General features: G+C 46.2%; 1 protein-coding gene and 1 long non-coding RNA gene across 2 annotated transcripts; both read left to right on the top strand.

Moving 5' to 3' along the window:
- The first annotated feature begins 10762 nt into the window (after positions 1 to 10762).
- Positions 10763 to 12573, top strand: LOC146181894 (uncharacterized). Its single transcript, XM_084575863.1, has 2 exons — positions 10763 to 10823; positions 11884 to 12573. The coding sequence occupies exons 1-2, from the start codon at positions 10763 to 10765 to the stop codon at positions 12489 to 12491; spliced, it is 669 nt and encodes a 222-aa protein (XP_084431989.1). The 3' UTR covers positions 12492 to 12573.
- A 14046-nt stretch (positions 12574 to 26619) lies between these two features.
- Positions 26620 to 61125, top strand: LOC146181893 (uncharacterized). Its single transcript, XR_014700026.1, has 3 exons — positions 26620 to 26900; positions 58665 to 58772; positions 61005 to 61125. It is a non-coding gene; the product is annotated as an uncharacterized LOC146181893 (long non-coding RNA).
- The last annotated feature ends 10964 nt before the right edge of the window (positions 61126 to 72089 follow it).

Here is a 72089-nt window from a genome sequence, read left to right as displayed (position 1 = left end):
CTAATTCCCCGCCCAATAAAAAAACAAACAACACCAACGCTGCAACCAATTGGAAAGTTCCAATGGAACCATTTCAATTTCCAGCTGAAAAAATGGGGTTTTTGTGCACTTAACTCATTGCAGCCAGTGGGTGAGACCGATAGCGCGCATTTGGTCTAATGGGATGTACCATTGGGACCTATCTGGGTCCAATTGGTTTCAACTTTTTTTTTTATTGGGCGGGGCATTTGGGGCTATGAATTTCCACAACCAGTATTGTTAAGGCATACAGCTACTTCTTAATCAGATCTCATTCGATGTAGACGATGGAGATGAAGGCCTTGTTGAAAGTGTTGGCGTTGTAAACTAAAAATCACGTGAGGGTGTCCGCTTGGGATGACAGCTGCATAACATGTCAGATGTCTCTGCGGAATTTTTATTATTTTAACTCAAAATTATCTGCTCTAGATACGGCACGCGTGAATTGTGTAGTGTAGCATTTGGTTTCTCCTTGCAGCAAGGAATTCAGAGTGGCCCCGCGAAGTTAATGCCGACGACCCCGTTGGGGTTTATCGAAGCAGGATATCGACGCGATCGCTATTAGTACTAAGTAGATAAAGGAGGTCGAAATAAATCGGGACGTCATCGACATCATTGGCTATGTCTCTTCTGTCGTATGACCCCATGACACTTCATATACTGCCATTATCATAACTATGTTGTTTTGGGGCACACAATTGCATCGGTCAGTCATCAGTGTTCCCTTCTGGATTGATAATGATTCATCTGTATGCCCGTGCAAAACATGCAATAGGATGAAGCAGGAATCTTACGCGATATGGTTGCAACGGCGATCACCAGGATGCGCATATTCCACCTGGCCGAGGACGTGATAAAAGCCACGGAAGTCACCATGACAGCAGCGTCACGTCGCGCTCTACGCATGCGCGCGAAACGAAATCACGACTCGCGTTCTCCTTGCTTGAAGGCTCTGTGCGCTTTCTGCTTCCCCTTCTAGGCACTAGACTGTGGATACCGAAGGTCCACGCGAAAGCAGTTCAGGCAGGTTTTCTTGCCGACCAGCTGGCCACGGCGCATATGGTGTCCGACGACTTTCGCCGTCCGTGGTTGTGTTTTCATTGACTGCCTTTCAACCCTCGTCATATTGAGTTCGCCGCAAATTGAATAGGCCAGAACAGATTTCAGTTTGGGTGCGCGCAGCTGCTTGGCGTCCGGCGCCTTCAGAACGTTTTCGACACTATGTTGGCGGCGCCGGAAGTTGAAAGGGAGAGCCTCGTGCGAGGCTGTCTCGAACGTAATTGGCAATAAACATGTTTGCAAAGGTGTGCGGCGTTTAAGATGCGGTATGCGTTTAATGCTAAGTTCTTAAGAGATGATGCTCTGGAGATGCGGAAATTATGCGAAGAGGGGCTATCTTTCGGGCGGCGGCGCAAAACTCTACGAGAAGTTGAGGCCACTCGAAGAGTCAAGAGTGAGTGCCAGACTAGTTACCCCCTTTTGTCCTCGTCGCTAAACGCGCTGTGTAATTATGAGCTACCTTAAATTGAAAAAAAGAAACCTGTCGGACTTGTCATTATCCTGACGATACAACTAACGTTAAATGTTATGCTGTGCTCTCAGTCAATTAGAGCAACCGTTCCAAGGCCCACATTTGACAGACCGTTGTATCCGATAGGCGTATACCGGCTGTTTAAGGGAAGCTCGCCACTAATTAAAAAAGAAATGTGGTTTTTGAGATACAAGGACATCTTCTTCGGCATAGCAGCACTGATGTTGATGGACATCAGGAAACAGATCAGTTATAATTCTGGGGCTCTGGTAAGTAATTTTGGTAGCTAGCTTTCAGCCATCACGGATATGTTGTTGCGCTTAAATATATCTAGATGGCTGTTAGTAAACATGGTTTGGTTTGGTTTGTGGGGTTTAACGTCCCAAAGCGAAGTAGGCTATGAGAGACGCCGTAGTGGAGGGCTCCGGATATTTCGACCACCTGGGGTTCTTTAACGTGCACTGACATCGCACAACACACTGGCGCCTTGCTTTTCGCCTCCATCGAAAAGCGGCCGCCGAGGCCGGGATTCGATCCTGCATCCTTGGAAACAGTAATCGAGCGCCATAACCACTGCTCCACCCCGGCGGGGTGTTAGTAAAAATAGCAGTAGTTTCAAGAATTTGGAAAGCGTGATGCACATTCTAGTCATCCCGCCAAAATAGTACGCTTTCGGAAAGCCTTTTTCTTTGAAGAGCATAAAACAACACCTCTTTAGTACACGTTATGTGTACGTGCCATGGGGCCCCTCTCCCGCCCGCGCAGTTCTGTGCTGTTCATGGAGCAGAAGAAAGCATTTTTTTTATAAAACTGATCATGCACATGGGACCGAGAAGAGCGAAGAGATACATATGGCGGCGAATTTACAACAAACACACACTGCTTTATAAAGCCAGGTCTCAAGCTTGCTCGAATGCGCGTTGTCAGAAATGCATTTGTCAAGTAATTAGAAACGTTCCATATATGCACGTGTGATCACTGACGTTTACCCCCACCCATTTCCTTAGAAGATAAGGCTACTGACTGCTGGCCGACACATCGGTTTTCCTTTCTCAACATATGATATGCCTCGGTTACTTCTCTTGTGCTATGGTCATTATCAATGAACAAGACTTCGGCGTCACTGACACTCGACCAATGCTTAGCCAAGTTTGTTGAACGCTTCCCTAGTGAATCTGGGCCTGGTGCTGTCTGTTTACTGGAAGAAAGAACTGCGTTTAGTTTTTTTAGTGTAAGGGAACTGTTTTATGGCTCGTGAACATTGTCAGTTGTAGGTAATTTTGTTTTTCCGTTTGGCTTTTGTACTTTAAAAATGATTCTGAATAATGTGATGAGCTAGGTACCATGAAAAAATGTTCGCCTAAAATGTCTGCTTACTGTTCAATGTTTATCTGAACATTCGGGTCTTTAAGAAAATGAACTGTAAATGGGGAGTATTTGCCATTTAATTTATTTACTTGTGCCCACGCATTTTTGGATGTTATCTGACCGTTTATAGATGAGACGTAACGCTGCCATGACACTTTTTCAGCCTTGCGATGCACATACCGTTTGAGCTCTAGCGTTTTTGAATATGATAAAAAAGCGTTGGGTACCTCCGAAATATACCCCATGCCTTGTTTTGCTTTTTCTTTGCCTCCCTGCAATCTTGCGTCCATCACAGTATACGCTTCTGCCGCACTGCTCTTGGTGACTGAGGGATATATCTTGCCGCGTGGCAGCTAAAATACAAGTGGTAAACCTCTCATTCAGTTCGTCAACAATAAGATCTTAAAAAAAAAAAAAAATCAAAGTTAGCTTTTTCTCGGGAAAGTTTCCAGCCCGCTAAATGGAGCTTCCAACGTCGCTGTTTAGTTTAAATGATAGATGGTGATGTTGTTGTAGGCAGGTGATCGCTCCCATGTAAGTTATCCAAGACATCCCATTTAGAATCGGTAAAAACAGACAGAGAACAGAGACATAAATTAATAGAGCTCATTCTTCCCGAGCTGGGTGAGCATGTATGTGGGTTTTCCTTTGTTAAGCAAGCAAATGTTATTGCACAGAATAAAATCTTTTAAAAGCGGGCTTTTTGTGTTAGTTTTTTTTTGCTCCTCCAGAAAGACGAATGGGTGTTAAAATCTCCATCTACTAAACATGAATCTAGCTATTGGTTTAAAAAGGTCTTTAATATCATTCAGTGCTGTTTTGAGATGCGGTTCCATGAAAACACGACAAATCGTGATCGTTTTCAGAGTAATAGGTGTGGCAGCTACTGCTTCTAACCGAGTTTTGAGCCTGTGTTCACGAGCTGCGATATAGTTTTGAACTATAATAGCAACACCTCCCGAGAGCCTGAATGCATATACTCTCGGCCACGGCGGAAAACTGCATTTTTTGAGGATGCTCGTGTGTTTGGGACTCGACTTCGTTTCCTGCAAATACAAGGCTAGAGGTGAATATGCTGTTAATATATTCTTTATGTGATGTTAAGAAGATAGTGAGAGACCGGAAAGCGTGGCGTGACATGGTCCATAGGGTCACGAAGAGTCGGACACGACTGAACGCCTGAACTGAACTGATATTCTTTATGTCTCCTAAGTTATTAAGCAGTCCCCTGCAATTCCAGTTTATTAAAAAAAACTATCTTATTTTATGTGGTGAAGCAGGAGATTAGGTTGGTTTCGGCCCTGTGATTCGCTGCTTGTCCCCCCTTTTTTTTTTTTTTTTTTCGCGCCTTCAAAGGTGTCCCGCCGTGCCTTTCAGATGACGGCGGTACACAACTACTTTGGGTTGTCGTGTCCATCGCAACCTCCGATGTGCTGGACGACTGCTGACAACGCACAGGCGCGTTTGAAGTAGGCCTCGCCGTCTGAGGAGAGGCCTTTGGCTCCGCTGACCTGGAGGGTCGCGAAGCCTGCTTTGGAGGTGGTGGAACAGCGCTAGCTGCACCCACCGGGAACGCGGATGGCTCTCCACCAAAATTACTAGACGTGACCTAGGCAGAAGTCGAAGTTAGCTATGACGCTGTGCGGCCCTGTTGCGTCAAAACTGAGTAAGTTGGATTTTGGACCGACGAAAGCCGCTTTCTCGCCTCTCCGAATGTGATGTTCTCAGTTCCTTTTAAGGTTATTATCTCTTTCTTTTTTCCACGTTGGGAAAGATCGTCAGTAGGCTGGGTGATTGCCCTCACACTTTACGCAGAGGTGGGGCTTGGTTTGACAGTCGTCAGTGGCATATGTTCGTTGGAAGCGCTCTTGGCACAGGTGAGCCAGCCTCGGCAGCTCTGGAAGCTGTGGCCACATCTTCGAAAGTTGTAGCAGCGGTGTGGATTTGGGATGTAATGTCAGAGTTGGGGTTTTGTGTAGTCTACTTCGACTGAGTCGGGAAACGCACTCAACGCAAAAGTCAAGACGATGTGTTTGGTTTGGATCTCCTTGTCTCTCCTGGTTTTGATACGATAGGTATTGGAAAACATTTGAAGTAGTTCCTCTTGAATCAGATGCTTAAGGTCATTATCTGAAATGAGCCAACGAACTGTGTTCAGTGACTGCTGTGGGCTGATTGTGATAGGGATGTCTCCAAATGCGGTAATGGCTGCAAACTTTTCACATTGATGCTTATAGACAACTTCTTAGAGGAGGCTATAATTTTGTAGTTTTTTTATTTTGCAATCCTGGCCTATGGCGTGCGAGACAGACTTCGTCACTAAAAATGGAGAGACTTGTCGGGCAGTTTTTCTGGGTCTTCAGAGTTGATTACGTGGAAACGTGGGAAGCTGTTTACATTTTTGGAAAAGAACTTGCTTGCCACATCGGTGCACCCTCTCTTGGAGGGAAGAAAAAGCCATTAAAGTTTTATATTTTGCTCGGTTGCAGTGCTGCCAACCACCCACCATGGAGTCCAACAAGGGGATGGGACGGGGTTTACAAGAAAACCCTGCCCACGCCAACTTTACACCTTAACATGGGGCAACTCAAGGTAGTTATTCCACACAAAGTTAACCCTCGCCGCTTGGATGTAGGAAGGAGCGAGGAAGGTAGGAGAAGACAGAAGAGTTGTAAGAAAGAAAATAGGAAAGCGAAATATGGGAGGATAGGAAAAGGCGACTGCCGATTTCCCCGGGTGGGTCAGCCCGGAGGTGCCGTCTATGGGAAGCGTGGGCCAAAATGGTGTGTTTCCTCCGCCGAAGGCTTAAACACCTGACATCGACTCAACCACGAGGATCCCCTTTTCCCCAGACACGGCGACACCACGCACGCCTAGGCGTGGGTGCTTGGGGTCCGTGCTGTCGCACAGTACACGCAAACATCTGTTTTAACAGATTCCCCTGCGGGGGACGCGTACAAGCGTTTACTGTTAGCAGATGTTACTATCTGGATGCTACTGATTCGCTTAAGGTGCGGACAGACGTTGATGAACACGAAGCGCCTTATACAGAGAAAGACTCGGTACCGTTCAAGCATCCGCGTGCGTATGCACTTACACTACATAAGCGCGTGTTGCTTACACGGCTATCCTTCGTGGACACTAGCACGCTCATAAATCGTGGAACAGAGAAGACCACGCAGCACAGCGGCCACGCACCAGTCACTACATTTCACACCGCGAAACGGGAAACGAATCGGGTTAAGAAACACATTGTACATTCAAGCAAATGGAGTCTTTATTTCAGAAATCTGGACCGGTCCAATTCATAGCAGGAAAGTCAGAGCGCACCAGACGGAGAGTCGGATTTGTTGAATCTAACCGAACTGGGAGCTGTTAGTGCACAAACAAAATGTAAAATACTAAACTTCCAGATTTTCGCAATTGCTTGGGGCGAAGTAAAAGGCTTCCTGCCTCACCATACTTACCCTACAAGTGCACCCAGTCCTATGCTGGCGTCCCTAAAACAGAGCTTTGTCTAGACGTCTATAACATATATACTGGAGGCATGTATATAATTGTAGTTGAAATTTACCTCAACTTCAAAGATGTTACTATCGACCACATTCCTGTAGGTAGACCTTTACCGTCCATACCAGATTATGCTATGTATTAGTGACATTCGAAACTGACATTTTCTGGATTTTTGTGCATTTTGCGGCGCTCTGAGTTTCAAAATAACTGTAAGTAACACATACATTCAGAGCATAATTTGTGCAGGGACAAGAAGATTAAAGAATAAGTATAACAGACATGATTCCAGGTTCATATCTCATGACGATAACCTTTGCTCGTGCCCATACACTGCTTAAAACTGTATAATCCGTAATTTGGTGAATTTATTTATTTATTTATTTATTGGGATCATTTGTGTTATCCTAGCTAATGTTGTCGATATAACAGTTTATTAGTGTGCTACGCAGCTAAACAGTTCCAACCGCAGCGTTTTGTTAGTCGAAGGCCGCTGTCGCACCTTTTGTCGAACATGAGACAAATTCCGTGGTAATTTTCATACTAGCTTAACAACAAACGTTCACGTGCGGTAAATTTATGAAATAAGCGAGAAGCGCACTAATAAAACAACATAATTTACACGCAGTTGAGGGTATCATGGCGTAGCTGTGCTGCATTCTTGTCGGCTAAGAGGCGAATGCAAAATCTTTCGCCGATGACTTCCTACGACTCTGTCGGGGACGTTGCTGACTGCGACAAAGACCCCTCTCACAGGTACCGCTCTGCAGAGCTCTTCATCGTGGCATGAATCTTGTCATGAGTGAGTGAGCCGACATCGAAAACTGTAGCCAGCAATGCAGACAAGAAAACGAAAACGCTATTGAATATCGCACTACCATCGTGTTTGTGGTTAGCTTCTGTATCACAGAGATTATCTTGCCAGCTTTCATTACCAATAATCGTTTCGAAATCTAAACCTAAAACAAAAGAAAATTGACGTTGCGTGTGGAAAGTGCTTTTTATAATTTTAAGTGTTCCACCATGCATATGCGATACTTAAATCGGTATAGAAACGCAACAATAACAGAAAAAAAACACCCTAAAATATGTTTAGACTTCCCACGGTGCGAAGAAGCGCTCTCGATACCTCTGCCAGTGCCCCTTTCCTCCGCCATCATTATGATCTACTTGCTTGAATACTGAAAGGTAATGGCTATGCGTCTAAGTTCTTATGGGCAGGTAGGTGATGATGATGATGAAAAAGAAAGCGTCCCTCTTTTGGTGAAAGAAAATAGCGGCAAACTGTTTCAGACCCTCGTGAAGAGTTACACATTAAACCTAGTTCCCACAATTTCGCAATTTTTCTTTTTCTTTTAAAGGGATGAATCAACATCGCAAACTCATATTTCATTTTATAGTTATCAGATCGGTATCCTTGTTAGTTGATCACTCTTTTCTAGGGCGAAACGCTGAGAAATTTTTTGACATGCGTAACACTTGTTGATCGCGCACGTACCGTACTTTGCGGTCAGTACAGGTCTTGTGTTTCTGACTCCACCGTACCGGTTTCAGGACTATCGTCACGGTGGCCAGAGTCTTCCGTCATTCGTCAATACACGGTGCCTGCGTGAGTGTCCTGGAACGACCGCCTCTCCCGGCGCGTTGTTATTTACGATCGCAGCTGGGGGGAAAACAGCCCCGCTCATGCGGCAGAAGATCTGAGCCTCCTTCGCTACTCTATTCCACGCCATCCTCCTCTCAGCCGCTGCCCTTGCATCCACTGCGGCTAAGGCTGGAGGTCGTATATTGCCGAATCGAGTCTGTGCGTCGCTCTAGAAGCAAATGGTCGTCAACCGTTCATGTTAGGCATAACGTGTAGCTCGTATAACTGAAGAGGGGGCGTCATAGAGCGAGCTGCCGGCTGCGTAAGACAAGATAGTGGACATGAATTAAGACAAAAAGCAAACAAAAAAGTCTAGATTTTCCCCAAACCAACAAAAACAAGCAGGGATATCCCTCCCTTGGGCAAGGTCTGGGATCACCTGTGGTCGTAAATGTCGGCGCTAATGACGATGTCGTGATTGGAAGCAGAGCTGAGGCCGTGTGTCGATTCTGGCCGTTTGAGGGCATCGAGACGCGTTGCAGGAGCTGCCTTATAAGTAGCGAGAGAAAGGTCTACACAACCTTGTTCACGAGCCGGACCTTATCATACAGCCCCACCGGTCGGTTCGAGCTAGCGAACCACAGCAAACCATCATGGCCAAGCTATCTGTCTCCATCTTCCTCGGTCTGGTCGGTGGGTACTCCTGTCTTCGCCTCCTCATGTCAGTAGGGCTTGAAGACCTCTGTGACGACAGAAATGAGAGCAGTTGTTTCCTGTATGCAGTGTTATTCGTATAATCTATAGCTGTCTTAAGGTAAGTCGACGTAGAATCAGAAAGACTCCTGAAACGTCGCCGAGCATATGAAGACGTGATAAGAACTAAGCTACACACGTAATTGGATTTGAAATTTGTTATCGGTGCTACTATAAAATATATGTTTTTTTATGACTTTTGTCATCTGTATTTTCTCTTCTCTCTTTTGATAACTGGCTATGACTGAGCAGAAAATGATTGAATCAAGGCGACAGTCGTTAAAATGGCTTCTCTCATTCATTCAGGGGCCGTTTGTTTATTGAAACAATTGCTCAGAATGATCACATTTAGGGCACCACATAGTCACAGGAACAAGCATTACGGAGGAAATTTTCGTAGTCTCGTGCTGAAATAATATTTCCAGGAGAGGCGGTATCATGTATCACTTTAAATAAAAAAAATGTAATAAAAGCAAAAAAGTAATTTCTACTTTTGTCAGGCTTTATAGTTGTGCTTTTATAAATCGGTATAGCAGCATTTCATGTAATTTCTTTACGCTTATGTATTTGTGGATGTATCCCAGATCAAAAACCTGGACTGGGCCCTATAATTATGCATTTCAATAAAAATCGTATATTTCTGTTGCAGTAATGGTGGGACTTATTGGTAAGTCTGCTTTCCCTTCTACTTTTTCCTTTATGGCTTCTCAGTTACCCTGGTAACGGACGTAGTGTGTGGGTTTTAATGGTAGCAGCACATGATTTATGCCAGTAACGTTAAGCTTTGCTCCACTAAGACTACATAGTGATGAGCAGATGCCCAATTCGTTTCTTTCTGCTTATGCTTGCCATTTAAGTCAAGTGAGTGCAGCTAGCACATAACGGGGTTAATTGGAGAAATATGGGAGAAGCCTTCGCCCTGCAGTGGGTATAGTCAGGCTGATGATGCTGATGATGATTATGATGATTGCCATTTAAGTGCGCATGTGCGGATGGACTCTAGGTCTACCGAGCCACACCATTAGGGCGCTATTTCTGTTCTTGCTGTCACGCACTAGAAATAAGGCAATGTTAGCCTCAACCCTAATCCTTTTGTAGTTTCCTATGGCCTTGCGTAGGAATCTCATTTCTCCACCCTGCAATTAGAGCACTTAGGGACCGCATCAGCTATGGATAAAACAAGCCTCCAGACTGATAGTCGACATATTCAGCAGCAATGCTTGCGACAAATTTGGTTATGCTTTTCCAGCAGAAAAAAAGAAAGACCATTATGCATCTCACTGTCACTGCTGATACTTGGTCGAGAAGGATTTCTTATGATGACCATTGTGTCTTTAGGGTGCATATTGAAGTCCCTTGGATGAAGTACTGCGGTTTTTATGGTAATCGTCTCCCGGCTGCTATAATTATTGGACAGGGACTAGTAAACCAGGCGAGTCTCTGCGGGCAGGGCTTGATTGAGGGACGTACTTCGTTGTAGTCAAGCGGGGTTCTTCAAAAACGAAGACTGGCTTGGATATTCACATAAGTTGCACTCTATTAACAGATAAATAATAAATACACAAACTCTCCTAATCATATCGAAGGAATGCTTATGACATAAATGAAAACGCTCATGCTTCTCGGTTTAACTCTGATTCGTTGATCGCTAACGGTAGCGTTAATGTCAAGAACTCTGAAAGGTAAAAGGTAAACTTTTCACTCTCCATATAGCTGAAGCTTCAGGAGTGCATTAAATACCCTATTACAAGCCTTAAAAAAGTCGCGTGGCCTGATAATTGTTGGTCATGGCTGTACACTCAAACAACGGAATGCCAATGACCATCTCTCCGCAGGGAGTGAGTTGGTGTAAGCACTAATAGTGGACTGAAATAAGAAGAAATTGATTTTTGGCCTTTTGGCAATCTCCAAGGTTGAAACTTGAATCTTATTCGCTGGCTCATGTGCTTTTTTGCCGGGCAGAACCAAACAAACAGTCTCCAAAAACAATCTACGCTATGAACACCGTTCACCAGCAACTACCTCAGCCAGGGGTCATCAAGAGACCTCCATCATGCCGTAGGGTAACATGTACCAAAATGGCTTCATGCAAATATACATATCTCAGTTAACACCTCGGACGTACCTGACATAACGGCAGCATGGCATGAAGTAGCTTCCTCTGATATTCCAAGGATTTGTGGCATCACTGGGGTGCTATAGCGTGATATATGGTTGCTTGAGGAAAACCATGTAGAAAATACTAAGAGCAATTCATGAGAGATATTAAAGAAGGGAAGTAAACTGAGATGCAAAGAGACTTAAACTAATACGGGTAGTGACTTCATTACGAGTTGTTGGTGGACGAATAGCAATGTGGAGAGGAGGGTGTCAGGTGGACTTGCCAAGTGTCTGGAGGGAGAAGGCCACTGAGAAACGTCAGATCTGGTGTCTCTTCTCTTCTCTTGTGGATAGATGTTTCAGTGCATCTTGTTACCGAAAACTTGCAGCAGACATGCACAAGGCAAGCGAATTGGGCTTCTTAATTGGTTACCGTTCATACCGTATTAAAAGCTGAGTGCTTGTAGCGTCTGCTTCTTTGTTCATGTCCAGTCTATTGCATTGTTTTTAGAGTGAACAGCAAAAATAAGCTTTTCTTAACCTGAAATATTTCGGGTTACTTTTTATAGCATTTTGCTCATTAATCAAACAGAAATTATACATTTGCAGAGAACAAAAAATCTGGGCAGCTAGAATAATAAAAACTGCTCTGTAGGCTTTTAAATAGGACAGTTTTGGTCAGTAAATAAAAAAAAAACAGTTAAAAAGAAGTTTGAAAAGATGTGAGCATTTGCTATAAAATTATGCTCCCAACTGAGCTAAAGAAGGCTACGTGAATAATAAAACATACACGAATAACCTAAGTCGTTTTCGCTGCTGTGAAAAAGGTCATTAAATATGATTTTACGTTATCGCCAGAAGGCTCACGTTTTTATCAGAGCTAACGTCAAGACATTTATTAAACTGTAAGTAGCCAGTCTTCTACTGTTTTCATTTATAAGGTCGTATTCCGTTATACAGAGAGATTAAGTTATGGCCAACAATATTTATATGTAATGCTTGTTTTCTTATGTTATAGCAACGGAGGCTGAAGCTTGGTCACTCTTCGCCCGAAATGAGCACGTCAGTGCCGAGTCCGCCAGTGCTGAATCCGCCAACGCTGACAGGTCCGATCAGGCCAGCGCCGAATCCGCCAACGCTGACAGGTCCGAGTCTGCTAATGCTGAATCTGCCAGCGCCGAGTCCGCCAACGCTGACAGGTCCGAGTCTGCTAGTGCTGAATCTGCCAGCGCCGAGTCCGCCAACGCTGACAGGTCCGAGTCTGCTAATGCTGAATCTGCCAGCGCCGAGTCCGCCAATGCTGACAGGTCTGAGTCTGCTAGTGCTGAGTCTGCTAGCGCCGAGTCCGCTAACGCTGACAGGTCCGAGTCTGCTAATGCGGAGTCTGCCAGCGCCGAGTCTGCCAACGCTGACAGGTCCGAGCATGCCAGCGCCGAATCCGCCAACGCCGACAGGTCCGAACATGCCAGCGCCGAATCCGCCAATGCCGACAGGTCCGACTCCGCCAGTGCTGAATCCGCCAGCGCTGACAGGTCCGACTCCGCCAGTGCTGAATCCGCCAGCGCTGACAGGTCTGAATCTGCCAATGCCGAATCCGCCAGTGCTGAACACGCCAGCGCTGATTAAGCAACATGCCACAAGTCTAGTCGCGAAAAAAGTACACCGGCACGTATTTAACTATAAATTAGCTCATCTTAAAGAACAGAAGTGTGTGGGACAGAAAATAAAGTTATTATTACTTTGAACTTGTAGTCTGTGTACCTTTCGGCGCTGCAGCGATGCGGCTAAAATATTACGAATTGCTGCGGAATAAGTTGATTTTCACGAGTCGTTCTCGGTCTAAGAAATCTAATCCCGATAGTAAAAGAAGCCAAGAAGTACTATGGGGGTATTTAACCTGTGCCTTCAAAGGCACTAACTAATATTAATAAACTAATAATAATAAAGACTAACTAATATTAAAGACTCCTCAAGCATTGAAACTGCCGCACTAGCTCAATGGGTAGGCTGCTCTACTGCTGATCTTGAGGACCCGGGCTCGCTCCAGGCCTCGGCGGCCGCCTTTCAATGAATGCGAAACGCAAGGTATCCGTGTATAACAAAATATCAGTTCACTTTAAATAACCTCAAATGCTTATAATTTCCGACGCCCTCCCTAGAGCGTCCCTCATGGCTGATATCACTTAGGGACTGCAAACCGCACGAACAAGATCAGAGGGCTGAAACAAATTAATGGGCTCAATAAGCTTTCGGTCCCCCAACCTTTTCTGCACCCTTAGGGGCAGGGACGTCGAGCTAAAAAGCAGTTGTCGGCTTCTAAACCAGTAAAGGTTAATTCATGACCAGCAACGGAAATTCACTGTGTTTTCTTTCACCTCAGTTTCTGCTGTCGTGGTATCAAGAAGACGTTGCACCATGTCCTGTCATGTGAAAGCGCATTTTGGCGATAGACATATTGTTTTGAAGTCTCTGCTGTCACGGCGAACATGTTGCGTCGCACTTTCATTAGCCAACCTAAAAAGTCACCTGCGCTTTAACTCCGTTTAACCGATTAAGACATGTGAAAGTACTGTTTGGAATGATTATTCTTGGTGGTTTAGCATTGACACTGGCACAGTTTGGCGAATTTAGTGTTATAAGCCTTTGCTGCACTGCGTACAATGGATGCACGTAGGTCCGAATCTATTGAAACTAGCCTCTAACCTAACTAGTAGATGGATGAGAAAGGAAAAGTGTAACGGCATCGCACCTCCTGAAGGCTGCGCTACAATGTGAAACCTTCGATACCTATTCCTTCTCACGCCACATTTGAGACAAAAAGCTTTTTCTTTAAAGAAGAGGCAAGTAAGTGATAGCAGTAATAGAGCGAAGGGCTGAAAGCGAAGTAAAATAGCATCAGTACACTAAAAAAAATAAAACAAAAAAGTGATGACTTCGATAAGGGGTGAACTGGAACACGTGCGCTCTAAGAATAAAGATAAGGCCTTCCAAATTTGCCGAGTCGGCAAGCGAGAATTTGCGAGACTTGGCCGCCGCCTGCCCGCCTGTACTGAAACGGCGGCAGCATGGCTTGATCCTTTCAGCGATACTCAGATGTTATTTTCTTAATTATTCGCGGCGCTGATTAAAATTGAGCTTGGTTGACGGGACTAATGAAGCCCTTCCTGCCTCCGTTGGCCAACTGTAACGTCAGCTTAAGCCATAGAACTTCTAAATCCTTGGAAGTGTACTGTCAAGTTATCGCCCCCCAAAATGCAAAGGCCATAGTTGCTGCCGGCGCTTGAATACGTGTTCGTGCAAGGTTCGCCCGACCGTCGCCAACCACGAAGGAAAGCGTCACTTACGGTTTGCTTTAAAAGTGTGGTGTCGTCGGCGTCATCTCTTCCCAAAGCTTTATTCGGAGTAGCAAGAAAGGTAAGTACGACCTCAGTCTGTCAGATCTGAAAGTGCCACTACTCAAACCTCGGGTGTCGGAACCGGCGAGATGTTTCTTTTTATTAGCGTGGGAAATGCATTGAACACCGAGACGAAGATACCCTAGCGAGCTATATTTGCCACGATATGTATCTCATGCCAATCGCGCAAGGGTAGGTTACAAGCATTCATCTGGCACTGAGGAGTGATCGCGCGCCTGTGACTGAGCTGTGAACCTGCAAGAGGGAAGGGATGGGGGGATGTAAGTGTTGAGGAAAAGCGGTAAAGTGCAATTTTTTTGTGGGCGAAAAGCCACTCCCTTGCAAAGCATCGGATAATTCAATTTTCGGGACCGTCTCAACCGCACGATCCGCAGGCATGGGCATGCTTTCTGTATTCTGCACGCATGTAAAGAACAGGAAAACCTAGCTATGCCTAGATTTCAATTTATGGAAGTTTATTAAAAACTTGACCCTTGCACAAACTGTAGTAACAGGAGGATACTCTGTTTGCTGCCGGCCTTTATGTATCACCCTCCTTTCCCATTGCTGAGCAAGAGCCCATTCAAAAGCCGCAATTAGTGCTGGCGGGCAGAGAACCTTCGCAGTGTTGTCACAACCATTTGGCGTTAAGTTCTCAACAGTTTTGTATCCACATATGTGACCGCATATTGCATGCCGTACAGGTTTGCAATAGGCAACCTGCAATGAAGTTTGCTGTGTCGATCGCCGCGCCGTTACACATATCCTAGCGAGAAGAGCAAGTACTTCTGAGGTTGCATTTTAGGGCGTTTGCACGCCACCTGTATGAGCTTACAAAAATCAGATTGCACGCTCTGTCGAAGCTTTGCTTGGCATTTGCCAATTAACTGGCCTACGTTAAGAGCGCCTGGGTAAAGACGTTATCTATCACAGGCGTATCTATAATGGTGCTGAATATGCTCGGTCGTTTATCGCGAACCAAGCGGCTAACAGCAGCTTTTTCGAGTCACGCTGCGGGACAATTGCAGCGCTACCTGAGCAGTGCAGGTTCCCTACGGCGCGTCGTGGTTGAAAACCCAATTCGACTTCGGCCGCACCAAGAAGTAAAACTATGTTCATGCAAGGTGTCGTATTTAGACGTGATGCGCTGCCAACTGCCAACGCTATCGGCAATCTCTAGGTTATCGGACATTTTGTTGAGCTGATCGTTGCTTATCGGCGTTCTTGTTGATCACCGCTGACGCGCGGCATTTGCTTCGTGTTTTCGACACGTTTTGGGTACGCCCGCCAGAAGGAACTGTGCTTCGTTTTACGGTACTGGAAAAAAGGAAAAGCGAACAGGGGCCGGTCAGGATTACGCGCATAATATGATTGTGCTCTCACACTCCTGTGCCGCGTCAACGACAAGAGTATGGAAATGCAGTCGTAGTGTCCAGGCCATCCTAAATGACGAGTGCACCGTTATTTTTCGTAATGATGTGAACACATTGTGAAACAAGGCTAGGAAGGTTATCGCAATTTTGTGTCCTTGATTTCTATATCCTCGCGACTTTGTGAAAATGCTCAACCTTATTTAAAAAAAAAAAAGCGCACTTCACCTTGATTGCCTCTAAACCATGCGGTGTGGCTAGCCTTCACTTTCCAAATATCTGTACGTTGCGAGGTACTGTAAGGCAGATAGTTCTGATCTATATGCACAGCATTTTGCTGAGCCTTTGTTTGTTGCAACAGGAACCTGAGACAGTCCAATTTGTAAAAGCATCTGTATACGCAGCACGGTGGATGACAGTAATAGTAGAAGTATAGATGTGGCAGGGACCGCGCGGCGATGCCAAAGAGCGTCTGGCGATGCTCGAACCTTGCAGTGTTGTATCGCCTATGCTAAATACACTTGTTTTCGGTTCACTTCTACAATCCAAACTTTAGCTCTGGTCTGACGAGGATAGCTGATAGTGATCAAGATTTATAGAGTATGCTGCCAGGCTCTTTGTTGTTTAGTGTTGTCACGAATTTCACACAAACACAAGTGAGGGACGAAGGAAACACACACACACAGAATATATTCAATACGCTGATGAATGTCTTATTGTAATTAGTGCGCATTCTTTGTCCTTCGCGTGCATTCGTGCTAATTTCATAACTGCTTGATGAATTATTGATCGAAAACCTTTACTGAACAAAATAAAGGCCTTGGGTTGGCCCTCTTATTTAAGAAAGTCGATGGCTGCTGCTGTCACCTTGAATTGGTTGAAGAGCCCGCGCCGATCTTCTGGATCACTACTGGACGTTTGCTGCCTCCCACTGCTCAAGCAATGCTTGCTGAGGTTTGCCACTACAGCTCCATGATATGTGGAAAAGTGTTGGTTACCCCACCGAGGCCATGTATTAGGACAGTGGTTAAGAAAAAAAAAATTGGTGGTAGCTTGATTAAGCCTGGATATCTGAAGCAAAAAGGTTCGGCGATTCCATGGCTTAGCTTGTGGTTCCTTGGCGTAGTTGGCCCACTGCGCACACTTTCAAATGGATTGTCTGGGAAGCGAGGCTGAAACTCACGAGTCAAGCTCACTCACCCGAACGTCAAGGTCCATTTTTCGTAAGCTGTTAACCTCATCGTCACATCCATGTGTTCTCAGCAGTAAAACGCGCCCGTGTTGCTGTGTCACTCATACGTCTCTTTTCCAACCGCTCGGCACGCTGTTCTTCACTTTCCTCGGCCCGCCGCCTCCTCTTGTTTTCATTCCGCCGTGCAGCACTGGCTTCAGCCTGAGCAGCAGAACCCGACGCCTCGTCTCTTGTCATTATTCTTCTCTTTCCCGGCATACGGTGTCACGGTGCCACGCCGACGGCTTGATGATGATGATGATGATGACCTGAGGCAAAATGGCACATACCCACGGCGGCGGATTGGCCAGGGTGCATTGTTCAAGGATTGGAGTATTCAGATAAATATGGATCTTTAACTAGAAAACCTAGCGCAGTGCATCATTCTTCTTCTCCTGTGACGTCACGTGGTTTGCACATGCGCAGCGGTGGCTTTTCTAACGACGGAGCACACGCGAGACTCGGAGTTGACTAGCCTAGTGAAGCTTTTCGCTTCAAAGCCCAAGCTGTATGCTTACAGGTCCGGATATGGATTTGTCGAGATCTGTCACCACACTCTAAAAAAACAACTTCGAGGGCACTGCAGGATCTGCAGTGGAGAAATGCAAAAGCCTGAGCATTGCTGCTGCACGCGGTACATCGTGCGTCCATTGTCAAAAACAACCAACGTTCCGCTGAACGCATCAAAATTCACCGGCGTGCTATAATTGGTTTACAGGAAAGGAAAGGCGCATATCTGTCACTCGCGGAATCTCGCTGACACATCTCGCGGACACCACAACAACCTTCAGGCTTACGCATTTCTCCAGTGCTTTCCGAATTTGTTTTTGATTAGTCGACACTCATTACACACTTCTGACCACTATCACGCATTTATTTCACTCATTAAGTTAGAAACACATCACTTCTGGTTGGCGTGACGTCACATCCCTTGGACGTCGACATTAGTCATATGGCGATTGCTACGTCTGATTGATTTTACTTTTGCATTTCTCGCTCTACATAATTAACTAATCATCCTGTCACAATTTTTATTTAGCGTCCTCACGCAATCCTCTTTCGATTACACCCAATCGTTTGTTCCTAATTTACGAGAATGATTTAAGACTGTACACACGTTCCGCATACGTGTTTTGCACACACGACCTAGCCCAGTAATGCTTTCGCATTAATAAGCTAATGAGGGAGTAGAACTCGGGGGTAGATTTCTATTGCTGGGGATACAGACTAACATGGTCGCCTACGGAGGCTGATTTTCACTTTAAAACACATTAACATATTTCAAAGTATCGTTTTAATATCTTGTAATTAGTAACCTCAAAATGCCTGGTGCTTCGTTAAATGTCTCCTGGAACTGAATAAATATGATTTAGGGAGGGAATATGCCCCGGCTGCCAATAGCATAGCCTTCCGTGCATTTAGAGTTGAAAATATACCCCAAAGTTTGGAGAGAAGATTATGCCCCTACAATATAGTCAACTAGAAGACACGCTACTCCATTTAAATACGCAATGCAGCTAGTGCATGGCATAGCTTCTTCCGTGGTGCAGTTTTTATGGGATAGGGAATATATGTTCTCCTGTTTAGTCTGCAGTTCTCTAGGCGTAGGCTTTCGTGATTGGGGGAAGAGGTATGGGGGCGAGGACTGTGCATGGTCCGGTCGTTTGGCTTGTGCTTGTGCTGTATTATACGGCATGCATTTTCTTGCCAAGAGCTTCGTCCACATCAAGGTAAATGCGCTTATACGGACCAACTTGTGAGCAAAGTCTTGCTCTGTGGTGGTAGAGAAGGAAAATTGCGCATGTTGTCAGTCTCTTCTTCCAGAATTCCTTCTTCGTCACGTAGCTGACCTCTGCCAGCTCCGAGGTGTGCCGCATCAGTCTTTGAGATACCCGAATCCAATGTCAGACTGCGCTTTCGATCAGTTCGTACTGTTTCTCGTGGAGTGTACGTACTGGTCAAATATTTAGTGGAATCCCCCAAGGTGGAGTAGATTTGTAATAAGGGAGTAACTACTCACTGACATCCACTCATGCGCAGCCATATGCGACAAAGGAAAGCATTCCTTCGTAGACGTATGACTGGGTTTGGGTGGATGTGAGTGAGTGATTACTCCCTTAGTATCAAGTATGGCTGGCGCGCTGTGCGGCCGCGTACAGCGGCAAGGTTCATGACCTCCACGAAGTGCTTGCAAAAGTACGGAAGGAGGTGAGGTTCCACCTGCAGCAGGTATGCCCTGCCTCCTTAGTTAGCAGAGGTTCGCGGAGCTTTGATGTCGCCCATTTGTGATTATTTCGGTGAAGGGAGGACATTTTGTTTTTCGCAATGATTTCATTGCAGGCAATGGTTGCACTATTTGAGTCGCTTAGTGTACCATAACCCCTGGTGTGTGTGTGTGTGTGTGTGTGTGTGTGTGTGTGTGTGTGTGTGTGTGTGTGTGTGTGTGTGTGTGTGTGTGTGTGTGTGTGTGTGTGTGTGTGTGTGTGTGTGTGTGTGTGTGTGTGTGTGTGTGTGTGTGTGTGTGTGTGTGTGTGTGTGTGTGTGTGTGTGTGTGTGTGTGTGTGTGTGTGTGTGTGTGTGTGTGTGTGTGTGTGTGTGTGTGTGTGTGTGTGTGTGTGTGTGTGTGTGTGTGTGTGTGTGTGTGTGTGTGTGTGTGTGTGTGTGTGTGTGTGTGTGTGTGTGTGTGTGTGTGTGTGTGTAGGGGGGGGTATAAAGAGGTATATGGATTAGTTATGTGTGGCTGGGGCAAAGCACTTTCAGGTGCCAAGTTCTTTTCCGATCTGACAACGGTAAATACGCCACGTCGTTTCCCTATAGGCGGTATAGGCTACTGTATCAAGGAGGTCTACATGACTAGATGTTAAGTTACAAGACAGTGTTTGTAAGACGCCGGGCTTTGGTTCCATGCAGTGTCCCTTTGTGATAAATTGCGTACTGTATATTTATTTCATTATTCATTTTAAGGCGAAAAAAATGTTTATTGATTTAGTTACCCGCAGGACCCGAGGGCATTGTAGAGGGGAGTTGGGTACATTCCAATGAAGTCGAAAACCAAACAGCAGGAAAATGAACGTATTAACTAAATATAAGTGCATTTCACGGGGAAAAAGCGAAGTTATACCAGTGGAATAAAGCAGTTAACAATATGACATAGATTACAAGGAAAGAAAAAAAATAACAGAAAAGGATACAAGGCATAAGCGTAGCTTTTTCAAATAAAGAAACAAGATGACAAAAAAAAAAGACACTCAGCGCCGTAATATGCCGAGAAGCCGTTTTTAAAAATGGTTACGACCAAAAAAAAAAGGGCTAAAATAAAATGACACTGCTGCAATTTTATCTTTTATGGTAATAGCAGGTCAGCTAAAGTATCTTTGAATTTCGAATCATCAGATATTTCGGCAACAGATCGAGAAATATGATTCCAACCTGCTGACGTGCTGAGGATGAATGAATTTTAATAATGATTGGTGTGGCATAAAGGAAAACCAACCTTATGATGATGGTTGATGCGAGTTGAAACGTAGCAAGATGCGGTCATTAATTTATTCTTAAGGATGAGGTTGTCATGATATATCTTGTGAAACAGGCAAGAAGAAAAAAAGTATTTTTCGGTGTTGTGAAAGCATTGGTAATGGCAAGCTTGTTGGAGTTGCGATGATAATTTGTAAGGATGAAACGAGCTGCTTGGTTCTGCTCAGATTCAAGTTGATGGATGAGCATATCTTGACTGGGGTCCCTGATAGATGCAGAATATTCCAATTTAGTACGAACTAAAGAATTATAAAGAATTAATTTAACAGGACTAGAAGAAAGATGGAAGTTGCAGTGTACGTAGCCAAGCATGCGAATAACGTTGTTGGTTAGATGGTCTACGTGCATCTTTCAGGAAAGATTTGAAGAAATAAATACGCTTAGATATTTGTCACAAAGCTCAGATTCGAGGTTACTAGTGTTAAGGTGATAGGAAGGCAATGTAGTATTATGACTATAGAAACATGCATGTACTTGCATTTATTAGTGTTTAATTACATGATCCATGTGTTATTGCAGTCAAAAACATTTTTTTTATATCGGACTGATTAAGACATGCGTCAAAGTCGCTGGTAATTTTACGGCATATGACGCAGTTATCTGCAAAAAGGTTAACTGATGAACATACGCGGTTGGGTAAGTCGCTGATATAGATGAGAAAAAACAAAGGTCCTTGTGGCATGGCCGAGTGAATTGGAGATTTGAAGGAAGATGTATTATTAGTTGTGGCAAATTGAAAACGATTGTTGAGAAAGGAATGAAGCCATGCAAGATGATTAGCATCAAGGTTAAGTTTACGTAGTTAAAAAAAAAACAGTTGATAAAAGCTCTGTCAAATGCTTTTGAAAGATCTAGGAATATACAGTAAGCATTGGAACCCCTTTCAAGAATGTAGTTTAGATCAGTGGAAGCAATACAAGTTGAGTTCCACAGAAGAATGACTAGCGAAATCCATGCTGATGATCTAAAAAAAAAAAAAAGCATTAGACTGCAGGAAAGATGCAAGGTGAGACTAAACGACATATTACATGATCCTACATGAAATTCTTGTAAGTGAGACGGGCTTGTAATTATGAGGCAAATGTTTACCTCCAGACTTGTGCATTGGAATTACCTTCCCGACCTTCCAGTTGTCTGGAATGCATGCTGTCACAAGGGGTTGACGGCATAAATTAGAAAGTATTATAGCACATTATACTTCCGTCCTGAGCAAGAACGTGCAATAATTTTATCAAGGCCACATAAAGAAAAAAACTTTTAGTTTATATTACCTTTTTTACGCTTGCATTGTCAAAGATAATCGGGTCCATTGGTAAAGTGGCAGTACCGTGATAGGGAGGGGTTACGGGGTACATATTTTTAGAAAAATCATTAACAAATACGTTGTTCAGAAAATTTGTGCACTCATCAGGTCTTGTTAGTCTGTCGCTTGAATGTTCAAGGGTAATATAGGAATCGTCTCTTTTGTTGACTACGCTCCAAAATTGCTTAGGGTTAGTAATTAAAAGGAATAGTAAGGTAGTGTTGCAAAATGAATCCTTGGCAAGCTTAAATGCTCTTTGTATTCGTTAGCAACGACCTAATTGGCATCCTAACGCTTTTCTGTTTTGTGCCAGATTGTTTTGCAGCTCAAAAATTGTGTTTTTTCTTGTTACACAACCTTTTAACGATTGACTGAACCATGGTGATTGCCTGTTGGACACTATTACTATGCTTGGGAGGTATTTTTCAGTGAGCGATGAAACGTTTTCTTTAAATAGATTCCACTTAGTATTCACACATTTGGCAAGCACTCGCAGATTATGACTAGTAGCTTACCGGTATCGCTCAAGAGGAAAGTATACAACAGTTGCATCTTACCTGTACTCACGTATGGGGCTGAAACGTGGAGGCTAACCCAGAGAGTTCTACTTAAGTTGAGGACAACCCAGAGGGCTATGGAACGAAAAATGGTAGGGGTAACATTAAGAGATAGGAAGCGTGCAGAGTGGGTCAGATAAATAACACAAGCTACTGATATTTTAGTGGAAATTACGAAATGGGCATGGGCAGGACACGTAGTGCAAAGAGAGGATAACCGATGGTCGCTTAGGGTAACAAACTGGATTCCAAGGGAAGGAAAGCGTAGCAGGGGGCGGCAGAAAGTTAGGTGGGCGGATGAGGTTAAGAAGTTCGCAGGGGTCAAGTGGCTGCAGCTAGCACAGAACCGGGTTAATTGGAGAAATATGGGAGAGGCCTTCGCCCTGCAGTGGGTATAGTCATGCTGGTGATGATGATGAGTATTCACACAGTGGTCACCAAGGTTTCGTAAGTAACATTTAAAAAGGGAGAGATCTCGTGATTAATAGCATGAAAATCAGCGTGTTTATAATTGTGGATATATTTTTATGGTTACCGTGGGGCTGGGGGTTGGGCGTGGTGCAGGACAGGGAAAAATGAAGCACTAAGTGCTTCAGCCCTGGTAGGTGCGATATGGTTTAGAAATGATCAGGTACAGTGGTGAGTACCAAATCAAGGATGTCAGAAGTAGTAGACGTAATCCGAGCGGCCATGCATTGCGAGCTGAGACAAGTTTAAATCATAGCACAATTTAAAAGAAAAAGCTATCTTCTTCACTGGAAAAGAGATGACAAGAAGAATGCCCATGAGAACATGCTACATTTGGGAAATTTAACGTCGCCCAGTAAAAGGAAAGGTCTATTCGCGGACACCGTACTATGATGATACGAATGACATAGTGAAGGTCGTTAGCAAATGTTGGTGAACAGGACGGCGGACGATAGCAAAGGCCCCAGTATTAATTTCTTAGAGAATGTTCGAATCTCAATGAAAGCAAGTTCTAAAGCTGTAGTAAGATGGACAAGAAAAGACAAAAAAACACCAGAGACAGCTCAGAGTGACGGGTGATCTGACGTTGTTACCAATGAGAACACGTTAACGTTGTGGCAAAGGAAGATTCAAGCTTTCTTATGGAACATTTTAGTTTGGAAATATTCACATTTGATTCTAGCGCGGCGGCATTGGTAAATAATAGTTATTGAAGGTAAATATAGGGTTGCAAATTTTTGGTTAGATTCAAGAACTCAAAAGCTTATTCTGATAAGAGTCCTAAATTGACCGTGTAGTCTAGATTGGGTAAGATCTTAGCCTCCTCTGTATATATATGAGACTATGTGAATGGACGTGTAAGCAAGGGGGCAAATTTCAGATTCCGTCGAAGAAAACCAAATCTGCGGTTAGCGCCGCTATTTATTTGCGCCAAGTGAATGAACCACGACAGTTATCTTTAAGATGTTTTAAGATGTCACAAAGATCATTACTGAGTTCCCCGAAATATAGCTGTATGTAGCGCAAGAACGGCGTTGATATCAGTCGTTTGTTTTTAATTAAAGAACATTATAACCACTTATTACACCATTCTTCTACGAGTTGTAAATCATGTAGGCTGAGTATGTTTGTGGCATTTTAATCGCTTTGCAAATAACCCAACAAAGAGAAAATAGATGTATCCAAGAAAGTGTATCCTTAGATAGATATTTATGTCGAATAGGAAGAAAAAGGTGCCCAGAAAAGAACCCTAAGGTGCACCATAATCAATGGTCACATAGTTTGGAAGCTAGAGACCAGCATTTTATCAATTAAGCGGTACTTTTCAAATGCAAGTCGAGACATGTTAGCTTATTTGGCGATGCATACAGGCTTTCATTTTTTTTTTATTCTTTAGGCGATCCAGTTATTAGACCGTAGGAAAGACGGCCGACCAGTTATGGCAGCATTAGAGTATTGGCTTTAATTAGCGGCACATCTGGGCTTAAAATATTCCTGAAGGTCCAGACACCCATAATTAGTTGGTTTGATACACTGAAGGTTTGAGACACTGAAATTGGTTTAGGAGACTTAAGACACAGAAGATAGACAACATACACGCTCTATACGTGTGTCCTCTATCTTCATCTTCGTCCTTCGCTCTGTTTGAAACGTCATTATGTGAAGACCTTTACCAGCGGAAGAAATACACTCCATAATGAACTCACCCTCTACTTTGGCAAAAAGACAAAAACAAAATTGCCCTATGGTTATTGGCTAAAAATTAATTTAAACGTAGCTTTTCAGGTAAACCACCTGACATATAAATATCCCACACCTACGCCTCACACATCACCTCGAACATGCTTAGAATAGCTGTAACATGCCGTTTTGTGTGAAAGACTGATACAGATGTGAAGTCCCACTTCAACCAAGCTGTCCAAACATCCCTGCGTGGTATAGAGATTGTATTAGTGACTTGGAGTAAAGGATCCCGGGTTCGATTCTCATTTCCCCTTCCCATTTGGCAGCTGACGAGTTGGCGGCTGTCACCACGGTTAACAATCTTTACAAATGCCGTGCCTGAAAATGAAATTCATATGAAGTGCCAACTTCCACAAGCATGGTCGTGAAAGAAAGGAAGAGAAAGAGAGAGAAATGAAACTTTAATGTATGTTGGTGTCGTCTACAAGACCGGACCACGCATGGCTCCATTGCACTAGATGCCTGTCACATCTTGTCGCTTTAGCGTATCCGCACCTAGCTTGGCGGCGGTCTTCTGTTTGTGAGGCTCCGTCGCGCGTAGTGAAGCCTCTCCTTCCTCCCACTTAGAGAGCTCCAAGCCCGGTGGGGAGGATCAGCCTGGCATGAAGATACGATTTAGGGTAGTTATGGGGTGGGATCTGAAGATGGGTGAAGGCAGACGGGTGCATGCAGGATAGTAGGTAGTGGGTGGGGATTGTTCGGATTTACAGGCGGAGCCACATGATTTGAAGGTAGTTAGTATTGGTTAAGCGGGTGGACAGTGTAAAGTCCGCGAGTATACTATGATAGACATCAACGGCGACTACGAGAAGCCACATCGACGGATCCCGAATTTGAGGCGTGGTATAAGGCGAGCCGACAGGGAGACCGAAGAGCCCAGATCTGGGATAATCAATTTATATGTCTTAGCTAAATGGGCGCCAAAATGAAGATAAACAAGCTGCGACAATAAAGAACTTTACAACGTGTACCTGTGCCTATAAGCTTTCGCGGCGCAAAGTTTAAACGGAGATAAATCACATCAATACTTGTTCATCACTACAGATAGCGTTTTATGAGCGGAGAGAAAGTAGGTTGATCGAACTACAATCAAGGATTAAGGAAGAAATATTACAACTGCGGCGCTGTTTTCCCACAATAGATATTGTGGAACTGAAATCACTAGAAGCGAGCTTAGGTTCACTCCGGCACAACGCAGCCTTATGTTTCACCGGCAACGAATTATGGCATAATATAAAGGAAATCGACGCGTGAAAACCGCTAGATTCTACGGGAGAGAGCAAAGGGAATGTAAGTTGCTGTAGCCTCAGCGAAACATTCCATCGTGGTTTAAATAGCTCAAAGCCAAAAATAATCTAAAAAAATTGTACAAACATGAAAAGTGCAATAGAAAGGATACCGTCGCAATATACTATGCGTTGTTGCTAGAAATTACGTTCTTCACAAGCATGCCAGAAAAGCCGAACTATTCGTTTAAAATTTTGTTAAAGTCTGGAATGGTATAGGGGGAGATGAACAGTTAGGATAACAAGGTAGAGAGCTTAAAACTGAATATTTGTGCTTACGAGGCTGGCTCTTGCACAGTAGGCGACGGACGAAACCATTAACCATGATTCATTATCTTCCTTTTTTTTTGCACCGTTACTACGCTCCAAATCTCTGCTAAGAATTAAAACCCGTATCTTGCTTTCTTTTGTTTTTCAAATACAGTTATAGTGTACACAGAAGCTACAACCGCCCTGTAATTTTTCTCAAAATTACACTGCGATTGCTAGTTCGGACCAACAGGAACGCACCAGTCTCACTCTTGATATTCCGCTGCTTAGGCTTGCATTTTATTTCACACATAGAGCACATTTATTTCACGTTCTTATCGTACCTGAATACTGATGTTTCTGTGTTTTTCACTTTACAGCAATATACAGGAAACACCCCCAGTTCCAAACAGTATGAACTGTTGTTATAGCTCTCAGCCCCGCGGTGGTGGAGGGCACTTGACTGCTGTACCCAAGGATGCGTGATCGAGTCCCGGCTGAGGCGGCGGCTCTTCAATGGAGACAAAAATCAAAGCGTCCGTGTACTGTGCGCGATATCAAGACTCCAGGTGGTCGAAATTTCCGGAGCCTTCCACTACCGAGTCGCTCATAACCTGAGTTGCTTTGGCAAATTAGTTATAGCGCTCGTCGTGCGTTCTACTCTCTTGAGCTCCTTCTGCTTCTGCTCTGGTTTCATGCAGGAAAGACGCGTTGCAGCGTGGGCGTGCCTTGGAAATCTGTGACATCACGGCTGCCAACAACCTGTGGTTTCAAGCCGTCGTGACGAATTCTTTCGGGTCCCAAGCTTGGCGTTCCATGATGGCGGCGCAGGACATGTTCTCCGCAAGACTACGAGCGGAGCTTGGGACGGGACAGTTCAGAGTCGCCAAGTACACAGGGTGAGCACATCGCATTTTTCAGCCCACACGAGAGTGTCACAGAATCAGCTGTATTGTACGTAGAAGCAGTACTGCTCACGGTGAAGTTCATTGGGTAACGCAATTTCGGCTTTAAACCCTAGCGCTCTGCAGAAAACATCTTCGTCTTCATAGTCGTGCCCAGGCCACTAGAGCACTATGCTATCGCCGCAGCCGATTGCGCCTCATGTAAAACTGCAACACACTCTCGCGGTTCTTGTTCACTTTCTTCTCTTCCTTCTCTATCTGCGCCTTTGGTGCATATGGCACATACATACAGGGGGTAGGGGGATGGGCCAGAGTTCATTGCAGGTGTAAGAATAGAATTCGCTAAGTTGGAACTTCAAAACACACTCGCGCGGGGCATAAGGTAAGATGGAGTTCAAAGACGGATTCCGTCCGCACCACTAATGTATCGCGGGTGGTGGACATGGTTGTTTTCATGAAGTTACATTTGCGCCGCTCCTTCATTTAGCCTGGATGAATCCGCCATACACATCCGCCATCTTGCTAAAGACATAGACCGCGCAGATGTGTTAGACAGGCTGCCGAGAGCATCGAATAAAGAAGTCATCAGTTCAGTTCAGTCGTTCAGTCATGTCCGACTCTTCGTGACCCTATAGACCATGTCACGCCATGCTTTCTGGTCTCTCACTATCTTCCTAACTATCTTCCTAAAGAAGTCATACTAGCCCGTTTTTTAGAAGCAGACTAAGCGCGGAAGCGAGCGAAGATCGAAACGACAAGCAAAGCGCCCGTGTGCTGTGCGATGTCAGCGCACGTTAAAGAACCCCAGGTGGTCGCAATTTCCAGAGTCCTCCTTTACGGCGTCTCTCATAGCCTGAGCTGCTTTGGGACGTTAAACCCCACAAACCAACCAACCAACCAATCAGTGACACGGCTGCGTCCGGCGGCTAACGCTTATGAAACTTGGTTCAAGATTAGTTCAACCTCTGCACTTTTTTCTTCATGCTGCTTCCCATGCTGCCGCAATTCTATGCAGTGTAGACATGCTATCACGAACTATCTGATGGTAATGAATTTCATTGTATTAACGTGCCATTTATGCTAATGGGTGTTCTGAACTGCGTTCTTGTGAGAGATTATAGAAAGTCGAAGCGTGGTACGAGGGAATATAAAAATGAATACCCATAGACAGGGTGTAGCTGTTTCGAACGTGTGCATATGAGAGCAGATAGTTTCCAAAGAAGGTATGAAGCTTGCATTAATGTGAAAAAAAAAATATATACGTATCGCTTTTTGCACTAACTTCTGATGACAAATGCAAGTCTCGGGATTCTGGTTCGCTAGTACGTGCAGGGACGAATTTCTTAGCTGTACTAATCTCGTCATCTAGCGTCTTCTAGTTAGGATGCACGCTTGTAAAACGTAAACATCGAAAACGGTTATAGAACAAAACAGCAAACAGCCTTTAGTAGAATACCAAATCCAGTTAATGCATGGTTAATTCCTTTCCGCGTGCTAATAATTGCAATGTCATGTTAAAAGATTATGAGGTATTAAGCAAGACGTCATGACAGTCAATCGAATCTATATTGACTAGAGGGCATCCTTTGATGGTAATTTGGCGTTCGTTGCCGAGTTGTGTCCGACCATATTCACCCAATGCAAAGCCAGTAGCTTGTGAATAAATGTGCTTGTTTATCTTCTGCGGCTAGAATTTGTAGCTCGTGCTATGCTCTTTATTTTCGGTGATATGTTCGCGGGCATCGATCGTTTCCCCTCGGAAAATGTATTTCCCAGAAATCAGGCATATACTTGAGTATTCAGATTCTTTGATGAAAGAATGCTTTTGTGGATGGAGGCAGAGAAAATAAAATAGAGCACTCTAAAACGTGTAGGAGCGTGATTTGCTATACAGGGATAACCATTTAGGTACGTAACCAGACATATATGCCTCTCTGGCGCTTCGTTTTGAACGTTCGTTTTGTTGCTTCTCGCCACAGCTCAGATATTGGGCGCGAGCTCTACCACTGTAGCGGGCGACGCTAGTGTCAACCTAGGGGAGCAAGTGGGATCACGTGGCTTTGTTTACAGCTGCTGAAGCATGCGCTCGATTGAATTTGTGACTTTACGAGCTAAAAGTCGCGCTTTTCTCCGCAGTTGTGTTTTTTCACGTGCGCCAGCATCACACACTTTCACCTTGCATTGTCGCTGTGATTGCTTTAGTTTATTAAGCAGTTGACATGGTCTGTTACTGCTCTGTCGTAACCCGGCGCATGCATTCCTGTTTAGAAAAAATATTGGATAAAAAAAGCTTGGTTAAAAAAGTTGCCAATGGGTAAAGAAGCGAGTGGTCACTGTTGTGTGTGCAACATACTTTTCATCAAGCAATATTTCATCTATATGGAGTTGTAGAGTTTCGTGAGCTGCAGCCGAAGGACTGGAATCAAAGTTTTCATTATTGCACTTTTTAACCTAACGAAGCTTGATTGCTGGCGGGATAGAAAGTGTACTGGCTTCTTCGCCGAGCAGTACCTACCCAGTGCCATATAGTGCGACATGTTTCTTGGAAAGCCGCAAAAACTGAGGCGGAATGGTGAATATCTGATGATGTTGATGTGCTAACGTGGTAGATATTTTGAGAGAGGAAGTTTCCCCTTCAGAAAGCTGTTAAGTCACTGAAAGACTCGTTTTTGCTTCCTGTTTATAGAGGGGTTTTTGTTGTTTTGGGCACAGATGCATTTGCATGGAAAGTTTCGGATGTTCTCCTCGCTGTGTTAAACAAACGCAATGACGTCAAAAAAAGCAGCATTGTGTGTTGTGTTCTCATTTTGTGTCCTATATTTCACGCTGTAACTATGGAAGGTGGTCACCAACTCGCCCAACAACTTTCTTTACCTACCCATAGCAAGGAATGTTCGTCCGAAAGTGGGGAGGGGTTAAATGTCTACTCAGTGAAGGCATTGATGCTCGAAACAAATTTTCTGCTACCATGCTCAGCAGTACGCGTTGTGATTCGCCTTAGGGAAGTTCAGCAGTAATTTCAAATAGGCGAAAAAAAATTAACCATGCGTACCATGATCTGCTCACGTAATAGTCAGCAAAACTACGCGGGAAAACCAACACCCACTCGAAGCTCTCGAGCGGCAATAATCGTGGTCAGTGTGAAAAAGGAACACACCTCTGCACAGTTGCTTTAAATAATTTCTTTGCTTCATCCCCAGGGTAAAGCTTTGCTATTCAATGATCAGCCAATTGGCGTCGCTTCTGCCTGCACTGTGCGAAGTGCCCAACATCTGTCACCACCCGAGAGCTCCGTTCCCCTAGCAGAGAAATATGATTACCGTGCAAAGCAGCGATGTCGCGGTGCAGAGCGTAATTTTCTAAAACTGATTACTGTGATTTATGACCGCTTATTTTAGACTGAATATGTCACGTGTTCACTTTGCTTAACATAAGCGACAACTGCCCTGCAGGTATGCGGCGTCGTAGCAGTAGTTCAGACTCGCCGGGCTATGCTTTGACATCTCACGGATTCTGTGAAATGCCTTCTTGCCGAATAGAGTTGGCCTAATGCCTCAAATAGCCGACAGGCCCAGGTCGAAGCGTATATGTAAAAACTAAATAAAGTATTAACGCGCAACTAAACTGCCTAGGAAACCATCACTCAGCAGGAGTTCAAAGCACGTTATCCAACTCACTGCGTCACGCGCCGCATCCAAGAGGTGGCGCCAATGTATGTCCTCGCACCCAATATTGTTCCCCTTAGCTCGCGGCTAAGGGGAACAATAATTTTGTTCATAATATTCGGGCTAAGCTCAAAAGGTTAGAGTCTAGCGTCTTATGGTTCATTTCCGGTTCTTCCATTTGCTGAAGAAGGTATTCATGATTCGTAAGTTATATTGCGCTCTGCAAACTCAACTAGTAACTCTTCCGTGCTATTCCTAGAGCCAATGCCATAGTAACCTACTGCCTGGTCTCCTGCTCTTATTCCCTACCTTGGCATTGAAGTCGGCCATTAGTATAGTACACTGCGTCTTTACTTTTCGCATTGCCAATTCTACATCTTTGTACAAGCTTTCAACTGCCTGGTCATCATAACTACATGTGGGTGAATAGGCCTGTACAACCTTCAGTTTATACCGCTTATTAAGCCTAATTACGATGCCTGCAACCCTCTCATTAATACTATAGAATTCATCTATATTACCCGCTATATACTTATTGACAAGGAAACCTACTCCTAGTTGTCGCCTCTCTGGTAAACCTCGATAACACAGTACATGCCCATCCTTCAGTACAGTATATGCCTCATTCGGCCTCCTAACCTCCTTAAGCCCTATGACATCCCATTTCATACCCTATAGTTCCTCTAACAGCATTGCTAAACTAGCTTCACTAGCTACGGTTCTATCGTTAAATGTTGCCAGGGTCAGTTTCCAATGGCGGCCTGTCCAGCGGAGCCAGAAATCCTTAGCACCCCCTGCTTCGTTACTGGCCTGACCGCCGCCGTGGTCAGTTGTTCCGCAGCAGCTGGTGACTGAGGGTTGGGGTTTTATAGAGCTAATCAGTCGGAAATGAACATGGAAAAGTACTAACGGGGACTCTAAAAATGAAATCGACTTCATACTGTGTTCAACCCCCGCCATTGTGCAGGATGTAGAGGTAATCGGGAAAGTGCGATGCAGCGACCACAGGATGGTGAGTTCCCGAATTAGCCTAAATCTGAAGAAGGAACGCATCAGATTAGGGGAAAAGAAGCCCACCAACAAATTAGCGGTGAGGAGGAGGGCAGAAGAGTTTAGGATCTCGCTACAGAATAGATATTCAGCTCTAACCGACGATGGCGACATTACCCTAGAAACAATGAACAATAATTTCAGAGATCATCACTGATTGCGCTGTAGAAGTAGGCGGTATAATAGTTAGGATACTGGTAAGCTGTCTAAGGTGACGAAAACATTGATTAAGAAATGCCAAAGTACGAAAGCTTCAAATCCAAAAAACTAAATAGGATTTGCCGAGATATTAAAGCTAATCAATAAGCGCAAGGTGGCCGATATAAGGAAGTGTAACATGAGAAAATTGAGCATGCTGTAAAAAACGGGGGAAGCCTTAAAGCGGTAAAGAAGAAATTGGGGCATAGGCAAAAACCACATGTATGCGATAAGGGACAAGGCGGGCAACGTCATCACGAATATGGACAAGATAGTCAGAGTAGCTGAGGAGTTCTATACAGATCTCTACAGTAGCCAAAGTAGCCAAGACCGTAATGAGTTTGGCAGTAGGGAAAAACAGTCAGACGTTCCACCAGTGACGAAGGACGCGGTCAAGAAAGCATTGGAAACTATGAAAATGGGGAAACCAGCTGGAGAGGGTCAGATATATAACTAGAGATTGTTTAAAGGATCGGGGGGATATCATGCTAAAACAGCTGGTCACCCTGTATACGCAGTGCCTGGTGTCATCGATGGTACCGGAACCGTGAAAGAATGCAAACATCCTCATTCACAAGAAAGGGACTCTAAGGACCTTAAAATTACAGACTAATCAGCTTACTGTCTCTTATGTATAAGGTATTTAATAAGGTAACCGCTAATAAAATCACGACAACCTTAGGCTGCAATCAAGCAAAGGATCAAGCAGGTTTTCAGAAACGGTACTCTACTATGGATTATATCCATACCATCAACCAGGTGATAGAAAAATGCTCGGAATATAACCAGCCCTTATACATAGCATTCATTGATTACGAAAAAGCATTTGACTCAGTTGAAACCTCGTCGGTGATGCAGGCATTGCGAAATCAGGGGGTAGACGAGCTATATGTGGAAGTTCTGGAAGATATATATAGCGGCTGAACAGCAACCATAGTTCTGCATAAAGAAAGTAACAAAATTTCCATAAAGAAAGGTGTTAGGCAAGGAGACACAATCTCCCCAGTACTATTCACAGCTTGTTTAGAGGAAGTATTCAGAGACTTGGAATGGGAGCAGTTAGGGATAAGGGTAGATGGAGAATACCTCAGTAATCTGCGATTTGCTGATGACATTGCCTTGCTAAGCAACTCGGGGGATGAACTGCAAATAATGATTGATGACCTAGACAGGAAAAGTAGAAAGGTAGGCTTGAAAATCAATATGCAGAAGACTAAGGTAATGTTCAACAGCCTCGGGAAGGAACAGCAGTTTACATTAGGTAGCGAAATACTGGAAGTAGTAGGCGAATATGTCTACTTAGGACAGGTAGTAACCGCAGATCCGGACCACGAAAAGGAAATAACAAGAAGAATACGATTGGGATGGAGCGCATTTGGCAAGCACTCGCAGATTATGACTAGCAGCTTACCGGTATCGCTCAAGAGGAAAGTATACAACAGTTGCATCTTGCCTGTACTCATCTATGGGGCTGAAACTTGGAGGCTAACCAAGAGAGTTCTACTTAAGTTGAGGACAACCCAGAGGGCTATGGAACGAAAAATGGTAGGGGTAACATTAAGAGATAGAAAGCGTGCAGAGTGGGTCAGAGAAATAACTCAAGTTACCGACATTCTAGTAGAAATTAAGAAGAATTAATGGACATGGGCAGGACATGTAGTGCGAAGAGAGGATAACCGATGGTCGCTGAGGGTAACAAACTGGATTCCAAGGGAAGGAAAGCGTAGCAGGGGGCGGCAGAAAGTTAGGTGGGCGGATGAGATTAAGAAGTTCGCAGGGGTCAAGTGGATGCAGCTAGCACAGAACCGGGTTAAGTGGAGAAATATGGGAGAGGCCTTCGCCCTGCAGTGGGTATAATCAGGCTGATGATGATGATGATGATGATCAACCAGGTGATAGTAAAATGCTCGGAATATTACCAGCCATTATACATAGCAATAATTGCTTACGAAAAAGCATTTGACTCAGTTGAAACCTCGGCGGGGATGCAGGCATTACGAAATCAGGGTGTAGACGAGCGGTAGGTGAAAATAGTGGAGGATATATATATATATATATATATATATATATATATATATATATATATATATATATATATATATATATATATATATATCCTGCGGAACTATGGTTCTATATATCATGCGGAACTATGGTTGCTGTGCAGCCACTATATATATATATATATATATATATATATATATATATATATATATATATATATATATATATATATATATATATATATATATATATATATATATATATATATATATATATATATATATATATATATATATATATATATATATATATATAGTGGCTGCACAGCAACCATAGTTCCGCATAAAGAAAGTAATAAGATTCCCATAATGAGAGGTGTTAGGCAAGGTGACACGATCTCCCCAGTACTATTCACAGCTTGCTTAGAGGAAGTATTCATAGACTTGGAATGGGTGCAGGTATAGATAAGGGTAGATGGAGAATACCTTAGTGATCTGCGATTTGCTGATGACAATGCGTAGCTAAGTAACTCGGGGGATGAACTGCAATTAGTGATTGATGACCTAGACAGGAAAAGTAGAGGGGTGAGTTAAAAATCAATATGCAGAAGACTAAGGTAATTTTCAACAGCCTCGGGAAGAAACAACAGTTTACGTTAGGTAGAGAAGCACTGGAAGTAGTAGGCGAATATGTCTACTTAGGACAGGTAGTAACCGCAGATCCGGACCATGAAAAGGATGGATGGATGGAATATAGAAGCGTCCCCTTTGAAACGGGATGGTAGCAGTAGCTATCATACTCATTTTTCTCCCTATATCTTAATTATTGATTTAGAATGGTTAACTAAACCCCCATTCTATTTATTAAATTTTGTTCCTACATTACTGACCTTATGTCACTTCTCTGCTTTTAAGCCGCCTACCTTCCAGTCGTTTTTTGCTAGTTTCCGCCGCCAGTTTATTCACCCGGTCACTGTTATCTCTAAACCCCAGAGCTTCAGGAACTGTGATTGCGCCTGCACCAACTTCCGGATGGATACCATTACATTCGAGTATAATATGGGCAATTGTTTCACTGGAGTTTCCACATACAGCACATACGTCATCTCCATTGTTAAATTTCTTTTTGTAGCTGCGTGTTCTAAGGCACCCTGATCTAGCTTCAAAAAGTAGGGCACTGCCTCTTGAGTTACCAAAGAAATCTTCCTTCCTGATCTGCATTTTCCACTTTCGGTATAATTCCACACACTGTTTCTTTTCCATCGAATTTATCTAATTTTTACCTTCTGTGTTTTTCACCTGTTGCCTAATTCTGTTTATTTCTCCGTCCTTGTTACTAGCATACTTACTAGTTAGTTTCCTAGTTCTTTTGCTCCATTGTGAGTCAACGCTTTTTAGGTGCAGGTATTTAAATACTTTAGCTGTCCATCCGTTACTGTCCAATTTCCTCAGGCGTTCCTCATATAATATTTTACTCTGAGCTTCCCGTACTTCGAAAGATGCCCTGCCCATATCTCCCTGTACCGCCTCATTTGTTTTTTTGCCGTGGGCACCTAGTGCTAATCGTCCAACGGATCTCTGATTTGTTTCTAATGTCGACTGTACCTCTGATTTTAGGCACAAAACCGCATTTCTGAAAGTAAGTCCGGGCACCATAATTCTTTTCCAAATACCCCTCAAAACCTCATACCTATTGTATCCCCACAATGCCTTATGGTTCATTATCCCGGCATTCCTTCGCCCTTTGGCCTTAAGTGATTGCTCATGCTTTCCAATGTATGTCAATCCTTCGTTTACCCATACCCCCAGATATTTATATTCTGCTACTCTAGGTACTTCAAGGCCTTGTATTTTAAGACCCTTATCAGTTGAGCCGTTGAAAATCATCAGACCCGACTTAACTGCGCTGAAACTGAAGCCTAGAACGTCCCCTTCGTCTCCGCAATACCTAACTAGAGTTTGCAATTCTTCCAGAATCTCAGCTAGCAGCACAATATCGTCTGCATACATCAAACCGGGAAGGCGCTGCTCTACCGCCTTTCCACCTAATCTATATGACAGGTTAAAACCTAGGTTACTGTCTTGTATCCTCCGTTCCAAGTTTAACATATAAAGCATGAACAGCACCGGTGATAGAGGACAGCCTTGTCTTAATCCTTTGCATACTTTGACATCCTCCGTACTTCTTATCCCTTCCCACGTAATTTCTACTTTGTTATCCCGGTATATTTCCTGTAGGAACTCTGTTATCTCATAACCGTTACCTTCTTCTTTTAATATGTTCCACAGGAGTTTCCTGCTTACGTTGTCGTATGCCCCGTTTATCTCCAGGAAGGCCAAATACAAAGGTCTATTTTCCACTCTAGATATTTCGATGCATTGGGTAAGCACGAACAGGCTATCATCTAAGCGCCTACCATTTCTAAAGCCGTTCTGAAGTTCTCCGAGTATCCTGTTACTTTCAACCCATGCTTGCACCTTTAATTTCACCGCCTGCATGGCCAACCTGTACATAACAGATGTTATGGTAATCGGCCTGTAGGATTTTATGCGCATCCTGTCTCCTTTCCCTTTATAAATCAAATTCATTTTACTCTGCCGCTAGCTGTCCGGAATTTGCTTATTCGTTATGACTGTTTCCAGAGCTTTTAACAACGTTTCCTTACTTTTTGGACCGAGTTCATTAATCAGCTTGATCGGAATTCCATCTCTTCCTTTAGATGTGTTTTTAGGAATATTTTTACTGCCTTTTTCCAGTTTAGATTGGTCAGTTCTAAGCTCCTTTGTATTCTGATACCTTGTGTTGCTTCCTGATTGACGGAGATTACCCTATCGTCGCTCTTAAATGACTCGGCTATAAATGATGTAATGTAGTTCACTGCGTTATCTCCCTTTAAACAATTTCCTTCGTTATCTTGAATCCGATCCTGCTTTCTTTGATTCTTCTTCCCTAGCCAGCTTATATGGTTCCAGAATTTTCTTGCTCCGCCTCTAGAGGCATCGTATATATCAGCCATCCAGCGATCGGTGGACTGTCTTATTTTACTTTGGACGAGGGCCTGCACCTGAAGTTTCTTTTGTCGATATGATTCCCATTTTTTGGTCGATTTCCTCCTGAGATACCTGTGCTTTCTTTGCCATTCGGTGTTCCCTTGAAGCAGCCTGTCGTTGTTCAATAGCTTCCCGGATTTCCTTATTCCACCAGCTCCGTGGCTTCCTCTTTCCATTCCTGCGGTTTTCTATTTTAACCTCCTTAAGTTTCCTCCTTATGAGTAGTCCTACCTGTTCATAATCCCAGTCCAGTCTTCCATAGGGCTTTTCTCTATTGCTTCCTCTATGTCTGCTGCTATCTGCGCAATTTGATCATCATTGAATTTTGCGTTTACTTTTTGTCTAAGTTCCATTTCTCTTTTCATCAAGGGCCCCATCTGCAGACTAATACGTTTATGATCACTTCCCAGGCTACACTCCACTTATTCGTCTATTTCCATTTTTTTGTGACCTTGCTATAAACTTCCTGTGACATTAGACAATAGTGAATGGTCGTCTGCCTGTTGCGGAATTCCCACGTGATTTGGCCTTCACATTTGGTTTCTCTATTTTCTATAACTAGATCGTGTCGCTCACAGAAATCTAGTATTAGCTTGCCGTTACAATCCGTGTATCCATCCAGATCGTCGATGTGGCCGTTCATGTCCCCCAGTAGAATAATATTTGTCCCGTCTCATCACTGAGACATTCAACAAGATCCTTGTTTTCTTGCCTGCATTGGTATCCTGTTCCTAAATAAACTACCCCTAGCCATGTCCTTATGCCGGCAATTGTTCCTGATATCCAGATACGTTCTTTAAAAGATGATTTTGTTCTTTGCCAATTTTTCTCTGGTGTACCAACATACCTACTCCTCCACCCTTTTTTTCCGTTTTCGTTGCACCCTCCCAGACGTAGCCTTCTATAATCGTCGGATCTCCTAGATACCTGAGATTAGTCTCGCATAGAGCGTACAGACCTATTTTGTCATCCTTCAACTTCTTTTCACCTCTAGCCATTTCGCTCTTTTTCTACCTCCTTGCATGTTTATCTAGCTGATCCCAGTGTTAAATTTCTTTTTGTACTTTCCTTTCTCGACCTCCTCCTTGCCATTTTTTGGGGCTCACCTTCCGTTATTACAGTTTCTTCTGCTTCACTTCTAACTACCTCTGTGCACGGAGTCCTCGCGGACCCCCTAAAAAAGCTACAGCCCTGCCTGCCAGGCACCAGCCGATCTCTTCTCCCACCATTCTGTTAAAATGAATGCCATCTCGCTAAAAAACCCTACCAAAACCTGCTTTATGCACCTCCCTGTTTACCTCAACCACTTCGAAACGCTTCTCCAGGCTTAACTTTCTTATGTCCTGGTTAACTGTCACCACGTCCTTTTCCATCTTTCCGTTCAATCCTAGCACCTCTGGTACTGTGCATACAACTATCTGCGTCTGCTGTGCTATCTCCCTGATCTCGTCAACTCCCTTAGCTAAACTTTCCACCACTCCTGCAGCGTCACCATTTAGGACATCGTTTAGCCCCGCGGCTACTATTACCATACTGCGCTCTGCGGAATTCTTCAACAGCCTATTTTTACTCTCTTTTAGCACTGCCCTCATTGTTCTCCCTGGGAAGGCTCCAACCAACACTCTCTTATCACCCCTTACACGTTCCAAAATATCTCGCTTGCACCTGTCCATGTTAGAATCTCCGGCGATAAGCACCTGGGCCTTCTCTCTCCCTCTCCCAACTGTTGGCTCCTGCTTTCGGTTATCTGTGTCCTTATCTCTGGAATTTTCATTCTGCCTTACTTCTTCCTTTTTTTCCGGCGTCTTAGCTGCTTCTAAATAACTCTGACGGTTCGGATCCGCCTGACCTACTTTGCTTATGCCTTCCATGCCAGTGCTGGCCCCAGCCACGTGGCCCGCATTGGAATGTTCGTCCTCGTTGGTTCCAAGGATAAAGTCGGCCCTTTTTTTGTCAATTTGAGTAAGCTGTCCAAGCAGTTTATGGTTTTCCGCTCTTAACAAACGTACTTCATTTTCTAAATCATCCACACGAGACACTAAACTGCCGCTTTCTTGATCATCAAATCTATCCAGACGCGCACTCAGTACGCAACACCGACACAAAAAGTCGCTGCCTTCCGCTTCACCTACAGAGTCAAAACGCGTTTCCTTTAGATTAACCTGCGCCTCACCTCAGGAAATAAGATGAATAATATTGGGACGGAGCGCATTTGGTAAGCACTCGCAGATTATGACTAGCAGCTTACCGGTATCGCTCAAGAGGAAAGTATACAATAGTTGCCTCTTACCTGTACTCACCTACGGGGCTGAAACGTGGAGGCTAACCAAGAGGGTTCTACTTCAGTTGAGGAGAACTCAGAGGGTATGGAACGAAAAATGGTAGGGGTAACATTAAGAGATAGGAAGCGTGCAGAGTGGGTCAGAGAAATACCTCAAGTTACTGACATTCTAGTGGAAATTAAGACGAAGAAATGGGCATGGGCAGGACATGTAGTGCGAAGAGAGGATAACCGATGGTCGCTTAGGGTAACTAACTCGATTCCAAGGGAAGGAAAGCGTAGCAGAGGGCGGCAGAAAGTTAGGTGGGCGGATGAGGTTAAGAAGTTCGCAGGGGTCAAGTGGATGCAGCTAGCACAGAACCGGGTTAATTGGAGAAATATGGTAGAGGGCCTTCGCCCTGCGGTGGGTATAGTCAGGCTGATGATGATGATGATGTATTATGGTAGCCATTAATTTGATGCACGGATCCTATTTCGGAGGTGTTTCCACATAAACCTTCCTTTCGTGTTTTCTTTGATACGTTAGCTGCGCATCACTCACTAGATGCTTTATTGGAAATAATTTCCTGATTTTACGATCTTAGATGGATATACGAACTGTCATAAAAAGTATTGACTCGTCAGAGAGAGAAGAGTGACATTCCGCGTGCGAAGCACAGAAAATATGTCTCGTGTGTGGGCTGTGCGAGTAATTTCATCGGGCCAATATGAAAAGCAGTGTCCGGCTATCAACCAATGGCGCGTCGAAATAATTACTACACGTTGATATGCTGGGTTAGTCTCGGATAAGCGGAAAACCTTTCACATATGAGGATATTGTGCGAATGATTTGGCGCATTGAAGGTTCAAAATGCGCGCAGTATTGTTGATGGCTGGATGGGGTCAACTGTATTAGATTAAAAAAAATGTCTTCCAGGGTGGTTCCCTGCTAGTCCAGGAGTCCACTGGCCTGTGCTTCACATAGCGCCCGATCCACCAGCCATTTCTAGCCGGCGGGCTGAGCGGTCTGAAAAGCAGTCTGCCAGGAAGAATAAGTGGGATGGGATAGATGGGGAGTACTGCTTGGGGGGAAGGACATTTCCATAGGTAGTGAAAAAGTGCGGATTTGGGCAACCCATAGGTGTCACAGTGAGGGGGCAAGGCGGGGTGAAAGCATGCGAGATGGAGGGAAAATGAAGCAACCCATCTGCAACTGTCGCCATGTGGCACTGGATAAGGGCGACAAGGTTATGTGCGATGGTGGCTGTGTCCTGCGGCTGTGTTTGTGGAATGTGGTGATTTAATATGCAGAAAGGACCTATGTGGCCACTTGCGCGGTGTTGGGGGCCTGATCATCCGGGGCCTGGGAAGAGAGCTCTCGGGCCAGCGCATGAACGCGCTCATTACCGGGGATCGAGGCATGCCCAGGGATCCACGTCAGATTAACCATTCAGTAGAGACAGGTGACTATAGCATTGGCCCTAGGAATAGCAGGGGGAAGTTACTAGTTGAGTTTGCAGAGCGCAATAACTTAAGAATCATGAATACCTTCTTCAGCAAACGGAAGAACAGGAAATGGACATGGAAAGGTCCTAACGGGGAAACTAAAAATGAAATTAACTTCATACTGTGTTAAATCCCCGCCATTATGCAAGATGTAGAGGTAATCGGGAAAGTGCGATGCAGCGACCAGAGGATGGTGAGGTCCCGAATTAGCCTACATCTGAGGAAGGAACGCAAAGATTAGTGAGAAAGAAACCCACGAACGATTTAGCGGTGAGGGGGAGGGCTGAAGTGTTTAGGATCTCGTTACAGAATAGATATTCAGCTCTAACCGAGGATGGCGATATTACCCTAGAAGCAATTAACAATAATTTCAAAGATATCATTACTGAATGCGCTGTAGAAGTAGGTGGTAGGATAGTTAGGATACTGATAAAGTGTCTAAGGAGACGAAAGATTTGATTAAGAAATGCCAGAGTATGAAAGCTTCCAATCCAACACACCAAATAGGATTGGCCGAGATATCAAAGCTAATCAATAAGCGCAAGGTGGCCGATATAAGGAAGTATAACATGAGAAAATTGAGCATGCTGTAAAGGACGGGGGAAGCCTTAAAGCGGTAAAGAAGAAATTGGGGCATAGGAAAAAACCAGATGTATGCGGTAAGGGACAAGGCGGGCAAAGTCATCACGAATATGGACAAGATAGAGCAGCTGAGGAGGTCTATACAGATCTCTACAGTAGCCAAAGTAGCCAGGACCGTAATGAGTTTGGCGGTAGGGAAAAACAGTCAGACGTTCCACCATGGACGAAAGACGCGGTCAAGAAAGCATTGGAAACAAGGAATGGGGGAAATCAGCTGGAGAGGGTCAGATATATAACTACAGATTGTTTAAAGGACCGGGGGGATATCATGCTAAAAAAAAACTGGTCACCCTGTATACGCAGTGCCTGGTGTCATCGATGATACCGGAACCATGGAAGAATGCAAACATTATCCTCATTCACAAGAAAGGGACTCTAAGGACCTTAAAATTACAGACTAATCAGCTTACTGTCTCTTACGTATAAGGTACTTACTAAGGTAATCGCTAATAAAATCAGGACAACCTTAGGCTGCAATCAAGCAAAGGATCAAGCAGGTTTTCAGAAACGGTACTCTACAATGGATTATATCCATACCATCAACCAGGTGATAGAAACATTCTCCGAATATAACCAGCCCTTATACATAGAATTCATTGTTTACGAAAAAGCATTTGACTCAGTTGAAACCTCGGCGGTGATGCAGGCATTGCGAAATCGGGGGGTAGACGAGCCGTACGTGAAACCAGTATATATATACTTTATTAAAGGAAACATTTTTTATTTTTAATTTCACTCCACGTTTCGATCGGAGACCGATCTTTCTCAAGAGTGAATCTTCTTGGATCGTGTTACCGCTTTTAAGCGTTTGGACACAGACCACACCTGAGTAGAAAAACAAAACGTGAGACAGACGAAAGAGACAGATGCAGTAGGGAAGGATGATGTCCAGGTGTGCCATCCCAGGCGCTGCTCTGAGCTCGACAGGCCTGTCGCATTGCGCTGACACAGGTGCCTGGATGCATAGCCTCTGCTGCGAAAGAATGCGGGCTACTGTCACTCTTCGTGGCCACGACGGCCGAAGAGTGGGGGTAGGCAGAAAGAGATCGCCACAATCGTGGCCGCTGCAACTGAAAAAAAAAAGGGGGGGGGGGGTGGAGGTGGATAAGGAAGGATGGTAGCTTAGAAAAAAAGTCGGAAGTAAGCGAAAGAAAAGAGAAAGGGGGGAGGGCGGTAGGAGGTAAGTGGCCTTGACAAGACGAGAACACGCAAACACTTTGGCATTCAAAAAAAGGTGATGACCTCAGACGACTTGGCCTGGTGTGCTTTGTGCATTACAGTTGGAATTTTCCTGTGTTCGTGACATCGGAAGAGATGACAGGACCCCGTGGGTTTCGTTTAAGCCCTGTTGGAGAGTATTAAATTTAAAAATGAAATATGATTCTCGTTGTTCGCTCTCACGAGTGTTTTTGAAGGCATTCTGTAATATTGTGACTTTAAGATTATCGAACTCATGTCCTTCCTTGCGAAGGTGCTTCGAAAGGGGGAGGTTGGGAAGGGTTTGAGCGTGCGAGCGGTGGTTATTAAATCTCAATCGGAAGGAATTATCTGTTTGGCCAATGTACTGCAAATCACAGTCACCACACTCGAGCATGTAAACAACGTTGTTAGAATCGCAATTTAAATCGTCTCGTATAAAATGTTTGAAATGTGAGTGGGTGCTTTTAGCCAGTGCTGTGGACTGTATGTGTTTACAGATTTGACATCGGCTTTTTCCGCATGACTTTCAACCCAAAGTTCTCGGTTTATTGACAGTTGAGTGGACAACGTGGTTTTGTAAATTCTTTGGTCTTCTGTATGTTACCTGAGGAGCCGTCGAGAATATTTTGGAGAGTTGTTGACTTTGTTCTATGATATTGAAATGTTTTTTAAGGATTTTGTTAATATTCGGGATATTGTCTGCGAAGGTTAGAATGAGATTACAGTGTTGTGGTGTTGGCTGTGATTCCGCAAGGATGTGATGACGATTACTTATTTCAGCCTTTTTTATGGCATCTTCGATGATAGAGGGCGGGTATAGTGTTGTTTCTCTAGTGTTACTCGCATGCGATTGGCATTTTCTTTAAAATCTACGGATTTTGAGCAAATGCGTTTGAATCTGATAGCCTGCGAGTATGGGATTGAAGTCTTGCAGTGGCGTGGATGGCAGCTTTTGAAGTGAAGGTATTGTTGTCTGTCTGTGGGTTTTTTGTAAACGCTAGTGATTAATGCGCCCCCTTCAACTCGAACCAGAAGATCTAAGAAGTTGATTTTACTAGTTGAGTAGGTGTGTGTGAAAGAGATATTAGGGTGTATGTTGTTGAATGAGGCGATAAACTTAACGAGTTCGTCCTCTGTTTCGGTCCAAATCATGAATATGTCATCTAGAAAGCGTTTGTAAAAAGTTGGTTTGATTGCACATGAGGACAGAAAGTCGAACTTAATTTTGCTCATAAATATGTTTGCGTAATTTGGAGCCATTTTGGTGCCCATAGCTGTACCACTAGTTTGAAGATAGTATGAGCTGTTGAATTCAAAAGTGTTAAGTTTAAGGACAAGATTGGCAAGTGTCTCGATGGTACTTGGGCTAGGAGAGTCTAAAATTTTATATTTTTCATATGCTCCGATAATGGCCTGAATTCCGTCATGTCGGATGTTAGTGTAAAGTGACACCACGTCAAGGGCGACTAGGAAAGCGCCATGAGGGAAGGTAACATTGGATAATTCTCTCAGGAAATGATTGGTGTCGCGTATGTAAGATGGATGTTTCGGAGGTATGTGTTTGATTAGGGAATCAATATGATCTGAAACTGGCTCTGTGAGTGTGCCGATACCGGAAACAATAGGTCGCCCTGGATAATTCTCTGTGTATTTTCGGGAGCATGTAGAAGCGCCCCGCTGAGGCATTTTTTGGCGTCAGTGCCTTACTTACACGTAGGGGTAATTCACCTTCATCGGTTAGTTTAGTAAGAGTTTTTCCTATGATGCTCCGGTGTTCAGCGGTGGGGTCCGATGAGAGTTTCTTATAGAATTTTGGGTTATTGAGTCGGTGGTTGCCCTCCTGAATGTAATCGTCTTTGTCTAAAATTACTATACCTCCACCTTTGTCGGCGGGCTTAATAACAATGTCAGTTCGTTTGCCGAGTGAGCCTAATGCATTACGTTCTTTCCTTGCGAGGTTAGGTGGGCAAGATCTACGTGTCCCAAAGGCCTGAAGAATATCCCTTTGTACTACTTTATATACAGGTCCAGATATTTTTCCCTACCAGGTTTGGGCGTCCACGGTTCCTGAGGTCGGGGGAGTGCGGATTACTCGAGTTTGGCCTATCGAAAAAATATTCACGTAGTCTAAGATTATGAGAAAAGTTATCCAGATCTTTGAATAATTGAAATTCATTATACTTTCCATTACTTGGACAGAATTTTAGGCCGCATGACAAAAGGGACTTTTCATCGGAGGTGAGTTGAGAGTTTGAGAGGTTACTTATAATTTCTGGAAGGTGTGGTTCCTCGGGTGTTTGGTCTAATGTGGTTAGGTGTTCGGTTACGGTTTTGAGGATCTCGTTGGATGGGTGTATGTGGCTCACTGGCTGTAATTCTTTTGTAGGGTCTATGTTTGCATCAACAATTATGTTATCCCGGGAAAACTTTTGAAGTTTCTTTGTCCAAATTTGCTCAGTTTTGCAAGACTGGAAGACTTCAAGCTCAGTTGCCTGTGATGTTGAAAGCAACATGTTGTGACGCGCCCGCCTCTACTCGAAGTTTAATGATGCCAACGTTTGTTCGAAGTGCTCTATTGTTATTTTCAAAAGTTTAAAAGAAAGTAACAAAATTCTCATAATGAAAGGTGTTAGGAAGGAGACACGATCTCCCCAGTACTATTCACAGCTTGCTTAAATTTAAATTGGTTCACAGGAAGGGAAAGGCGCAGTAACTGTCACACTTGCTCTGTGGACACCCGAACCGCGCCGTAAGGGAAGGGAGGAAGGTGGGAATGAAAGTGGAAAGAGAGAGGAAGTATTCAGAGACTTGGAATGGGAGCAGTTAGGGATAAGGGTAGATGGAGAATACCTCAGTAATCTGCGATTTGCTGATGACATTGCCTTGCTAAGCAACTCGGGGGATGAACTGCAAATAATGATTGATGACCTAGACAGGAAAAGTAGAAAGGTAGGCTTGAAAATCAATATGCAGAAGACTAAGGTAATGTTCAACAGCCTCGGGAAGGAACAGCAGTTTACATTAGGTAGCGAAATACTGGAAGTAGTAGGCGAATATGTCTACTTAAGACAGGTAGTAACCGCAGATCCGGACCACGAAAAGGAAATAAGAAGAATAAGATTGGGATGTAGCGCATTTGATAAGAACTCGCAGATTATGACTAGCAGCTTACCGGTATCGCTCAAGAGGAAAGTATACAATAGTTGCATCTTACCTGTACTCAGCTACGGGGCTGAAACGTGGAGGCTAACCAGGAGGGTTCTACTTCAGTTGAGGACAACTCAGAGGGCTATGGAACGAAAAATGGTAGGGGTAACATTAGGAGATAGGAAGCGTGCTGATGTATGGATGGGATCAACTGTATTAGATTAACAAAATGTCTTCCAGGGTGGTATCCTACTAATCCAGGAGTCCACTGGCCTGTGCTTCAGATAGCGCTCGATGCGCCAGCCATTTCTAGCCGGGGGGCTGATCGGTCTGAAAAACAGTCTGACAGGAAGAATAAGTTGGATGGGAGATGGAGGGTACTACTTGAGGGAAGGACATTTCTACAGGTAGTGGAAAAGTGTGGATCTGGGCAACCCATAGGTGTCACAGTGAGGGGGCAAGGCGGGGTGAAAGCATGCGAGACGGTAGGGAAAATGAAGCAACCCATCTGCAATTATCGCCATGTGGCACTGAATAAGGGCGATAAGGTGATGTGCGGTGGTGGCCGTGTCCTGCGGCTGTGTTTGTAGAATGAGGTGATTTAATATGCAGAAAGGACCGATGTGGCCACTTGCGTGGGGTTGGGGGCCTGATCATCCGGGGCCCGGGAAGAGAGCTCCCGGGCCAGCGCATGAACGCGCTCATTACCGGGAATCGAGGCATGCCCAGGGGTCCACGTCAGATTAACCATTCAGTAGAGACCGGTGACTATAGCATTGGCTCTAGGAGTAGCAGGGGGGAGTTACTAGTTGAGTTTGCAGAGCGCAATAACTTTAGAATCATGAATGCCTTCTTCAGCAAACGGATAAACAGGAAATAGACATGTAAAAGACCTAACGCGGAAACTAAAAATGAAATTGACCTCATACTGTGTTCAAACCCCGCCATTATGCAATATGCAGAGGTAATCGGGATAATGCGATGCAGCGACCACAGGATGGGGAGGTCCCGAATTAGCCTAAATCTGAAAAAGGAACGCAACAGATTAGTGAGACAGAAACGCACCAACGAATTAGCGGTGAGGGGGAGGGCAGAAGAGTTTAGGATCTCGCTCCACAATAGATATTCAGGTCTAAATCCATGAACAATAATTTCAGAGATATCATTACGGAGTGCGCTGTAGAAGTAGGCGGTACGATAGTTAGGATACTGATAAGTTGTTTTAGGAGACGAAAGATTTGATTAAGAAATGCCAGAGTATGAAAGCTTCCAATACAAGAGATATCATTAGTGAGTGCGCTGTAGAAGTAGACGGTACGATAGTTAGGATGCTGATAAGCTAAGGAGACGAAAGATTTGATTAGGAATGCCATAGTATTAAAGGTTCTAATACAAGAGACCAAATAGGATTGGCCGAGATATCAAAGCTAATCAATAAGCACAAGGTGGCCGATATAAGGAAGTATAACATGAGAAAATTAAGCATGCTGTAAAGAACGGGAGACGCCCTAAAGCGGTAAAGAAGAAATTGGGGCATAGGCAAAAACCAGATGTATGCGATAAGGGACAAGGCGGGCAACGTCATCACGAATATGGACAAGATATATAGTCAAAGTAGCTGAGGAGTTCTATACAGATCTCTACATTAGCCAAAGTAGCTGGCACCATATTGACTTTGGCGGTAGGGAAAAACAGACGTTCCACCAGTGACGAAGGACGAGGTCAAGAAAGCATTGGAAACTATGAAAAGGGGGAAATCAGCTGGAGAGGGTAAGGTATATAACTACAGATTGGTTAAAGGACGGGGGGGATATCATGCTAAAAAAAAAAAAAAAAAACCGGTCACCCTGTATACGCAGTGCCTGGTGTCATCGATGGTACCGGAACCATGGAAGAATGTAAACATTAACCTTATTCACAAGATAGGGACTCCAATGACCTTAAAATTACAGACCAATCAGCTTACTGTCTCTTACGTATAAGGCATTTACTGAGGTAATCGCTAATAACATCAGGACAACTTTAGACTACAATCAAGCAAAGGATCAAGCAGGTTTTCAGAAACTGTACTCTACTATCGATTATATCCATACCATAAACCAGGCGATAGAAAAATGCTCGGAATTTAACCAGCCATTACACATAACATAAATTGCTTACGAAAAAGCATTTGACTCAGTTGAAACGTCGGCGGGGATGCAGGCATTACGAAATCAGGTTGTAGACGAGCCGTACGTGAAAGTGGTGGAAGATATATATATATAGTGGCTTCACGGCAAACATAGTTCCGCATAAAGAAAGTAACAAAATTCCCATAATGAAAGGTGTTAGGCAAGGGGACACGATCTCCCCAGTACTATTCACAGCTTGCTTAGAGGAAGTATTCAGAGACTTGGAATGGGAGCAGGTATGGATAAGGGTAGATGGAGAATACCTCAGTAATCTGCGATTTGCTGATGACATTGCCTTGCTAAGTAACTCGAGGGATGAACTGCAAATAATGATTGATGACCTAGACAGGAAAAGTAGAAAGGTAGGCTTAAAAATCAATATGCAGAAGACTAAGGTAATGTTCAACAGCCTCGGGAAGGAACAGCAGTTTACGTTAGGTAGCGAAGCACCGAAAATAGAAGGTGAATATGTCTACTTAGGACAGGTAGTAACCGCAGATCCGGACCATGAAAAGGAAATAAAAAGCATAAGATTGAAATGGAGCGCATTTGGCAAGCACTCGCAGATCATGACTAGCAGCTTACCGGTATTAGTCTAGAGGAAAGTATACAATAGTTGCATTTTACCTGTACTCACCTACGGGGCTGAAACGTGGAGGCTAACCAGGAGGGTTCTACTTCAGTTGAGGACAACTCAGAGGGCTATGGAACGAAAAATGGTAGGGGTAACATTAGGAGATAGGAAGCGTGCTGATGTATGGATGGGATCAACTGTATTAGATTAACAAAATGTCTTCCAGGGTGGTATCCTACTAATCCAGGAGTCCACTGGCCTGTGCTTCAGATAGCGCTCGATGCGCCAGCCATTTCTAGCCGGGGGGCTGATCGGTCTGAAAAACAGTCTGACAGGAAGAATAAGTTGGATGGGAGATGGAGGGTACTACTTGAGGGAAGGACATTTCTACAGGTAGTGGAAAAGTGTGGATCTGGGCAACCCATAGGTGTCACAGTGAGGGGGCAAGGCGGGGTGAAAGCATGCGAGACGGTAGGGAAAATGAAGCAACCCATCTGCAATTATCGCCATGTGGCACTGAATAAGGGCGATAAGGTGATGTGCGGTGGTGGCCGTGTCCTGCGGCTGTGTTTGTAGAATGAGGTGATTTAATATGCAGAAAGGACCGATGTGGCCACTTGCGTGGGGTTGGGGGCCTGATCATCCGGGGCCCGGGAAGAGAGCTCCCGGGCCAGCGCATGAACGCGCTCATTACCGGGAATCGAGGCATGCCCAGGGGTCCACGTCAGATTAACCATTCAGTAGAGACCGGTGACTATAGCATTGGCTCTAGGAGTAGCAGGGGGGAGTTACTAGTTGAGTTTGCAGAGCGCAATAACTTTAGAATCATGAATGCCTTCTTCAGCAAACGGATAAACAGGAAATAGACATGTAAAAGACCTAACGCGGAAACTAAAAATGAAATTGACCTCATACTGTGTTCAAACCCCGCCATTATGCAATATGCAGAGGTAATCGGGATAATGCGATGCAGCGACCACAGGATGGGGAGGTCCCGAATTAGCCTAAATCCGAAAAAGGAACGCAACAGATTAGTGAGACAGAAACGCACCAACGAATTAGCGGTGAGGGGGAGGGCAGAAGAGTTTAGGATCTCGCTCCACAATAGATATTCAGGTCTAAATCCATGAACAATAATTTCAGAGATATCATTACGGAGTGCGCTGTAGAAGTAGGCGGTACGATAGTTAGGATACTGATAAGTTGTCTTAGGAGACGAAAGATTTGATTAAGAAATGCCAGAGTATGAAAGCTTCCAATACAAGAGATATCATTAGTGAGTGCGCTGTAGAAGTAGACGGTACGATAGTTAGGATGCTGATAAGCTAAGGAGACGAAAGATTTGATTAGGAATGCCATAGTATTAAAGGTTCTAATACAAGAGACCAAATAGGATTGGCCGAGATATCAAAGCTAATCAATAAGCACAAGGTGGCCGATATAAGGAAGTATAACATGAGAAAATTAAGCATGCTGTAAAGAACGGGAGACGCCCTAAAGCGGTAAAGAAGAAATTGGGGCATAGGCAAAAACCAGATGTATGCGATAAGGGACAAGGCGGGCAACGTCATCACGAATATGGACAAGATATATAGTCAAAGTAGCTGAGGAGTTCTATACAGATCTCTACATTAGCCAAAGTAGCTGGCACCATATTGACTTTGGCGGTAGGGAAAAACAGACGTTCCACCAGTGACGAAGGACGAGGTCAAGAAAGCATTGGAAACTATGAAAAGGGGGAAATCAGCTGGAGAGGGTAAGGTATATAACTACAGATTGGTTAAAGGACGGGGGGGATATCATGCTAAAAAAAAAAAAAACCGGTCACCCTGTATACGCAGTGCCTGGTGTCATCGATGGTACCGGAACCATGGAAGAATGTAAACATTAACCTTATTCACAAGATAGGGACTCCAATGACCTTAAAATTACAGACCAATCAGCTTACTGTCTCTTACGTATAAGGCATTTACTGAGGTAATCGCTAATAACATCAGGACAACTTTAGACTACAATCAAGCAAAGGATCAAGCAGGTTTTCAGAAACTGTACTCTACTATCGATTATATCCATACCATAAACCAGGCGATAGAAAAATGCTCGGAATTTAACCAGCCATTACACATAACATAAATTGCTTACGAAAAAGCATTTGACTCAGTTGAAACGTCGGCGGGGATGCAGGCATTACGAAATCAGGTTGTAGACGAGCCGTACGTGAAAGTGGTGGAAGATATATATATATATAGTGGCTTCACGGCAAACATAGTTCCGCATAAAGAAAGTAACAAAATTCCCATAATGAAAGGTGTTAGGCAAGGGGACACGATCTCCCCAGTACTATTCACAGCTTGCTTAGAGGAAGTATTCAGAGACTTGGAATGGGAGCAGGTATGGATAAGGGTAGATGGAGAATACCTCAGTAATGTGCGATTTGCTGATGACATTGCCTTGCTAAGTAACTCGAGGGATGAACTGCAAATAATGATTGATGACCTAGACAGGAAAAGTAGAAAGGTAGGCTTAAAAATCAATATGCAGAAGACTAAGGTAATGTTCAACAGCCTCGGGAAGGAACAGCAGTTTACGTTAGGTAGCGAAGCACCGAAAATAGAAGGTGAATATGTCTACTTAGGACAGGTAGTAACCGCAGATCCGGACCATGAAAAGGAAATAAAAAGCATAAGATTGAAATGGAGCGCATTTGGCAAGCACTCGCAGATCATGACTAGCAGCTTACCGGTATTAGTCAAGAGGAAAGTATACAATAGTTGCATTTTACCTGTACTCACCTATGGGGCTGAAACGTGGTGGCTAACCAAGAAGGTTCTACTTAAGTTGAGGAGAACTCAAAGGGCTATGGAACGGAAAATTGTAGTGGTAACATTAAGAGTTAAGAAGCGTGCAGAGTGGGTCAGAGAAATAACTCAAGTTACCGACATTCTAGTGGAAATCAAGAAAAAGAAATGGACATGGGCAGGACATGTAGGGCGAAGAGAGGATAACCGACGGTCGCTGAGGGTAACAAACGGGATTCCAAGGGAAGGAAAGCGTAGCAGGGGGCGGCAGAGAGTTGGGTGGACGGATGATGTTAAGAAGTTCGCAGGGGTCAAGTGGAAGCAGCTAGCACAGAACCGAGGTAATTGGAGAAATATGGGAGAGGCTTTCGCCCTGCAATTGGTATAGCCAGGCTGATGATGATGATGATGATGAAAGAGCTGGTTGTGGCAAGAATACACTATGATGGGTGGTCGGTGTCGCCACGTCTTTTAGGTAATGGCGGTATACAGCTTGAGAGTCAGTGACAATTTCGGTTACGTCGGTCAATAGTTGAGTGGGCCAGCTCAAGTGCTATGCAGGAGAATTGGTCGGATAGTGGCGGAGGCTCCTTTCCGCCATCTTTGTATGCGGCGACTTCTGCGAAAAATCATACTTTTAAATTCTTCGCCGCGTCGACATAAATGATGTCTGAATGGGTGCTGTATTTTTTGGCGTAATAGCTGGCTCGAGCCTTCCGGCCTACCCTGATAAAGGCTAGCGCCTATATTGCGCGGTAGGGGTTTCTGGTATATATATGGGATGCTGTATGCGCGGAGAGATCATGAAAAGTGTAGGACTTGCTGGCGCGGGGATGGGTGGATTGAGACGGAGTTGTCGTCGCAGTAGGCGTTGTTCACGGTATTGTGAACTTTGACCGTACGGACTTCGATAAAGTCGGCTGCCAAGTATGAGCGCAATTTATTCCAGACAGTGAAATGTGTACGAGGGCTGAAAATTTTGGAAACCTAAGCGATAGTAGTGGAGACTGGGAAGTGGTCACTCATAAGGCTGTCAGGTAGCACCAACTGAAATTAAGTTTGGTGTGTCCCATGTGACATCATGTGTGCTATCACGGGTGACCCTTATGCCGATACGAGTGGGTACAGTGAGGCGTACGACCAGGCCGATGTTATTATCAGGCATTGCGGCAGATATGAGTTTACGAGGCTGAGGAGTATCCCCATTGCGTGTGGCGTGCAATAAAGTGCCCCACCACAAGGAGTTGTGAGGTGCCATAGGAGCCCAGTATTCGCGGAATATATCTGCCTTTATCTTTAGAGTTGCTATATATGTTAAGAATAGTGAGGCTGTTTGTTCGTCCGGGCGAGCTGAGCTCTATCACGGTATATTGAGGGCTTTTACGGTCGGGCGTGCTTGTCGGTGTGCGGTCTAGTACCAGCATTGATTAGGGTGTGAGGTTGGCCGTACGCGGCGTAAGGGCTGCCATCTGATAACTACGGATATGAATGCGAGTTGTTTCCGTCTCTTGCAGAGCGATGACATGGAAGGGAATAGAGGACTGTGATATATGCTGCTAGCTGCGCTCTGTTTGGGCGTATGCTGTGGCAGTTCTATTGTCTAATTATTGTTTTTGTTCGCGTAGTGGATTGCCGTCGCCGCCGACCTTTTCTAGTGCCATTGTTCTGTGTCATGTTGCTTAGCTACAGATACTAGATGAGAGCAGTCCGTGGGTTGAACCACGCGCTGATGGTGTATAAGTTCGGAAAGCTTGTGATGCCGGCTTCATATTTGTCCAGTGCGTTTGTTGATCGTTGTTTCTATCCTCTCGGTAATGGATTGTGTGAACTGTACCTGGGCTTGTATGTGCTGTTTCTGCATCGCTCCAATTTTTTCGGCAGCTATTAGTGTTGATTATACTAGCAATGTCTGAGCGAGATTCACTAGAACGCAGGTGTTGCTTTACTGAATCTTGAGGTTTAATTTAGGAAGGAGGTGAGGGGTCGAATGGGGTGAAATAGCAGAGGCTGCTTAGACGGACAACTCACCTTTTTTAGCAGGGCCGGCTCCTTTTTCAGGTGTAGCTTGCCACGCCAACAGCGCCTCCTGGGTCTCCTTGATGCGAGCTGAGGAATCACTGACTTTTGAGGTAGATGCCTTAGGCTCGGGATCTCGAATGCCAGTCACTATATCGCGAACGCCGGTTGAGAGGCCACGAAGTCTAATTTCTTCACAGCGAACTCTCGACGCGGGGCATTGTCCGGCCGGGAAGACACAGGACGCGTCTTGAATCGGAGCTTGCATTGCGGAGCCCCAGTTTGATAGTTTCCTTTACAAATGACGCAGGAGGGTTCACATTCGTGGTTCATGGCTGGATTGGTTACTCTACATTGCAGGCGCAGTGAAAATGTTGTACCAGGGCAGACGAACGGACGATGTCCGAGCTTGCCACTAAGGTTGCAGGCTTCAGCGGGTTACATATCCTTGATAGAGTTAGTAATAGGGGACTTTGGTGCCACAGAATGTGATGAGAACGGACTCTGTTGATGAGGTCGTGCCGGCCAAAGTCCAGAAGACTGGAAGTGATTTCCTCTGCGGAATGGTACAAGGAAATTCCGTGGATGATGCGTCTGAACGAAGTCACGGGATCAGTTTCGTGCGTGGCAAAGTCGTACGTAGTGTCGTTAGACCTGAGGGCTTTATTATTGTGATAGCTTCAGTATGGCGCATGTTAGGCGTACTGAAAAAAAAAAAGAGCGTTATTTACAGAATTAGGTCGAAAGACAACAGTACTTTGAATATGATGCATGTTAGGCGTACTGAAAACAGAGCGTTATTTACAGAATTAGGTCGAAAGATAACAGTAACGAAGAACATGAGCATGAATCTTGGAGCAACAAGGCCCCGCAAAGAAAAATAATAACTATGTAGTTGCCGGCTGATAATGGCGGTGGGCGAGGCGTCGCCTGCGAGGCGCTTGGGAAGTGGTTTCCTTCATCTCCGACTGGAGGGTGATGGATTTCTTGAGTGAATGATTTCTTGAGGAGTTTCGGGCGAATGTTTCGTGCACTACACATCAGCTACTGACGGCGGGTTCTGCTGGGGATATCTCTCCATCGACCGTGTATGCGCTGAGCATAGTGGGAGGGTAGGCTTAGGACGGTAGGCCACCGCCCCAACATAGGGCTGATTCCAGGGGAAGGGCGCGCAATTACCAGATGATGGTGGTCCAAGGTAGTCTTGAGCCACTCACAATGATCCCAAAACTGCGGAAGTAGTTTGGAGAACTTCTGAAGCTATTAATTAGGTAAATCGCCGGAGCTCATCAGAGACGCGTTCATTCGCTCCGGACCACTAGCGGCCAGTCTACTGTTCATGCTGCCCTCTTTGAACAAAGGGGATGAACCAGTTCGAAAGGCAGCAAATGAAGCTATATTCCTTTGTACAGTTTACGTCATCCTTCAACCTGAGTATAAAATTGTTAGGTTACTGTCTGCCATTCGCTGTATGGAACCAGAGTCCTCTGCTAGAACATAACAGATGACGCGAGATGTTCTCCTATGCACACGGGAGCTCTCCGGACTATAGCGCTCCAACATTCGATGGCTTTGCAGCGGAAGTTAGCCACGGCAAAAAGGAAGACCCGCCCTTTTTTCCATGTCGTGTATTGTTCGTAGTAGAGGTGGGGTGGATTGATGGGTGGAGTTGAATGAGGTTGCCCACTCTCCATGGGATGGGGTGGAACGCCCATCCGCTTTTGTTTCCTGCTTACCCATCGCTGTAGAGAAGCAAAATTTTGTTCGCGAGTATAGATATTAAAACGAGGGAAGTACATAGCGATCAGGATTGTACAGTGCCCATCGCAAACCCCTGTGTCTGTTATAAACTATAAACGAGAGAGGTTCCGACAGCTTTGTGGAAGTTCCGACAACTTTGTGGAAGTTCCGAAAACTTTGTGGAAGTTCCGAAAACTTTGTGGAAGTTCCGAGAACTTTGTGGAAGTTCCGAGAACTTTGTGGAAGTTCCGAGAACTTTGTGGAAGTTCCGAGAACTTTGTGGAAGTTCCGAGAACTTTGTGGAAGTTCCGAAAACTTTGTGGAAGTTTCGAGAACTTTGTGAAAGTTTCGAGAACTTTGTGAAAGTTTCGAGAACTTTGTGAAAGTTTCGAGAACTTTGTGAAAGTTTCGAGAACTTTGTGAAAGTTTCGAGAACTTTGTGAAAGTTTCGAGAACTTTGTGAAAGTTTCGAGAACTTTGTGAAAGTTTCGAGAACTTTGTGGAAGTTTCGAGAACTTTGTGGAAGTTTCGAGAACTTTGTGGAAGTTCGGAGAACTTTGTGGAAGTTCGGAGAACTTTGTGGAAGTTCGGAGAACTTTGTGAAAGTTTCGAGAACTTTGTGAAAGTTTCGAGAACTTTGTGAAAGTTTCGAGAACTTTGTGAAAGTTTCGAGAACTTTGTGGAAGTTTCGAGAACTTTGTGGAAGTTTCGAGAACTTTGTGGAAGTTTCGAGAACTTTGTGGAAGTTTCGAGAACTTTGTGGAAGTTTCGAGAACTTTGTGGAAGTTTCGAGAACTTTGTGGAAGTTCGGAGAACTTTGTGGAAGTTCGGAGAACTTTGTGGAAGTTCGGAGAACTTTGTGGAAGTTCGGAGAACTTTGTGGAAGTTTCGGTGCGAGTCAACGCCCCGCCCCGCCCCGCACCGCTTCCAACCGCGCGGTGCAGTTCGAACGGGTTTATTCGTTACATAAATGAAAGGTACAGTGGAAGAACGGGTGATTGGGCGAGTTGGTGAACCATGATGGACTGTAAAATAAGTGCGCAACAAAAACGTGACAAAGAGGAGAAGTGGATAACGACGGCTCCGTCGTTATCCTCTTCTCCTCTTTGTCGCGTTTTCGTTGCGCACTTATTGTACAGTCCATCATGGAATGTACAGTTCGGCAGCCAAAAAAACAGAACGTGAGTGCGTTCTGGATCTCTTCCTTAGATTAGCAGCTGCAGCAACGGGCATCCGCCCTTTGGATGCCCGGGGGACAGCGAGAGGAGATGCTGTGCCTAAAAGGCACACCACCTCGCCTTGTCCACCACACACGGCGGCCGAGTGTACAGTCGAGCCTCCAATTGCCCGAAGCGACCTGTGCCGGAATCCCAGTCCCCACATCGCAGCGATCGCTGGCACAAGCATTGCAGGCGCTGGGATTCGAACCCAGGTCTTCGCGTGTGCGAGCTCAGCACGTTACCCACTCGGCTACCGTGTGGCACGGCTTCTGGGTGACACTCGCAATAGCCGATGCGTGGCGGTGATGAAGTGGACTGAACGGAGCATGCGCAGTGCATACTCGCCGCCCTACCGTGATATCACGACAATGATGAGCATTTCGCGATATCGAACATAGAAGTTGAGCGTTCGTGTGTGGTCATGAGGCAGGTGATTTACAATAGATATTTCAGGCAGTAGAAGGCGTCGTGGTGTTGATGGCTGAAAAATGGAAACGGACACGGTTGTGGTTATTGTGTAATAGCGTTTCTCACTCGGCTAACATGAGGCGCGGTTGGAATTCTGTCTGCAAGCACTGATAGAGGGAGAGTATAATGCGTCGTGCTGCGATGACTATCTGATGCTCTGCGATTACAGCCGGTAATAATTGGGCGTGATGTAGTGTGTGCGTGTTCGCTTTACCTTTGTTTCGGTCGGCCGTCGACCACAGCATTGCCATCGTATTCTATCGTTGGCAGTTGTTCATGACGGTTCGAAGGGATACGCAAAGAGTTATTATGCGTGAATGTCAGTCATATGCAAACACATTATTGAATATGAAAAGATAACGATGAGTTTTAAAATATATTATTCGCTGTTTACCGATGACGTAGTCTGAAATACGATCACTGCATCCTTTAGTAAGTCGTTACTTGTTATCATGATATTTAATTATTGCACTTTCGTTAGAGTTAGCGTGATAAATAATCGTAATATGAATGAAGACTGTTCACATTCTATGTGTAAGGAACTTCGAGACATTGGTGATGCGAATACGTGCATGCGCCCAGTTTTAACGACCACCCATTTTTATAGGTCCCAACAAATACGGACTGAGTTCGATTGGAGCACGCACTTAACTGTCTTGCTTGAATAACGAACTTAATATTCTTCTCATATGGAACAACCAATCTTTATTGCCACCAATCTGACGTAACGATTAAGCAAAAACGCCTCTCCAGTTTATTGCCACCTTTCAGGTAAATGCAGTGCATGTGGAAATCCGATGCCACAATAAATGAATCCGATAACAGCTGGCGGCATGACCGACCGGAAGTCGCGGGAATGCAGCGAAGTTAGCTGATGCCGGCATCCGCTCGCCGGCAACGAGACAACGGGAGGAACGCTGGCCGCCGTGGCGTGCACCCCATGACGGTTCGAACAGGACACTCACTTTGTGGCACCACCCTTACAACAACATAATTCCGGACAGTGACTTTTTTAGCTTACTGGACAAGCCGCTTCCCCTCATGCAACGTCTGAATGCTAAAACCGCGCTTCAGACGACCGCAGTGCAAGCGTAGTCGGACACTATCTCGCAAACGGCTGCGCAGACCAGCAGCCATATTGTTTTCTGTGAGACGATACGGGACTGCACAGCCTCGCGTCGTATTGAGGGTGGTTTAATTCTAGTTCACTGTAGTTTAATATGTTTATTAGGCTTAACGTATTTAAAGGACTGACGCTATGAAGGATGCCGTTTTAGGGAGTTCGGAAATCACGAAACTGGACGCACTACTGTGTCAGGTTGAAAATCGTAACGAACTACAAAACTTCTAAAGTTCTGTAATTCTATAGGTAATTAAAGTTTATAGTCACATGAACGGGTTGTTCGAAGTTTATCTTGTGATACATGACTGCAACTCGCACCTTTTATTAGAAATGAACAAGAAGTGACAGGTACGTGAGGGCGGATTCCCGTCCTCAAACTGCGCCAAACGACGCGTTTTTAATGAAACGAAATTGGCAACGGCAACCCGCTTTTCGGGAGCAAGTTGGAGTGGATGAATGCAACTGCGCAGCAGTAACATTCATTCACTTTCGCCTTAAGTCCTCGACGCAGCACTGTAGTTTCCATATTTTTGCGATGAAGAATATGAACAGTTTATATATAGCTTCTGTTCATATAGTTAATAAAAGAAAAATAAACGAAATCATTCAGCAGTGGAAGGTCACTATAGCAGTACAAAAGAGCCTATTTATAATAGGAAAATTACTGCGAAGCCGCTACACTAAGAGTACGGAACACTTGTCCACCGGTAGTAGCATGTTAGTGCGTGGATTTGCGGCTGCTTACGTGAATGATGAATGGTTAATGGTCGAATTGTGTCGTCCGTTTGCGATTGGATGATACCGTGGTCAAAATTCAGCAATCTTAGCCCATCTGCAAAACCATCATACTGCGCGTCGCCGATTGTACTTCCCTGTATTCGGTATAATGTCCAATGTCTACTGTCTAATGTCAGTGCTCTGCGCAGGCTGTGGTTGTAAGTGGCGAGCAAGGGACAGTACAGATGGAAGCGTCTATGCTCGCAGCTGAAGGGAAGCCGGCAGCTTACCTTCGTCGCCGTGGATACTTGTGCACGGTAAGCTCCACAGTCCTGCTACTGTATTATGGAACGCGACCCCATCCGTTTAATCGTTTATACGAGCCAAAAGCGGAATTTTCAGTTCTATCGTAGACCTTACCGTGCTTTCGTTATGCTATTGTTACAGTTCCGTTATGAACGCTTATCATTATAAATATTTGCAGCGGAACCACCTTCCCTAGATGAAGGAAACGATTGTCGTCGCTTAGTGGAGAAGTTCGTCGTACAGTTCGTACTGTGCCCTAAAGTGAACAGTCATAAATAGGACATGTAACCTTGCTTTTAGAGTTCCTTTTTCAGAGACCCGCGAAGGATAGTGTACGTGCATACAGTGTACATCGCTTTGTGCATCACAAGTGGTTAAGACGAACTCGCTTTGCAGGGCCTGTACCACGTGGTAAGAATCCCCCATTGATAGAACTGCAGAAGTATGGAAGTTAGTCGCAAGCGACTGGTAGACTGCATGCGTTATGTTATGCGTTGCCGGAAGTAACCAGACAGAATACGTGAGGCAATACATGCTGATATAATTGCTTCAGGGTCATATAATTATCGCCCTGATTTATTGACTAGGAGATTATTGCTGAGTGTTTTGACATTCAATCCAGTATAGTGGTGCCGCTAGCGCGCCAGTGTTTTTCTCGACTATTCGATTCGAATTTCAGAAATTCATATACATCGCACACCGCTGTTGTAATGGTGCATTCGTGGTTTCTATCTAGACTACATCCGCGCATTTAGTGGACCGTGCCACGAGACACACGTACACCGAGAAAGTTCGTGAGTTATAAAATATAAGCGGGCATTCGCAGTCCGACATTTCCGGCTGTCGGGTAGTCCTGTCCGTGCTCGTGTTTTGCAATGTCCCTGTACTAGCTTTCTAATCCGCCTTAATCTCAACCGTTGTTGTCTAAGAATGAAATGAAAACGAATGGGCGTCCCTTGAGGGCAGTGAGAGAATATGTCATTCTGAGCGGCGTGGCTCTTTTCTTTGGTACGCACACACAGCGGCGGAGTGTGCAGCCAGGCCTCCAATAGTTCCGGCACTTTCAACGCAGCGATCGTAAGGAGAAGTTTGCAGGTGCTGGATTCGAACCAGCGTAACTACAGTGCGAGTTCAGCAAGTTCCGTTCTACTGCTTGCGAGAGCCGAAACAGAAGTTCTACAGCTTCTCCGAAGCGACGTCGTGTAACTCGCGTATGATGGAGACATAAGTAGTGTGTGGGTGGTCTCCAGTGCAGCCGCTTTTCCATTCCTGAAGCATGCAATATGCGTACACGGTATAGAACATTTCACGCAAGCAATCGTAGCCTTGTTTACTTCATTTGAATGACCCCTCAATGTCCCCACTCAAATCCTTCCAATATATACGTGCGGAAAGAGGGATCTGTAAATGGAGAGGTGAAATACCCCTGCTAGTGATCACTGTCGTGAGGAATTCTTCACCGCGGACAGTACGCGCACACACCGCCTACTCCTGATATTTTCGTTTGTGGTGCGCCCATTCGAAGTTTGCGAGAAGAAAAAGCCTTCGCCACATACGTATAGCACGCAAATAGCTAATTGAAGATATAGTATTTAGCCTAACAATACTGCTAAAAGAATAGAAAGGAAATGTATGTACTGATCCTAGGGAACTGTGCAACTCCTGCAACAGATAGCTAACGTTCTGTACCACGAACAGTAACATTACGCCCCATAGAAGGAATTCTTTGCGCCGCTCGTTACGTTACTTTCAAGCCTCTTGCATCAGGGATGTGTGACATTGCACTGACATATCGGCATCTGCTGGATCATGTATCAGTGCCGCAGGTGATACACGCGAACAGCGAGGACGTCCGTTCACTTCATTAGCGGAACGTTTCTGCGAACTGCATAAAACGGTCGCGCGCCGTAGGGGTTCGAGGCTCGGCGGACATACCACTATATGCAATCTTTCAATGTTTACAAAGTATATTCCTATTTCGTCGCAAGTAGAGAAGACGGAAGGTATGCAGATGTTTTGTTGTAGGACACACGTTGCATGTTGATGTGGAAGTGTATACACAGGATCGAGTGGAAGTATTGCATTACGGAGCGGCCAGTTAATCCGCGTAATGTGCGTATGAACAGAATACGAAGCACGCTATATTGCTGTATTTCGCTTCCTTCTTATTTCTGTTCGAGGCACGAGGTCGAATAGTCTAATCGACGGAATTTATTTACGTAATAGAAGCGTTGCTGTTACAGGTAGGATCGTTGTCCTGCCCATGGTTCACAGCATCGGGAGGATCGATGCTTCGCAGACATTCTTCGCCAGGAGCCCAAGCGGCCTGTTTCCTGGTGAGATCCACGTGAAGTGCCTGCATAAAAGTAATTGCTTCATTGATATTTGGGAAGTATTCTAAACACTGCAACTGCACTGCAAACACTGATGATTTCGATATATCGTGGTTGCATTGCTTGCATTGTTTGTTTACTGTTTATAGTGCTTAAGACAACACATAAACAGCGCAAAGGGGCAGAGGCAAAAATCGATAGCAATGATCGCCTGACTAGGCTAATCCGCGAACGAAAACTTCCAGCACAATAGCATAACATATAGCAATGACTGCATATAAAGCAAACATCACTATGAACACAGAAAGTATATCAAATGAAACGAAATGAAGAGCAGCATTGAAAACATTATTACGGAATCAAATTATACAGTCACGAAATAACCGCAGTATTGAATGGATAAACGTATCGGTCACAGAACACGATACAGACCCCAACCAACCAGCCAATGAATCAGTGTGCATACTTCACACGGTACGAAAAAACACAATCGCATGGCAACTACTCGGTTTCATATCGTGAAAAGTGCCACTGACCGAACGTATCAGTCCTACAACACAATACGGAACCCGACCGACCAGCCAGCCAGCCGATCGACCGGCCAGCCAGCCGATCCACGGACGGACCGACAGACCAGCCAGCCAGCCAGCCGATCGACCGACGGACCAACCGACCGACCGACCGACCGATGGACCAACCGACCGACCAGCCAGCCAGCCGATCGATCGACCGACCGACGGACCAGCCAGCCAGCCAGCCAGCCGATCCACTGACGGACTGACCGACCGACCAGCCAGCCAGCCAGCCAGCCGATGGACTGACAAACCAACCGACCGACCGGCCAGCCAGCCAGCCGATCGACCGACGGACGAACCAACCGACCAGCCAGCCCGCCAGCCGATCGAGCGACGGACCGACCGACTGACAGACGGACCAACGGACCGACCAGCCAGCCAGCCAGCCGATCGACCGAAGGACCGACCGACCGACCGACGGACCGACCGACGGACCGACCGACGGACCGACCGACGGACCGACCGACCGACCAGCCAGCCGACCGACAGAGCAGGCAGCCAGCTGATCGATCGACAGACGGACCGACCGACCGACCAGCCAGCCAGCAGATCGACCGACCGACCAGCCAACCAGCCAGCCTATCGATCGACAGACCAACCGATCGACGGACCAGCCAGCCAGCGAGCCGATCTGCCGACCGACCGACCGACCGACCGACCAGCCAGCCAGCCAGCCAGCCAGCCAGCCAGCCGACCGACGGGCCGACCGACCAACCGACCAGCCAGCCGATCGACCGACGGACCGACCGACTGATGGACGAACTGACCAGCCAGCCAGCCAGCCGGTCGACAGACCGACGGACCGAGCGAACGACCGACCCACAAGCCAGCCAGCCAGCCGATCGACCGACGGACCAGCCAGCCAGCCAGCTGATCGACGGACCGACCGACGGACCAGCCAGCCAGCCGATCGACCGACGGACGGACGGACGGACCGACCAGCCAGCCGACCGACCGACGGACCGACCGACTGACCAGCCAGCCAGCCAGCCAGCCTGCTAATCTACTGACAGACCGACCGACCAGCCAGCCAGCCTGCTAACAGACAGACCGACGGACCGACCAGCCAGCCAGCCAGCCAGCCGATCGACCTACGGACCGACCGACCGACCAGTCAGCCAGCGAGCTAGCCGATCGACCGACGGACCGACCGGCGGACAGACGGACCGACCGACCGACCAACCAGCCAGCCAGCTGACGGACGGACGGACCGACCGACCGAACGACCAGCCAGCCAGCCAGCCAGCCAGCCGATCGACGGACGGACCGACCGACCGACGAGCCGATTGACCGACCGGCCAGCAAGACAGCCAGCCAGCCGATCGACCGACCGACCAGCTAGCCAGCCTGCCGACCGACCGACCGGCCAGCCAGCCGACGGACTGACGGACCGACCGACGGACCGACGGAGCAGGCAGCCAGCTGATCGATCGACAGACGGACCGACCGACCGACCGACCGGCCAGCCAGCCAGCCAGCCAGCCTATCGATCGACAGACCAACCGATCGACGGACCAGCCAGCCAGCGAGCCGATCGACCGACCGACCGACCAGCCAGCCAGCCGATCGACGGACGGACCGACCGACCGATGGACGAACTGACCAGCCAGCCAGCCGGTCGACAGACCGACGGACCGAGCGAACGACCGACCCAGAAGCCAGCCAGCCAGCCGATCGACCGACGGAACAACGGACCGACCAGCCAGCCAGCCGACCGACGGACCAGCCAGCTAGCCAGCTGATCGACGGACCAACCGACGGACCAGCCAGCCAGCCGATCGACCGACGGACGGACGGACGGAGCGACCGACCGACCGACCGACCAGCCAGCCAGGCTGCTGACGGACGGACGGACAGACCGACGGACCCACCAGCCAGCCAGCCAGCCAGCCGATCGACCGACGGACCGACCGAACGACCAGCCAGCCAGCCGATCGACGGACGGACCGACCGACCGACGAGCCGATCGACCGACCGGCCAGCAAGACGGCCAGCCAGCCGATCGACCGACCGACCAGCCAGCCACCCGATCGATGGACACACGGACGGACCAGCCAGCCAGCCAGCCAGCCGATCGAGAGACAAACCGACCGACCGACCGAGCGAGCGACCAGCCAGCCAGCCAGCCGATCGACCGACGGACCGACCGACCGAGCGAGCGACCAGCCAGCCAGCCAGCCAGCCGACCGACGAACCGTTGAACGGACCGACAGACCAGCCAGCCAGCCAGCCGATCGACCGACGGACCGGCGGACCAGCCAGCCAGCCGATGGAAGGACTGACCGACCGACCGACCGACCGACCGACCAACCAGCCGATCGACCGACGGACGGACCGACCGACCAGCCAGCCAGCCAGCGAGCCAGCGGATCGACCGACGGACCGACCGGCCGACCGACCAGCCAGCCAGCCAGTCAGCCGATCGATGTACGGACCGACCGACCGAACGACTAGCCAGCCAGCCAGCCAGCCGATCGACCGAAGGACCAGCCGGCCAGCCAGCCGATCGACGGACGGACCGAACGACCGACCAGCCGATCGACCAATGGACGGACCGGCCAGGGAGACGGCCAGCCAGTCGATCGACCGACCGACCGAATAGTCAGCCAACCGACCGACCGGCCAGCCAGGCAGCCGATCGACCGACAGACCGGTCGACCGACCGACGAGCCAGCCGATAGAGCGACCAGCTAGCCAACCGACTAGCCAGCCGATCGAGAGACAAACCGACCAACCGAACGAGCGACCAGCCAGCCAGCCATCCGATCGACGGACGGACAGACCGACAACCAGCCAGCCGATGGACAGACTAACCGGCGGACCGACCGACGAGCCAGCAGATGGACCGACGAGCCTGCGGATGGACCGACTAGCCAGCCAGCCAGCCCCCCAGCCGATCGACGTACAGACCGACCGACGAACCGACCAGCGAGAAAGCCAGCCAGCCAGCGGATCGACCGACGGACCGACCGACGGACCGGCCAGCCAGCCAGCGGACGGACCGACACACCGACCGACCAGCCAGCCAATCGACCGACGGACTAACCAGCCAGCCAGCCAGCCGATCGACGAACGGACCGACCGACCGACCACCCAGCCGGCCAGCCGATCGACCGACGGACCAGCCAGCCAGCCAGCCGATCCACCGACCGACCGACGGACCGACCAGCTAGCTAGCCAGCCAGCCAATGGACTGACAGACCGTCCGACCGACCAGCCAGCCAGCCGATCGATCGACCGATGTACGGACGGACCGACGGACCAGCCAGCCGATCGACCGACGGACCTACGGACTGACCAGCCAGCCGATCGACAGATGGACCGACCGACCGGTCGACCGACGGACCGACCAGCCAGCCAGCCGATCGACAGACGGACCGACCGACCGAGCGAACAGCCAGCCAGCCGATCGACCGACGGACCTACGGACCGACCAGCCAGCCAGCCGATCGACCGACGGACGGACCGACCGGCCGACCGACCAGCCAGCCAGCCGATCGATGTACGGACCGAAGGACTAGCCAGCCAGCCGATCGACGGACGGACCGACCGACCGACCAGCCGATCGACCAATCGACCGACCGGCCAGGAAGACGGCCAGCCAGCTGATCGACCGACCGACCGACTGACTAGTCAGCCAACCGACCGACCGACCGGCTAGCCAGCCAGCCGGTCGACCGACCGACGAGCCAGCCGATAGAGCGACCAGCTAGCCAACCGACTAGCCAGCCGATCGATGGACAGATGGACCGACCAGCCAGCCAGCCGATCGAGAGACAAACCGACCGACCGACCGAGCGACCAGCCAGCCAGCCAGCCGATGGGCAGACCGACCGACCGTCCGACAAACTGACCGGCGCACCGAGCGACGAGCCAGCGGATGGACCGACCAGCCAGCGGATGGACGGACTAGCCAGCCAGCCCCCCAGCCGATCGACAGACGGACGGACCGACCGACCGACTAGCCAGCCGACAGACGGACCGACCGAGCGACCAGCCAGCCAGCCGATCGACCGACGGACCGACCGACGGAGCGACCAGCCAGCCAGCCGATCGACCGACTGACCGACCGCCCAGCCAGCCGATCAACCGACGGACCGACCGACCGACCAGCCAGCGAGCCAGCCGATCGACCGACCGACCAGCCAGCGAGCCAGCCAGACAGCCGATCGACCGACCGACCGATAAACCGACCGACGGACCGACCAGCCAGCCAGCCGATCGACCGACAGACCGACCGACGGACCGACCAGCCAGCCAGCCAGTCAGCGGATCGACCGACCGACGGACCGACCGACTGACCAGCCAGCCGATCGACAGACGGACCGACCGACCGACGGACCAGCCAGCCAGTGGACTGACTGACTGACTGACCGACCGACCGACCGACCGACCGACCGACCGACCGACCAGCCAGCTGATCGACCGACGCACCGACCGACCGACCAGCCAGCCAGTAGGTCAGTAAGTGGTGAGTCTGTCGGTTAGTCAGTCGGTCAGTGAGTTGGTCGGTTGGTCAGTCAGTCCCTCCATACATCTGTGCGCATACTTCACACGGCACGAAACGACACAATCGCAGGGCAACAATTAGGTTTCATATCGTAAACAGTGTCACTGACCCAACGTATCCGTGTACAACAGAATACGGAACCCAACGAACCAACCAGTCAGTCAGGCGGTCGGTCGGTCATTCACTCCATACATCTGTGCGCATACTTCACACTGTACGGAAGGACACAATTGCACGGGAGCAATTACGTTTCATATCCTAAACAGTGTCACTGACTCAACGTATCGGTCATAGAACAGAATACGAAACATCACTAACGAACGAACCGGTTGGTCAGTCAATCCATACGTCGGTGCGCATACTTCTAACGGCACAATACGACACAATCGCATGGCAACAATTGGGTTTCATACCGTAAAAAATGTCACTGATCCAACGTATCGGTCATGCAACAGAATACGGAACCCAACCAACCAACCAGTTCGTCGGTCGGTCAGTCAATCCATACATCGGTGCGCATACTTCACACGGCACAAAACGACGCAATCGCATGGCAACAATTAGGTTTCATATCGTAAACAGTGTCACTGACCCAACGTATCGGTCATGCAACAGAATACGGAACCGAACCAACCAACAAACCAGTCAGTCGGTCGGTGAGTCAATCTATACATCAGTGCGCATACTTCCCACGGCACAAAACGACACAGTCGCATGGCAACAATTGGGTTTCATACCGTAAACAGTCTCACTGACCCAACGTATCGGTCATGCAACAGAATACGGAACCGAACCAACCAACCAACCAACCAGTCAGTCAGTCAGTCGGTCGGTCGGTCGGTCGGTGAGTCAATCCATACATCGGTGCGCATACTTCGCACGGCACAAAAAGGACACAATCGCATGGGAACAATTGTGTTCCATATCGTAAACAGTGTCACTGACCCAACTTATCGGTCATGCAACAGAATACGGAACCCAACCAACCAGTCAGTCAGTCGGTCGGTGAGTCCATCCATACATCGGTGCGCATACTTCCCACGGCACAAAACGACACAATCGCATGGCAACAATTGGGTTTCATACCGTAAAGAATGTCACTGACCCAACGTATCGGTCATGCAACAGAATATGGAACCCAACCAACCAACCAGTCAGTCAGTCGGTCGGTCAGTCATTCCATACATCGGTGCGCATACTTCACACGGCACAAAAAGGACACAATCGCATTGCAACAATTGGGTTTCATATCGTAAACAGTGTCACTGACCTAACGTATCGGTCATGCAAGAGAATACGGAACCGAACTAACCAAGCAACCAACCAGTCAGTCGGTCGGTCGGTCAGTCAGTCTGTCAATCCATACATCGGTGCGCATACTTCCCACGGCACAAAAAGGACACAATCGCATGGGAACAATTGTGTTCCATATCGTAAACAGTGTCACTGACCCAACGTATCGGTCATGCAACAGAATACGGAACCCAACCAACCAGTCAGTCGGTCGGTCAGTCATCCCATACATCGGTGCGCATACTTCACACGGCACAAAAAGGACACAATCGCATTGCAACAATTGGGTTTCATATCGTAAACAGTGTCACTGACCTAACGTATCGGTCATGCAAGAGAATACGGAACCAAACTAACCAAGCAACCAACCAGTCAGTCGGTCGGTCGGTCAGTCAGTCAGTCAGTCAATCCATACATCGGTGCGCATACTTCACACGGCACAAAACGACACAATCGCATGGCAACAATTGCGTTTCATATCGTAAACAGTGTCACTGAGCCAACGTATCGGTCATGCAACAGAATACGGAACCCAACCAAACAACCAGTCAGTCGGTGGGTCAGCCAATTCATACATCCGTGCGCATACTTCACACGATACAAAACGGCACAATCGCATGGCAACAATTGGCTTTCATATCGTAAACAGTGTCACTGACCCAACGTATCGGTCATACAACAGAATACCGAACCCGGTCGGTCGGTCCATACATCGGTGCGCATACTTAACATGGTACAAAACGACACAATCGCATGGCAGCAATTGGGTTTCATATCGTAAACAGTGTCACTGACCCAACGTATAGGTCATACAACAGAATACGAAACCCAACCAACCAATCAGTCAGGCAGTCAGCCAAACAATTAATGTATCAGTGTGCATACTTCACACAGTACAAAACGACAGAATCACATGGCAACGATTCGGTTTGATATCGTAAACAGTGTCACTGACCCAACGTATCGGTCATAGAACAGAATACGAAACCCCACCAGTCGGTCGGTCGGTCGGTCGGTCGGTCGGTCGGTCGGTCGGTCAGTCGGTCAGTCGGTCAGTCGGTCAGTCGGTCAGTCAGTCAGTCAGTCAGTCAGTCAGTCAGTCAGTCAGTCAGTCAGTCAGTCAGTCAGTCAGTCAGTCAGTCAGTCAGTCAGTCCATATATCAGTGCGCATACTTCATACAGTACAAAATGATGCAATGACATGGTAACAATTTGGTTTCATATCGTAAATAGTGTCACTGACCCAACGTATTGGTCATACAACAAAATACGAAAGTCAGTCAATCCATGTATCAGTGCGCGTACTTCACACAGTACAAAATGACACAATCACAAGGCAACACTTCGGTTTGATATCGTAAACAGTGTCACTAACCCAATGTATGGGTCATACAACAGAATACAAAACTCAACCAACCAGTCAATCAATATATCAGTGCGCATACTTCACACAGTAGAAAACGACACAACTTTATTTTGATATTGTAAAGAGTGTCACTGACCGAAGCATGAAAGTATCTTTACAGATTTTCTTACAGATTTTTACAGATCTTTACAGATTTTCTTTACAGTATTTTTACAGATATCTTTACAGACCCTTTTCCTCAAGGAAAGCAGGGATGAAAAACAACCTATGATTTCGACTAAAGGCGGGAAAATATTCAAGCAACTAGGAATTTGCCAGTTGAACATTTGCATACCGTACTTCATTCTAATGAAAGGTTTCAAGAATGAGTGGTGTCTGAAAGTGTTCGAGGGTACATTCTATACCTATATCATTCAGAGCTCCTCTTTTGTGTGAAACAGCGACTTTAGTTATTTTCATTTTTTCAGATGGAACACCTGCCGCAAACATGCGTTGTGATTAATTAATCACAACGCATGTCAGATCTGCTACAGCCTTGATTGGTGGCGCACTGATCCCGTCAAAGGCATACATGGAGCTATTCTCAATATCGCCAATTATGCTGACAATTTCCGCGGGAGTAACAAGTTTTAACATGGTGTTTATGTTCTGAATAATATATTTAATATATGTAGTAGCTTGAAGAGAGGATGTTGAATTCGTGGCACTGGAATCTAGGAAATTGCTATTAAACTCATTTGCAAGGCTTTCGCCACTGAAACATTGCTCACCTAGCTTAATTTCATTACGTAAACAATTAGCGGGTTGTCTCAGCAAGCTCTTTATTGTGCGCCATGTTTTTTGAGGATGAAAGTGAATACTGGCAAATTTATCAGTATAGTAGCGCGTACGAGACTTTTAAATCGGCCCGTAACTTATTTCTCAATTCCTTAAACTTTTTCAATATCTCTATGTCTCTTGATGATACAAACCTTTCAAAGACTACATACGGGCTTTTAAACTGCGCACCTGGTCATCAGTTATCCACGGCTTTCTAACGTTCTTGCTCTTTTTGTGTAATACCGAAGGAAATGCAGTGCCATAAAGCTTAATCATTCGTTCAAAAAACTGGTTATAAAACAAATTCGGATCTTTTGAACGTATAATAGTGCACCAATCTACCGATGCTACCAGGTGGCGAAAGCAAGTAATGTTGTTATTCGTAATGCTGCGCCTCAAAATAATTAGATCGGTTACATGGGAAGGGATAAGGTAGGCAAAAGATGAAGACAAAGTTGTCCTCTATCACCACTGCTGTTCGTGCTGTATATGATAAACCTGGAACGGAGGGTTCAAGAAAGTAGTCTAGGTTTTAACGTGTCTTATAGATTAGGTGGAGAAGCGGTAGAGCAGCGCCTTCCCGGTTTGATGTATGCAGACGATATTGTGATATTAGGTGAGATCTAGAAGAATTGCAAACTCCAGTTAAGTATTACGAAGACGAATAGGGATGCTGTAGGCTTGAGTTTTAGCGCCGTTAAGTTGGGGCTGATGATCTTCAACGGCTCAACTGATCAGGGTCTTAAAATACAAGGCCTTGAATTGCCCAGAGTAGCAGAAATACATATCTCAGGGTATGGGTAAACGAAACATTGACATACATTGAAAAGTATGAGTAATCACTCAAGGCAAAACGGCGAAGAAATGCCGGGATAATTAAGCATAGGGTATTGTTGGGATACATCAGGTATGATGTTTTCAGGACTTTTTGGAAAGGATTTATGGTGCCAGGGCTTACTTTCGGAAATGCGGTTTTTTGCCTAAAATCAGAGGTACGGTCGGCATTAGAAATACATCAGAGAGCCGTCGGACGATTAGCACTGGGTGCCCACGGCAAACCCACAAGTGAGGCGATACAGGGAGATATGGGCTAGGCATCTTTCGAAGTACGGGAAGCTCAGAGGTAAATATTATATGAGGAACGCCTGAGGAAATTGGACAGTAACAGATGGGCAGCTGAAGTATTTAAATACCTATAACTAAAAAGCATTCACTCACAATGGAGGAAAAGAACTAGGAAACTAAACAGTATGTATACTGGTCACAAGGACGAAGAAATATAGAGCATTAAGCAACAGGTCCTAAACACAGAATGTAAAAATTGGATAAATTCGATGGAAAAGAAACAAAGTGTAGAACTATACCGAAAGTAGAAAAAGCAGATCATGAAGGAAGCTTTCTTGGATAACTGAAGAGGCTGTGCCCTACTTTTTGAAGCAAGGTCAGGGTGCCTTAGAACACGCAGCTACAGAAAGGAACTTGACACATGTGCAGTATGTATAGTGGTGCTCCTATATTCCACCTTTCCAGTTATATGTGAGTGCGCACATATTTCAGCTGCACGACATCCGGTACTTAGCTTGCAATTTTCATTGCAGTGAAATGTCACGTTGCGCGTACGATATGTTTTATTTGTCTTCACACTGCCGGTGAGAACAAACGGCGTGGACCACATCTTTGCATCTTGCCTAAGCTTCATAAGTTTCTCCCAGGGTTCCATACGTAAGAAGCTGCATCCGGGGCTGCTCAGTAACCGCCACAACGCGCCTTTACTAGAATATTGCAAAGTATAAGGCCGCACTGCTTTATTCGTGCAGGGTTCCCCATTCTAATCGCTGTGGAGCACGCACCCGCAGACTAGCAGGAGCACTACGTAAGCCGCATACATTCAAACAGACTTTACAATATCACTGCCGCTCACACCAACGTAAATCGTCCTCCAGTGCATGTGCGTTGTCATGATTGATATGCGATAGTTGCGCCGAATTCGTATCTGGCACGCGCAATCTCAAGACTACTGCATGCTCGGTCAGCAACCGTATCGCGCATGCGATTACCAACTACCGTCCCTTTCTTCAGTAGCTGATGCGCGTCAGTAGCAGTACAAAGTACGACGCACTCGAGCCGCTCCGTAGCCGAGTGGGTAAAGTGCTGAGCTCGCACTTGCGGGGACGCGAGTTCGAATCCCTGCGCCGGCACCGCAAATTCCGCGGGTCTGCGGGCTGCGGACGCTGGGGTTCGAACACGTGTCGTTCCGGACGACATGACGTCCGGCTGTACGCTCGGCCGCGGAGTGTGGAGGACAAGGGGAGGTATCTGTGCTTTTAGCACAGCACCTCTTCTCGCTGTCCCCCGGGCATCCAAAGGGCGGATGCCCGTTGCTCTGATCTTCGGTATTCTACGCGGAAGGAAATGTTTTTTTTTGTTGCTGC

The sequence above is a fragment of the Amblyomma maculatum genome, chromosome 8 (genome assembly GCF_055883805.1).
Source record: "Amblyomma maculatum isolate TAMU_Amacu chromosome 8, ASM5588380v1, whole genome shotgun sequence".
Lineage (NCBI taxonomy): Eukaryota > Metazoa > Arthropoda > Arachnida > Ixodida > Ixodidae > Amblyomma > Amblyomma maculatum.
Note: the sequence above shows the minus strand (reverse complement) of the source record. Positions and strands in the feature narration are given on the sequence as shown.

Bases quoted from the DNA above. Each gene is read 5' to 3' on its own strand.
- LOC146181894 (XM_084575863.1), top strand. From the start codon at position 10,763: ATGAACACCGTTCACCAGCAACTACCTCAGCCAGGGGTCATCAAGAGA. The intron at 10,824-11,883 runs GTAGGGTAACAT...CTTATGTTATAG, and splicing joins CAAGAGACCTCCATCATGCC to CAACGGAGGCTGAAGCTTGG.